This window comes from Haemaphysalis longicornis, unplaced genomic scaffold, assembly GCF_048455015.1.
Source record: "Haemaphysalis longicornis isolate Haplotype H1 unplaced genomic scaffold, Haemaphysalis longicornis Haplotype H1 scaffold_6, whole genome shotgun sequence".
In the NCBI taxonomy this organism is placed as follows: Eukaryota; Metazoa; Arthropoda; class Arachnida; order Ixodida; family Ixodidae; genus Haemaphysalis; species Haemaphysalis longicornis.
Genome location: NW_027526407.1, coordinates 31,666,923 through 31,727,870, shown reverse-complemented (window position 1 = coordinate 31,727,870; position 60,948 = coordinate 31,666,923). Strand labels below are relative to the sequence as shown.

The following is a 60,948-nucleotide window of genomic DNA, read 5'->3' as shown; positions in this document are numbered from 1 at the left end:
CCGCCAGGGGAAGGAGCGGCGCTGAAGTTTCTGGAAAGGTCTATTGCCTCGTTGGTGCAGCAGTTATATGTTACAAATTAACAAGTCTAAGACAAAATTTGTCGTCTTCACTTCACCGCAAAAAACCTTTACCTTCTATCTCCCCGTTAAAATTTCTCTCAATAACAACGCTGTAAGTGACTGCTTTAGATTCCTTGGCGTTGAACACGACAGTAATACCACCGACACATTGCTTGTATTAGGAAAAAATGATGTATGGCGTAAGAATACTGATTAAATCTCGCCTTTATTTCAATCCCTCAACACAAATGTCACTGCATTTTTCTTTTGTTCATTCACACGTTTCTTACTGTATTATTTCATGAGGTAACACATACACCGCCAATCTTACTTGAGTTCAGACAATTCAAAACCAAGCAATTAGCATTGCCGCGTCAAGCCCACTCCTCACTAACGCTACGTCACTAGTTCACGAAAACAATATGTTCACTGTTACCGAACTTGTTAAATATAGCCTTGGTATTTATATGTATAGGATAACCAACAGTCAACTTTCGCACTTAACGTCGATTCTTTCAGATAGCAATGTCATGAGGTTTGCGCTAAACAATAATTTTCTATTGCCAAAAGTTAGTACTAATTACGGCGAGCAACCCGTCTATTTTTTTCAAGTTTCTTTTCGGAATAGTTTACCTTTTGACCTTAAAGCATCCTGTTCAATGAATGTAATTAAAACGAAGTTAAAAAATCCTATCATGTCAACTAGCTAGACCATTTTTCTTTTTCTTAATCGTTTATTGTTCATTGTGAGTTGCTTTCTGTAATCACTTGTTTTTGTAATGACAGTTTGTTTTTCTTGATTTTAAATTGTTTCTGTGGGATTACAAGTCTCAATCGCAATTTTGCTGAAGTTCTGTTTCTCTGCTGTGTACAGTGCTCACGGATTGAAACGCGACACTGCGAGCGCGTGGCCTGCGGTACATGCAGCGCCGCCCGTGGAACGCCGATGGAAGCTACGTGTTGCATTGTGGTATACCACGAGGGTGAGAGCGTTTTAACTGTAGGCTTGCTGCTTCCGGTTGCCAATAAGCGGGGCTGTGGTTCCACACAGAGACAGCGGTGCGCTGCGAGCCTGGAGCGCGTTTGTGCGCCGGTGGTAGCCAGCCGGCGGTCCGTGCAGCCAATTTCGCGACATCGTCTGCTCGGGCGCTCTTCTTACGCGTGCCCTTCCGATGCGACACAGATAATGTGTGTGTAAGGCACGGTCACGCTTATCTGAATAAAACGAGCGTCTGCAAGAAGGAACAGCCAACTTTATTCCATGATATAAACTAAAAAAAAGGGCCCATCTCCCCGCGAGGGGGACTCGAGTAAATGCGTCGCATAGGGGGTGGGTGTATTGCGTTAACGTTTAGTGTTTCAGGAGTTGGTGGTAGTGAATGCGTTGTATCAGCAGCTTCTTGACGTAGTTTGAATGAGTCGAGGATATAAGGCGCGTTCGTAGCCTTTGATTCTGTGTCGGTTTTGTGGCGCAGTGGGAAGAGCACCATGTACCTCGCGTTCTGCCCACAGGTAGTGAATGCGTTGTATCAGCAGCTTCTTGACGTAGTTTGAATGAGTCAAGGATATAAGGCGCGTTCGTAGCCTTCCATTCTGTGTCGGCTTTGTGGCGCAGTGGGTAGAGCACCATGTACCTTGCGTTCCGCCCGCAGGGTCGTGGGATTGAAACCAGGCACCGGTAAGTATTATTTTTTTTATATAGTGTAGGGGGAGGGGTGCGGACCTGTTGTTGAGAGCGAGGAGGGCAGCGTGATGCGGGAGAGGAGGAGTGGGGGAGAGGGCGCACCTGGAACGGCTGTTGCGAACGCCGAGGCACGCCGACAACGCCGGGTGACATCGTGAGTTAAAGAAATGCTCTGCATTTAAAAAGAGGAGAGCCGACAAAGTACTAATCCACTGCACCACACGCGAACGTGCCTGCAAAGGCGTCTTTCCTTTTTTTTACTTTTCATCCTGGAATAAAGTTTGCTGTTCCTTCGTACAGTAGTTTCTTTTATTCAGATGAGCATGACTGTGCATTACATGAACATTACTGTGCCGCATTGGAAGGGCACAAGAGCGCGCGCACACGATGTCGCGAAATCGGCTGCGCGCACAGCCGGGCTACTGCCGTCGGCGCACAAACGCGTTCCAGCGCTCCAGGCTCGCAGCGCCCAACTGTCGCTGCGGGGAACCACAGTCCCGCTCATTGGCAACCGGAAGCAGTAAGCCTACGGTCAGCACGCTCTCATCCTCGCGGTATACCACAATGCAACACCTAGCTTCCACGGGCGTGCACGGGAGGCGCTGCACGTACCGGCGGCCACGCGTTCGCAGTGTCGCGTTTCAATCCGTGAGCACTGTACATTCCAACTATCCCCACTTCTACATTGTAGAAGAGGTGTCCTTACAGTCTCTTACTATGGGACCTCTTTCTGTATATCTTGCACATGTTATCTGTATTTCGAACAAACAAACCTTTTCTGTTTCTGATTCTGAAACGGGCTTTGGTACTTACCTCGAGCCGTGCACCCTGACTTGAAACTCGGAAAACAAAAGCCAAGGCTACACATCATGATGGTAGCTATAAGTCAGCGCTATTTACTCGCTCGAAGAAGTGTCCCATGATTCCCTTGTTCAGCAGAGAGCTTTGCTTATCAGCGGTATTCGAGGCTCGGTGTTTTTAACAGCTCTTTGCTTATATTTGTCCCGACAGAGCTTGTTCCTTACCTTGAGACATCTGGCTTAAAGGAGTGATGCGGCCGGAGAAAGGTGCTTTCCGTGGGAGAATAAATCAGAAAGGTTGAGTTTCCTTTATTGGTTTCTATTCAGATGGGGATGGCAGCATCGTCATTCAGCGGGGTGAGAAATGGGTGACAAAAGTAGAAAAGGCTTCATATCATCTAATTACTGCATATTGCTTGTTGGTGGAGCCTGGCTGACAGAAGAAACGGAAGTTGGCAAATAAACAGAACAACAAAGGAGCGTTAACTAGCGCGACTGAGGGAAGGATCCAGGACAGTTGCTTATTATTTAATTGAGTGATCTGTTCCCTACTAGAATTGTTATATCATCCCTAGACTGATAGGGCCACTTGCCGAAGAAACCGCCTTCTGGAACCTTTGCAAATCGAAGAAAAAAAAAACCCCGATAAGAGTAGTTACGGTTGATAACTGTTTGAGATCTAATATTGGAATCGCGCGCAAAGAACATATATACACTTCCCTTTACGCTTAACCTGTTATGCAAATGTCGTTGGAGGTTTTGTTTGGCGATTATAAATTTTGAACATAACCGAAGGATGTATTTATATATTTGAGCGCGATTGAACTGAAAGTTGGGGATATTTTTGGGGCACGAATACTTTTTTCAGAACGATTATTTCCGCATCGGCGACATGAACATAAGACAAATCGATCAATAACTGCGGGGGAATCTTAAATGGCATGTTCGATAGCTCTACAACCCATCCAAATATGCTCTGAGACCCAGTCAATGCTTACGTTTGTTTTATCTTATCGAAATTATAACTAATACACGCAATCTGAACAAAAAGGAACCCAACATACAATTTTATTGCATCATTTTGTGTAAACGTTCCCCATGAGCGACTCTAAATTTTTTGTGGAGCTAAAGTAAAAATCGGGTAGAAAAAAATTGTTCAATACAGAAAAGCAACTGCCTTCAAAAGAGAATATTGAAGTATTTTTTGTTCAAGACGTCCACCTCACTCACCTAGCCAAATAATGCACTCCTTCAACAAATTTGTTTCGCGTGCATCAAAAGAACGCTATCGGCAACTGGTCCGAAATTTACCGTGCACCAGTCATGACACGCCGCAGGTTAAAAGCAGCTTTATATATATATATATATATATATATATATATATATATATATATATATATATATATATATATATATATATATATATATATATATATATATATATATATATATATATATAAGAGAAGAAAAACTTCGAACAAGGTAAAAGCACGACTGTGGCCTACGTTTCAGCAAAGAGAACTTGCTTTCCCTGAGGAAAGCAAGTTCTCTTTGCTGAAACGTAGGCCACAATCGTGCTTTTACCTTGTTCGAAGTTTTTCTTCTCTTGTGTTCTCTACCATCTTCAAAGTTCTACTATATATATATATATATATATATATATATATATATATAGATGTGAAGATATTTAGGCCAGTAGTGAAGAACGTCGAGGAGGGCAAGCGGGAAGGATGGAATTTATCCGTGTTTGGTGCTGAAGTACTTGTTATGTTTATGAAAGCAAAAGGAAAATCAGTGCAACCCGGGTGGTATATCTATCTATCTAATATATATATATATATAGTACGAAAAGATAAAAACTCACACAGAGCGCGAAAAAAATAAGGTTAGTAGAAACAGAGACAAACGAGAAAGACGTAGAAAATAGAAATAAGTTTACTCACGTTTCAGGGAGAGGACTCCCTTTCTTCAGAGTACCCTGAAGAAAGGGTACTCTGAAGAAAGGGAGTTCTCTCCCTGAAACGTCAGTAAACGTATTTCTATTTTCTACGTCTTTCTCGTTTATCTCTGTCTCTACTAACCTTATATAAATATAAATTAATATATATATATATATATATATATATATATATATATATATATATATATATATATATATATATATATATATATATATATATATATATATATATATTTATATATATATATATACTGGCCCATCGAACCTCATGATCTCTCTCTCTCTCTCTCTCTCTCTCTCTCTCTCTATATATATATATATATATATATATATATATATATATATATATATATATATATATATATATATATATATACATATATATAGAAATAAGGGTTGGCAGTCGAGAAAACCTCGGAAAGCAAAGGGGAGGATGTGGTAGATCATTGAAACAGATTAAGAATTTGGAAAGAAAGAAAGAAAGTGAAGAAAAAATGCCCGCCAGGTGGGCATTTTTTCTTCACTTTCTTTCTTTCTTTCCAAATTCTTAATCTGTTTCAATGATCTACCACATCCTCCCCTTTGCTTTCCGAGGTTTTCTCGACTGCCAACCCTTATTTCTGTGTTATTTTCAACGAGCCCCTCATTTCCTATTCTGATTCGCTACATACATATATATATATATATACAGAGCGAAAAACTTTGGACAGGGTAGCGACCTCAGTGCCGTGCCAAAGTTTCGAGAAGAATACTTGCCCTCGTCAAGGCAAACACTGAGCCACAGTGTTCGCTCCCTTCTGACGTTCAGTAGAGCTTCATGTCGGGCCACTTGGTGTAACATGCTTTTGAAGGCAAGTTGCGCTTATGTCCACAGAGACGGACACAGGAAAAAAACCTACACTTTCAAGACACTTGTTTGCTACTTTGACATGCTATCTTGTCCAAATTTTTTGTCTCCTTTTCCCACCGCCTTATATGTTTTATCGTTGTATATATTGTCGCCAAAACCCAGGTTGTGCATGTCCCCCGCTTAAAACGCCACCACTCCGAAAACACATAACGACACTTGGGGACGAGCTCTGCTCTCTCCCCCCCCCCTTCCGGGGGAAATTGTGATTCCGGTGAAATGTTTAAAGGAAGATTTTGAATAAGACGCTCTCCACCGTGCTGTGCCAGCTTCATGGTGCATATTCATGGACAATCTCTCCCTGGACAATTTCCATAGGGACTGTTGGAGAGAGGAAGACGAGGTAGAGGACTGTAAGACTGTGATTCTAAGAGGACCAAAATCTTTGATGACATCATAGTCATCATCATCATCACCGTTCAGTTTGGCCCCGCTCGAATTTCGGTTCGGCGCTCCTTACTGTAAATAAATCCACCTGATCGCTTTCGGCTGTAACAATTTATATCACCTTTAGCGGTCGGCTGGACAATTAACATGAGCTAGGGTCGAAATATTTTGTGGCCGAGGTGGCACTCGGTGAGGAATTTACGAAAGCGCGTGCGCCACATTTTGCAGTCAGTGTGGGAATGAATGATCGCTGAATAGACAAGGACAGCTCAGGAGTCGTTAGCCGATAGACTATTCGTACTCTATCCCCATGTCATCGAGGTATGGACCTAACGGCCTAAACCTCTCGAGATGTCCAAGGTTCTCTTGAAGCCATGGCATGAGCGCGTCCAGGCGGGCGTACACTCCCGGCATGTCCTCGACCGCGCAGCCGATCCCGTATGAGACGATCCCGACCTGCAGGTAGCGGCCGTTCTCTTGCTGAGTCATGAGTGGCCCTCCAGAGTCGCCCTGCGCAGTGGGAAAAATGAAACCGAAATGGGTAGGCCATCATGTCGACATGAGCAGGTGATCACCCCATTACTGGAGATAAACATAAGTAAGAGCGAATTACGTAGCCCTATGTCACTACATAAGGTATCCCAGTACCCCCACTGAGGCATGGAAGTCAGCAACGGCGGCCATTTTGGCGTTTATCGCTATTGCGAGATTGGCGCATATACGGCCTCGCCGCTATTAACAACACTGCCGAAGATGCAGCATAACGGAATCTTCGGACACACTTCTGCTGCTGAAATTCTGCTACACTGTGCGTGATCCTTGATTCGTGTTCCGAACGACGTCAGACGCACCCAGCGACAGACCTAGGGAGGACAAGCTAAGCCTACCAGACTTGACCGACTACAACGCTTAGACAACAAAATGGTGGCGCTCATGAACTGTCCGAGTGTGAAAAAATGTCACGTGATGCGAACTGACCAATGATTCAATTCAATTCAATTCAGTTCAGTTTATTCAAGACAATCCTCATTACAAGTTTGTCTTGGGTGGCGTGGCTATAGGCAGAATTAACGCCTGACGGGGCCACGACACCCATTCAGCAACTGGAGACAGCCCATCATGCAGTGCCCTAACTGTGAGCATAAAAAATATTGAGAACGAAAGCAAATTGCTCAACTACGCACAAAACATTCCGATACACCACAAAAGCCAGCGTCAAGCGCCGACACCAATGCAATATCTATTGCATATCTCCTTGTCGGGACTTCAGCTAGAGCCCTCCGACGCAGTAGTAGTAATTTCGTATAAATAAGGCGGAACAACGACAATTGAACTAGGACTAGAAAACACTCAACACAATTTCATATTATGGAGTTTTGGCGCAAATAATATTTGCGATGACGAATGATAGTGCAAGCATTGATATGATTCGCATTGCTTTTAAGGAAAAAGCGCGCGTAGCTCAAAACTGCTTCACATGAAAATCTGTGCTTTGGCGAAACATAAAAATGGCGAAAACAGGAAAAGAAAACAAAACCACAGAAAAACACAAGTAAAACACAAATAAACAAGGTAAGCACGAGGCTGTCAAAACATTACCACAAGAGAAACACTAGCGAATCACTGCTCCGCACGTACGGCAGCTTTCCCGTTGATTGGAACTGTATCAATTTCCTTGTTTTCCTCAGTGCTTCCTGGTCCTTCTGACCACCTCCTTTTCGTCCTTCTTACCCTAACCTCTTTCTTACTTGCAAACTGACTACCCAGAAGGTCTCTCACCCTCGGGGTGGACTCTAGCTTATACCATATGAATACAGAAAGTGCTGGGCTCATTAACGTTGGTCAACAAAGCAAGCGCATGGCGGACACGGATGCATGAAATACATGGAGGTATGCATGGGGACCCTCAGCCTCTTTTCGCGTAGCGCCCCTTGGCCTGCGGAGGAGGTCTATGGGGCGCGAATGCGTTGAGCGAACAAAAGCGGTTTGGAAACTGGTTTAAATACGATAACAGGCAACAGTACCTTATACTTGGTGCTACCTGCCGAAAGTTTCGTACGGCAAGTTTCGTAAATAGATGGTTACAGCAATTTTCTAACATTAGAGCGAGAGTAACAGTTTAATAGACCTAATGGTGGTCGTTCAACCGTCACTCGGGGGGGTAGGTTCGACTCAGTCCAGGTACCCTTGGGCCTTGGCTGCAGCCATGGCACGGGTGACCAGAAAGATCTGGTCAGCGTGACGGAAGCTGGTCAGCAGGACCTACCACAGCTCGTGGGAAGGGTTGGGATTGGGGTAAGCGATGGGGGGGTTTCGCCAGGCCCGCAGCGTGTGGTAGGTCGTATTAAAAGAGGGGCAGAAAGACAGGTGAGGGGGTATTGGGTAGGGAAAATAGAGTGGAGGATGGGTGCGTTGTAATTGGTGTACGTAATCGGGGCTAGATGATGGCTTCCTCCTTGGTTAGTTGAGGGTGAGGTTGAGGCAAGGTGAGGCGAAGGTTGTGATGACGGTGGAAGATGTCGTGGTAGCGAGAAAAAACAATGAGAGGGGGAGGAGGCTGTGCCGTGGGCTCTGACCCTGAGGGAAATGCCGGTGTGGAAGGGCACGGACAGCGGCCTGAGCCGCACCACTTCCCTCGAAGGACGAGTGGCCAGGAGTCCAGACGATGTAGAGCTCGCGAAAGGGCTAGGTTGATGCGAGTATGCGTAAGGCGGGAAGGGAGATGCGGGCACGTTGAGTATTACGGGAGTTTTGCATGCAGTACACCCAGAAATCCCAATATCAACGAGTTAGCTAACGACCGTGCGCGAGGTTTCACGAGCCGCGCCGGTCCCAAGGCTATCCCGAGTGACAGGCTGGGCGAGTACAGAGACCCTTTACTCACTTTCCATGAAATCATTTCCCACTATCAGCTATCTTGTAGGACACTTCCTCCACCTCACCCCAAGCTCACGCTATCACAATCCATAGCTTTCCGAAAGCTACAGACGAGTAATAAGTTTCCCACTAGGAGCAGGTTCAGCATTAACCTGTCTTCCATCGAACCTCATCACCTTAACTGCTCAGAGGTTTACTGCAATTTTAAACACATGCTCTGGAAATGTCCGGCATTACGTATGGCCACGGACTTCAGCACCGAGCACGAATGGAGAGCGTTCTCTCGAGCAACGATCCTAACAAGCAACTCCTGGCTGTCCACAGGGCCTGCGAGAGGGCGGAAGACCAACGTCTCTCACCCCCTACGCGGATGTGGCCATCGACTACCTGAAGAGGACCCTTAGCGACCATCCAGGATAGTCCCTCAGGACCTAAAATAAAGTTCTTTGTCTGTCTGTCTGTCTGTCTGTCTGTCTGTCTGTCTGTCTGTCTGTCTGTGACAATGGTAAGGTATTCAGGGCCAGTGGTAGTGGCGATGGCTATGGAAATTTCTTGGGCAGTGGTGGTGGTTGATGTAGAGAGAGTTGTGAGGGAGGTGAGAAGTGTGCCTTCTGAGTTGACAAGCACCAGAGAATGAGCCCGGCGTGAGGGGCAGAGGGCGGCGTCGGTGTAGTGAGTATCGGGGTGGAAGTGGAATTGCGATCGAACATGCTTAATTAACCCGGGGGGAGTCTTCTATGCTTGGTTGAATTCTGGATGCACATTGTTAGGAATTTTGGGTTCAGTAATGTAGGACCGGATCGAATAAAGAATGCGTTGAAGGGTTTGTGAAGAAGGTGGGATCGCGTAACCGAGTTAGGGCCTGGTCTCGGCCGGCAGTGGTAAGGATGAGTCTGGTGAGTTGGCTGTTGCGCTGAGTTTCCAGGGGTTTTTAAGTGTGTTGTGAATTCCGAGGTGAAGAAAACGAGAAGTAGAGTTTTGAACGGGGAGACCAGGTCCTACTTTGAAAGCTTGTCGAATTATAAAAGCGACTTTCTCTCGTTCTTTGGGTTTGAGGGCGATGTATGGGGTGGATTATGTGATGTAACTAATTAAAAGCGAATGAATTAGTCATATTGCATCGTCTTGTTTGAGGCCTTGAGGTTGGCTTGTGATGCGTTTGATGAGATGGGTAAGTTGGGTGACAGTGGCTTGTAGCTGGGGTAGAACTGCAGCACCGGAGCCATCTTGGTGGAATCCGACTCCGAGCTTACGAAGGGTGTGTACTTTAGGAACAGTTATTATTCACATAAGGAGACAGCGGAGTGGATCAAAGAACAGACGCGTGTTAAGGACATATGAGCAGAAATAGGAAGAAGAAATGGACGTAGGCAGGGCATGTAATGCTAAGGCAAGATAACCATTGGTCATTAAGGGTAACAGAGTGGATCCCTAGAGAAGGCAAGCGGGGCAGGGAGGTGACAGAAAGTTAGATGGGCAGATGAGATCAAGAAGTTTGCGGGGATAAATTGGTCGCAGTTAGCACAGGACCGGGGTAATTGGAGATTAGTGGGAGAGGCCTTTGCCCTGCAGTGGGCGTAGATAGGCTGGTGATGATGATGATGATTATTCACTTCAGAACATAGTCATGTGGAAATGTGCATTTAGTGTATATATGGTAAACGAATGCAGCTTACCTGGCAAGCGTCCGTGTTGAACCGATACGCACAGTACATAATGTCTGGCCTGTAGCCGGTCCGTATGAATTTCTTCGCGCACCTTGCATTTGGTAGCACCTTGACAAGCGTGTATCGCAAGTTATTAGCTGCGCGGCCATCTATTGGAAAAAGACAAAAAAGTATTATCTGTTAGGCAACAGGAAGTTCTAAATTTGCCAAAGTAACTACGCCCCACCTAGAAACGTTTCCTGTATGTATATTTACGTTCCAAAGAAGTTTGTGTTCTATGGGTGAGCATGTTTGGCAGCTGTACGTCATTTAGTGTCCACCTTTTCGGAAATATGTAAGGCGGGTCATACAGTTGAACCTCATTATAACGAACACTGATATAGAGAATTGATGATGATGGTTGGAGTTTTTTGGCACAAGGTCAGCTGGGGCAAAGAGCGCCAAACAAAATAGAGAATAGGGATATAGGGATATAGAGAATTACCGGCTATAGTGAAATAAATGCGAACTTTGGTTGGTCATGCTTCATTTCAATGACACCTATTCTTTTATAACGTAACTTTAACCATGAGAGCCGTGAGTGATATAGCATATAACGAATAAACATTGGCCAGAAGGCCGAGAAGCTACTTGAAAAAACACGCAGCGTCCGAAACTGCAGAAGTAGAAAGATCCCTTCCGATCGTGGGCACTAAAATATTTCCGCCTGCTCAGTGCTCTGAATAGCCACCATATGAAGGTCACAGCGTTTCTCAAAAAAAGCAAGAACGCAGGACTGTCTTCTAAAAGAAACTTCGTTCTGTTGTAATATCACGTTTCATGTTCTGTTCATTTAGCTTGAAATATGGGTTACCTTGTTTATAGTGGGTTCCAATCCTGTATCGTACTCTGAAGTGCAGCGAAGCGTTGCATACTCACTCGCAATAAGCAGGAATGTATGCTATTTTCACAAGTTATTTTATGTTTGAAGCAGCGAATACGTCTGCTGATTTTCTTTTTTGAGCTGCCTGCAAAATTCGACGGGTGCTTGTTAAGCTCTTTTTGGTATCCTTCTCGCATTCAAGTTTAGCCGTAACTGGATTACAAACTGACGCTTCCTGCTCCATATTGTCACGAAGGCAAAGAGGACGAAGTTGTCTTCAAGGAAAACAAGTTTACTGGAGCGAACTTGTGCTCCCCTAAGAACTCAAACAATACAGAGGCAGCGAAGCAGCACTCAACAAACTGACGTGCGCGGGTGGGTGTCGGGGTATCGAATATCACGGCGTCTGCTCTGCACGCTTTTATCTTTCGGCGCGAGTGTTTCTGGAACCGTCGATTTACATCCAGAACATTGTAGATCAAAGAAGATTATTTTAGGCAAGTGAGGTTAGGGCGAAACGCTCTCGTTATCAGAATAAGATACCCTGTGCGGCATCGAAATTAAGAAAGGAACACGCGCTTCGCTGGGACACAGATAACACAGCCGGGTGCCGCCGGGCAGTAAAAATAAAACATAAACAAACCCAATACATGGTTCGCGGGATTACTCCCCCTCTAAGAGTGCATCCACCCGGTGCTAAAATAATACGACAGTCCAACAAACAACAAAAAAGTCTGTCATCTTGCTCAGTAGGGTTTGAGGCGAACCACGTGGACGACTTCGGGTGGCGTGCGGCGTCGTGATGTGCCGGAATCACCATCTGGGATCACTTCGTAGGCAAGTTGGCCAGCACGTCGTAGAACCTGGTAGGTTCCGAAATACCATCGCAGAAGCTTCTCAATGAGTCCGCGTCGTCAGATGGGAGTCCAAACCCACACACGATCTCCTGGGTGGTACTCGGCGTCTCGGCGTCAGAGGTTGTACCGCCCGGCATCCACCAGCTGCTGGTCCGTTGTACGAACTCGAGCGAGCTGGCGGGCATCCTCCGCTCGCTGAAGGTATCCTTGAACGTCGGCGCTGAGGTCGTCGTCTTCTAGGTGCGGAAGCATGGCGTAAAGCGTCGTAGTCACCCGTCTACCGTAGACAAGCTCGAACGGTGTCATCTGCGTTGTTTCCTGGATCGTTGTGTTGCAAGCAAACGTGACATACGGGAGGATTTCGTCCCAACTCCTATGTTCAACGTCGACGTACATAGACAGCATATACGTGATCGTTTTGTTCAGATGTTCCGTTAGTCCATTAGTTTGGGGGTGGTCGTGGCGTAAGATGCCTTGCATAAGCTCTGCAGTAAAGGCCGTTCCACGGTCCGTAATAAGGACTTCAGGGGCTCCACGTCACAGAACAACTTCTTTTATGAAGAACTTCGCAACTTCTTGTGCAGTCCCCCTCGGAAGAGCGCTGGTCTCTGCGTAGTGCGTCATGTAGTCTGTCGCTACGACAATCCACTTGTTCTCGGACCGTGACGAAGGGAACTGGCCGAGGAGATCCATTCTAATCTGTTGAAAGGGCCTCGATGGGACGCCGATCGGCTGCAGAAGTGCGGCGGGTCTCGTCGGCGGCGTTTTTCATCGCTGGCATGTCACGGAAGGTACGGACGTAGTGGGACACATCGGTTGTAAGGCAGGGCCAGTAGTAGTTCGCCTTGATTTTTTTCGTAGTGCGTGCTGTGCCGAAAGGTCCGGAAGACGGGTCGTCGTGGCATGCTTCCAAAATTTCGTCACGAATGTCTGCGGAGATGACAAGAAGGCACTTCGTTCTCGAAGATAATTCCACTGCATTGAGTAGGGTAGACATCTCCTAGAAGAAACCGTTGTTCAAAAGGGTACCATGTTGGGATAGTTGGTAGTGCGATACAAAGGAAGGAACAGCGCTTGTGGTGTGTGTTTCTGCAAGTCCTTCGTCAAAATGTGCGCTGCACCTTCCTTTAAACCGTTGTTCCCGCTTATAGACGAAACCGTTAACACACAACGCTTTCCGCTGGTAGTCATTTTGTGGCGACGATGTCTCTGGTGACTCACACGTTAGTCACGCCTCCGAACTGGACTTTGAACGTCCCGGTGTGAGACGTTTGCGCCCAGCCAACGTCCAGAACTCCGCCTTGTAATACACGGCCTGCATCTGGCACTTCGCTTCGAGACTGGAAGATTGTAGGAAGCAGAGGAGAGTGCCCCGACGCGACGAACGTCGGCGCTGCCCCCTCGTGCTCTCTACGCCGATTGTCCAGTTTGCCGTGCATGTGGAGAGATGTGAAGTCACTGACCGGTGGTAGGAGATGACAACTACTTGGGCGTCACGTCTTTCTAGTACTCGGTAAGCGAAATTCACGCGCTGTGTTCTTAGGAAACCTGGGAGCAACGGAGTGAGCGTCAGGACGTAGCTGGAAGGTAAAGAAGGGCAGCGACATTCGATTTCATCAAAAGTAAAAATTCAGAATTTCCTTCACCGTACAAAGCATGAATTAATTATAGGGTGAGGCTGCACCCTTCGGCTACAGCAATATAGAAGATACAACACCATTATGAAAAATTTGGGACAAGTATTGATTTAGAACATTTTTGCATAGAAATTCCTCAAAAAAGCAGTCGCGATCGCGGGCACTCGAACCCAGGCCGTTACAATAGCAACCAGAGACTCTGTCTTAAAGCCGCCAATTTCGCACGGCGGGTTCTTTTTATTAGATCGTCAAAACAATTTTGCTAGAGTACACAGCGAACATAGTAGAGAGTGCTTCAATTCTGTGTCGTTTAGGAAAGGGAACATTGCAGACGGGAATAGGCCGGTAATGTCTGTACTTTGCGAAACCGGCCTTCATGAGAATACAATGTAATAAACATTGAATAGGCTAGCGCATGTGTCTATAATCAAGGACCGGTAAGGTTGGACTAACAGTGAAGTGTTAAGAAGTACGATTGTTTTCACGAGGACAACACCAGTGTTTAGAAGTTTGCCATATATATAGCTTTTAGGGGAGGAATGGCCAGCCAGGTGAAGAACAGGTTGAAGGACGTATGGCAAGCTGATATCGTATTTAAGAGCGCTGGAGACGAGACGAGGAACAGAAAGACAGAGGACGAGCGCTCGTCCTGTGTTTCGCCCTAACGCTGTTAAATATGATTCCGGACCAACTGGCCCACATCTCCCTTTTGGAGCTGATATAGCGTAGACGAGCCTCGGAGTGGTAGTTCGACAAGCACAAAGATGAGCCTCGGAGTGGTAGTTCGACAAGCACAAGACCAAAGGAAGAACCATGCACTCACAAAGAAAGGGGGAACAATAAATAGAACCCTGGTGGGCGAGTTGTATAAAATTGTTAAACAAGCGCACAAATACTTCTATGTGCAGGGATAAACAGTAAGCCTCGGACAATGCAACATAACGATAATTTGTGGGACCGAGAACGTCATTCGCATGTTTTCTGACACGACGCCGTTGTCGTTTACAGATCAGCAAGACATTCTATGTGGGTTTCTCTACTGTGCCGCAAATGCAGCAAAATCCACACAGCGCCACTTAGAAGTTGGTAGCTCAAACTAATGGAAGGTTATGCAGCTAACAATGGTGGTTTGATTGGGATGCAAATTAAAAGTGATTCGGGGCGCGGGAAGAGTGTATAAGGTTTCCATTTCAAACGTGAAGGTTCTAATGCTACTAAATACGTTTTTTTGGCGTGGAGTAGTATGGCTGAACGATGTGTGTCTGGTGTATACTTGGTAAGATGACTCAGTGTATAAATGGCTTGTTTCTCCGTTGAATAAATCCAGTTGTAAGTCAGCACCTTGTCTCGTGTTTTCGTCTCTGTGTTTCGTCGGTTCAGTGCTGTTTCCAGTAAGATGAATCCATACCAACCTACCCAGTTCTTTGTTATTTTGAAAATGCATCTTGGCAGGTGATAATAACCACACTAAAACTGCAAACCAAATATGGGTGATATAAAATGGTTTGTAAAAAAGAAATAATAAATAAAAATTTGAAAACACGCACACACTGTAAGAATACCCCGTAGGTGGTGTACACCATAGCGCTCCAGAATGCTTAGTTGAAGTTACCAAATGTGCAAATTTGCGAATGACGAAGCCTAACATATGATTTGAATAAAAAAAGTTTATGTGAACAGAGACAACACTCAAGACATGAATGACGCTTGGCATTGCGCAATATCTCTGCGCAGCGCAAACTGCAGCGAGCTGCCTGTCTCATGTACGTCATGGAGGCAGTCTCGAACTTTGTCATTTTCTTGGGCCCTGGGTCAATAGTGCTGACAGAAGCTTGGGTACGAAAGTTCTGCTCCCGTTCGTACGAGACTGCGAACTGGAGAAATCTCTATAGATCATAGGCAGAGCAAGTGTCTCACGATATGTACTTTTTCCCGCTGTGGCGTTCATTTATTTTTCTTGGGTTGGTGTTATTTTTTTTCATCGTTTACTTTGCATTTTGATTCAGCGTTTACATTAACGATTCTCTTTTCAATTTTGTTTTTATGTCCGGACTCCGCTGGCAGCATTTCTTTGTTACTTTTTTAACTGTTCTTGTTTGCCTTCTTCCTGTTGTACCCCTAATGTCTAATATTCACCCCTCATCATCGTATTCACCCCCCCCCCCTCCATTGCAGCAAGCCTTGTCCCTAGTAGGGCTGACCTCACCGTTTCACATTAAAGAGCATTCTCTCTCTCTCTGCTGCGCGGATGCCCTCTTTCATTTAAAGTGAATTCTCTGTCACCTCATTCATCAAACTTGTACATTAGACCAATTCGATTGGTTATTCTGGAGCTCTGTGGTGAAGACGCCCTACGGGGGCTTCTCAGAGTGTACATACAAAAATAGGTTCATCTAACAGAAAGTGTTGTGGTTGCAGTGGAATGAGATGTGTGTAAAGTACAGGGAAATGATTTTCGATGCCAGGTTCATGGTTACCTTGTTCTAAGTACCCCCATCCAGCGACGATGACGTCTTTGTTGAAAATATCCACGGGGTGCGTCGGCAAACAAATTGGTCTTACTTTTGTCCCAAAATGGAAATCTTGTTCTACCTGCAAAAAGGCAACGCATGCGTTGCAAAGAAACAGCGCGATGCATCATACATTACGTTATACGCTCACTACAGACACTCAAGGCTTTTTATTTGCCTTGTTTCTGTATTTGCATTTACAATAAAGTGGAATACATGTCGGCCAGTGTCTGGCTGCATGGAACATGTGCCAGTGCGTAGCTACGCGCTACGCCCCGACGCATAGTAACCTTCAGAATCCCCTCGACACCTCCCTTGTGGTAAGACGTATAGTGGTTCGGATTTATTGCTAGCATTGCCATCCACGTACTGTTCGAAAGGATGTCGTTATAAACACTCATTGCGGGGGCTTCATTTCCCGTCTTAGGTCGCGAGTGCACCCAGCAGCTGATCGCCATGCACCAAATTTGTATCCATTCCTTCAAAAGAACAATTAACCGTAAATGAAGTTTTTCCTTTGTCTATTGATTCACTTTATGACAGGTTCACTCAGCAATTTTATGAAGACGGCGGCGTAATCCCTCATCGTAATACCCCGCATTCATAGCAATTATGACGTTGTCTTTTTTGATAGATCCGAAGAGGGATGATCCATGTGGTTCGGGAAATTTCTGCCTGGCATGTCTCTCTAGTGTCGGGTAAGGGGGACTCGCCTGTTAGCATTCCTATGGGAGTTAGAACTTCATGATCCACGGACTTAAAAACCATTGTGCACCAAACGAAAATTTTTTTCAGATCCATGAAAATGCTCCGAACGATGTAGTTTGATAATTTTGGAAATATGTCACCTGTGTACTGAAATAAAAAAATGAACCTGTCGCTTCTTAGGAAGCTCGCATCATTTAGTGAAAACTAGATAAGCCAAAATATGTTTTTTGTTTACTTTTTTATTTCAGTACAGAAATGATATATTTCCAAAGAAGCAAACTAGCCCGTAAGGAAAATTTTCATGGATGTGTAAAACTTTTTATTTATTTATTTATTTATTTATTTATTTATTTATTTACATACTGCAGACCTTTCATAGGTCTCAGCAGGACATGCGCTTTACAACAAGACGCAAAAAAGACAAGCAGAATATAAACAACAATACACAATAAACATGAGAACGTCAAGTAAGGGAGTTAACACTACGGGATTGAATATCAGCGTTCCAATCATTTATCGTCTGTGGAAAAAGAGAGAACTTGAACAGGTCTGTGCGAGCGAAATATGGCGTAAACTTTTCCGGGTGATCGTGGTGTGTAGACCTTCTTGACAAAGAAATTAAGTATTTACTGGGGTAAGAGTAGCAAGGGTGGCATTATATTAATTTTTTAGCTAGAGAAAAGTTTTTAAACCTCTCTTTCATCTTGCGTACAATTAAAAGTGTGTTGCTGCGCGGCTTCCTGTTATGGTTGCCAGCCTTCGTTTTGACTTCATACGTAAGGCTGTACGTGCGAGCGCCCTGTCAGAGAAACCGTTTCAAGGTGTTTTTAGTGATTTCCCTTTACTTGGGATATAGAGACATGCTCCACAAAAATCGGTTGTCTGTCTTTTCGAGATTCCTATTTTTATAATGATGATGATGATGATGATGATAATGACGACATGGATATATTTACGTGAGTGATGATCCGGAGGTTGAGCACATTAAGGCAGTACATTGTTTTGAGTTAGGAAGACGTGAGCAAGCTTTCCGTGACAGACATATGCATCAGACAGGTATCACACCCATCTCGCGCCGGAAAAGGTTGACATGTAGGGTGACGAAGACGTTGTAATGATATCATAACGCAGCAGTTGAAGCCATAACAAAAGATGGTTTCGAGAAATAAAATACGCGTTGCCGTACCTGTAGGCGAGAAAGAGCTGTACCAAATTATGCAGTGATCATGCAGCATAGTAAGTATAAATACCATTACAATGGCGATGTCGTTGTGGAACTTGGGGGGATCAAACTGTGGATGTCGCAGCAGCCTTATACCTCGTACCCTCAGTCCCTCGCGAAAGTTGCTGTGTCCATAAAAAACCATAACTTCGCTTGCTTCAATATCGTTTCTGGAATAGAGACAGGCGTCAATTAGTGGGCGTTGATACTCAATATTTGCGACTTCTTTTGCTACTTCTTGGGCAAGTTTGGTTTACTTCTAAGCAACGCTGATATTGCGACAGCGGTTTAACTTTCGCTTGTCACAACGGCTTAGCGGCGCTGTACTTGTGAACTAATGCAAAGCGGGACTCAAGTCAAATCAAATCAAGGTTTATTTTTGAACGTTAGTACAGCGTTGACAATGTTGACGGTCACTCTGGCAAACAGCTGTAGAGACAGCTTGACGAGGACAGAGCGCCGGTGCAGCTGCGACAACTTTGGTCATGAACAATACATTGCACAGCTTTGTTTGCTGATAACAAAATTATACAAAAGCAATGTTACAATACACTGAACAATATTTCTCCTTTATTAATCAAACACGTGGAAATCCAACTTTGCAAAGTGTCAAATACATACCACACAAAATGCCATTCCTTAGAAACATGCAAAACATTGTTGATACAAACGTCACTGTAATTTTTCGTTAAAAATTATAGAATGCAATTCTTTGTGACTGATACGGGCACATTCAGCAATATGTGGACCTAATCGGTTAAACATCTCAGTTATGTTGTGACTATTCGATTGTAAAAAGTAGTCAGGGCGACGCCGAGGAACAATATGTCTTGTTCACGAGCTCGACTTGTTTCGGTTCGCAATGACAGACCAGACAATTTCACTAAACAATTATGGTGGGCAGTGCTTGGAAAGTAAAGCTGACACAAGAGACGGTACTTATAAAGATTCTGACTGCATGCACGTTTACGAGAAGCACTGTCTCCGCACTCATGAGCTGTTCATAATAGGTTGGCCTACATGTAACTAACCATTGTGGGTTGGGACATGGCTGTTCCCAGGTTAGGCCATGTGAGAAAACGGCGCAGAATGGTCGTAAATAAATTACCCAAAGAATATGGCAAGTGTTACGCTACACTAAATAAGGTATTTTCTTATAGGTGCCATTTTTTATAAGCTAATGCTAAGTTGTCGAACAATGACGCATCACGATGTATACTATAGGTCTCTCATGGTTCAAATGAACACCGCAGAGGCAGAGAATAAAACATGTTCTGAGTGGTAACTCGTACTTACAGCAAGGTGCAGTGGCCTGCCGTCAGAACGTGGCGTTTGGTAATGATGCTGCCTCCACATCTGGTGAGCACACCGCCGAAGCGTATCTGTAGGAAAACCTTAGACGCAAACGCAGGGCATAGAATTCCCCTTCAGTGCAAAAACTGGACTCCGTAAATTAAGAACGACTCATGTAATCGACTAGAATAGGGGACATCCCCAAAGGGGAGGAAGCTTCTGCGAAGAGAAGTTGACATCCTCCCGAAATGCAGCCTTACGGCTACAAGGGAAAGCTCTACAGCTTTCCTCGGAACTTCACTGCTCACAAAAAACTCGTCCCTAGAAAGCTGTGATGCGTTTCCTTGTAGCCGTATGGTGGTATTTCCGGTAGGTGTCACATTTTCCCTCCCAGAGTGACTCCCCTCCACCACAAAGAACATTTACATGGTTGGCGTTGATACAGTTTATGTAAGGGACATACATGAGCTGAATGATAATGGCTGATTGTTTAAAATTTTTCACGTAATTTTTAACACGAAAGTGTTTTATTCCTGGATACACAGATTTCAGTGACGTCATATCCGTCACGGAAATGACGCCAGTACAACGAAACAAGCGGCCTGTAAAGGGTGCACCCCTGCACACAGGGTCTTCTTGCGGGGAAGCAACCTTTAGTACTAAAAAGTACGTTATGCTTAGGGTTGTTCGTTTTCCGTCTTTATATTTTAACACGAAAGTGTTTTGCGCCGGGATACGCCAAGATTTCACTGACGTCATATCCGTTACGGAAATGACACCAGTACACCTTTTCACGAAAATAATCTTTTCGTGAAACATGGTGCTCGCTCGACAAATATGGTCACGTAAGACACCGTCGCTTGCGTCGATCGGCCAGTGTCGTCTGGCACTACCCTAGAGCCACTAGTGGTTCTAGACAACCCCACAGCCCCACAGTGATGTGCATTAGCATGGTGCGAGCAGAACCAACAGCCGTACTCATCGGTACTTCAATGTTTACGTGTGCTTTCGTAACTTGCACTGTTTGTCCCACCATTCTAATTGATATAAAAAGAATTTGCCCTATATTTTAACGCAAATAGCTCGGTCGGCAAGCTTATAAGTTCTGCCTAATTTGCGTTTGCCTTTTCCGGCCTCCGCCAATCGCAGAGCTGGCTGCTATTACATCATAGGCTCTGTTGCGGAAAATGAGCTAGGGTTCCCATGGCCATTCCCTTTTTCTTCATTATGCAGCTTATTTGAGTGAAGTTTACGTTAAAAGGGGTGTCAGCATGATTCTAACGAGGCAATCTTTTGAACAAACCAAACTTGCATTTTGTCTTTATGGTCCCTTTAAAGTCAGTTTCGCTACTTTACACATACCGTTGCTTGCGTACCCTGCCACGTTCATAAACTAGGAATATGGACGTAAAGTGAAGCCTCCATGCCCCAAAAGAGTTTTGGCAGCATTAGGAAACTGGCCGGCTCGAGTAAAAGAACATGAATTTAGGTGCTCACTAATTTCTCAGTTCGGAGCTCACTAAGAGCAGTGCTCATTTTAGCGTAATTCAGTTTGGTGAGCTCGTAAGGAATGGTGTTTCTCGCAGCGCATGAAACAGCCGCCTCATCTCCCTATGCACGGAAATACCCAAGTCGTTGCCCCAAGGGGAGACAGGTTTCTCAGTGGTATTTGCGCATTCTTCCGCTGCAAAACTCTGCGTCATTGTTCACGGGCGCGAGTAAAAAAATTGGGGAATGGGGAAGAGGCCCCGCATTAAGCCGGTATAAAAGGCGCAAAAGCAAGAAATTCAATCGTAGCTTGTAAACGTACCACCCACGGGAACTGGTCCACCAGTGCCTGTCTTCCGTTGACAATTCTCCTCGTGGGATCGGAAAAACCACATTCTTAAAAGAAGAGAAGACGACCGTGTTTTTCATCAAAGTTTTCAGGTGTAAGTGAAGTGAAATTCCCTGTTTAAAACACAGTGTGTAATTCACAGTTAGTAGCAGGGAATCAAAGGGAAAGCTCTAGCGTGATAGAATGCGCGAGATGATCTCTCGTTGTGTGCCAAATTGCTCATAAACTCACCACATGGCACTATTGTTTCGCACATGCATTATTACAAACTTTGGAGGTAATTTTGCATTACGTTATTTATCTTCATCTTTATACATGCTGGCAGCCTATTTGCATCCACATGAATTTTTGTTGATTTTAGTACTACTCCAGCTGCTCCTGTCCGGAGATGTCCGAATTGATTCTTGCACATAAAATGCCCGCCTTTTGAAGTTATACCCACTTTAGACCAAACGCTTTCACAAAGATGCACATATTGCCTGCACAAAAATGTCAGGCAATATTAGTGTATAGGGCGCAAATGCTGTGTAATCGGCTAAAAGGCAAATTGAAATTCGTAAAACCTTTACTTATGCCTGCAGATTGCATGCATGCATTCCCACGATTTTTTTGTGTGCAAATATCTGAAATTCAATGTTTGGTTTAGTGATCCCTATGCGCATGTTCTTTAACCTTTCAACCACAACAGGCCACAACGTTCAGTTTTCTTAGTTTGAAGCAAATAAGGTACGCTTACCATTTCCATTCAGCATGTATTCGTACTGTGCAATAACCTGCAAATGCAAAAACAAGGAATATGTTAGTATAATTTATTCAACTGGTTCAAGTAATAAAAACTGATTTTAAAAGGAACGGCAATAGACCGGGAGTCACCCAGTATCGCCGGAGAATAGACGCCACGCATTGGACGAATGTCACTCACGTCAAGCAATCAAGATGCTTTATGCTACTGATGTGGCTGCCTCTTCATAAAACTTATTTGACGTTTATTGAGGAAATACGCAGGCAACGCGGACACACGATACACCGACGTCGCGAAGTATGAGCACCGAAAAGAGCACGTGTTATTCGTCGCATATTTCACGGGAACGACCGTGGCGTTCGCATCAAGCGTAGGCACAGACAGCGCAGAGGCCAAAGAGACAGCCATCACTCTAGCGGACACCGCAATATTCAACAACGCAGAAATCACCCTCATCGACTCCAAGCAGGCCTGCCGAAACGTTCAATCCGGTTGAACCTCTTGTCTCGCCCTAAAACTCCTTACACTCTAGGCGGCTCTCCCATCTATCCGCGTAGTCTGTGCTCTATGTAACGCTTTCTTCACCAGAAGAAGGCGTTACATAAGCGTTACACTCGCAGGCTGCGAGTGTCCTGAAGAGACAACGGCCTTCTGGCGTCACTACAGCATAAGACGCTGTCCTCTCACGTTTGTCCCCGCCTCTTTCGCTTCCCTCTCCTATTTTCTCAATGCAATGATGATGATGGTAATGATGCATAGCGGCATGATCAGAATTCCCGTGCTCACGCGCAGTCTGGTAGGGGATCCAAGCCAGGGGATCCAAGGGGGAAACAAGCTAGGTCGGCCCCCAGCTATGCTGTTTTTCCAGCCTTGCACCCCTACTGCAAGCTGCGCCAATTTGTCTGCCTTTTAGAATCCAAAAAAAGCCTAGTACCTTTGAAATGGTATAGTAAGAGGTGCGCATACGCATACGCCCCCCGTGCTCACACTCTAACAAGCTCGAAAGCCGACTTCACTGTTATAATACCCTATAATCGGTGGTGCACCATTTAGAGTTGCCGCAGTTCTTTTTCTTTGTATTTTTTGCTAACGCCACCGAAAATAGCTCAAGCTTAAAGAGCTTCACTGGTAATAAATTATGCCAATTCATATTGCTTTAAACATCGTAAGGGACAAAACACCTACCGCTTGTAGAAAATGTTCAGTCCACCCGTGTAAACAGGTACAAAATGCCTCCAAAGTTGGAGGTCTCTTCACCTTTTTTCTTAGTTGACGGTCTTTTCTCACACCCTTTTTCTTACATCCTTTTTCTTTACGCCCTTTTTCTTAGTTTCGAACACCATAATTTGTAGCTTTACGCCCTTCTGTGAAAAAGGGTGTTGAAATAACGAACACCCTTTTTGAAGGGTGTTGAGGTGGCGGGAAAGACTTGTTTGGTATTTAATAAAATTCTATAAGTTATAGAACACAAAAACTACGCCATAATTAAAAATTTTTTGCAAATCCGCGTGTTGATTTGTGTATTCTCATAGTAAAATACATACTTCCAAAATTAGCGCTAAAATATATCTGTTTTTTGCGACAAGCCCACCGATTCGATAGGGGGGCTTTCCTCTGCTGGATATAAAAGCAAGAACAGCACATGTAATACTAACTAAGTATGGTCTCCCTGTACCGCTTGCATCCCATTGGTTTTCTTGCTCAATTCATTTGTGTTCCAACTGTAACTTGTGCGTATTGACTGTTTGTGTTGAGTGCTGCGCGCTCCGCCGATTCACATTGCCACTGCGTATGCCGGATGCTCAAGACGCTTTTTTAGGGCGTTGAGCATCGTCAACACCCTTTAAGAGTGTTGAGCTCAACACCCTTTTTTTTATCCGTACACCCTTTATTTGCCAAAACACCCTTTAAGGGTGTTAGCCATGGGACAAGAATTTTACCCCCTTTTCGGCAAAAAAGGGTGTAAAAAAGTTTAGTGTATGGCATAGCCGCTTGGCTTTCGAAGCCTCTGGCTTACACCGTGGCCAAGGGACCGCGACAGGCTACACCGTAACCACGTGGCGATATGCTTGGTTCCAGCGAGCGAAATAGGACGACAAGGTGAGCGGCTTAAGTGTTCTGCACTTAAAACACACAGACGCGGCTTCACCGAGTCGGCGCTGAAGGCGCGAACGCGCAGTGAGCTTGGATGCAGCTAGCGCCTGGTTGTATGGTTCTCTGATGCCACGCTTCCTCACTCTATTCCCCAATTCCCCTTTCCGCACCCTTCCCCTTATAACGAACCAGTTATTAGACGCTTTCACCGCGTAGCCGCACGATGCGCTGGCTTGACCTTTGCTTTGCTTGAAGGTCAGACTGGTGCTACGAGGAATGAGCCGTTGTCTGGATTTGGCCTGGATTAATATTAAGCTTTGCTTAAAAGAGAGGCCCGTATGTTTTAACAAATGAGGTGTGGGTGAGGAAAGCATAGAAAGCGTAGCACGTATTCATGACGGTCTGCCTCACCATTTGACTTGCACTAAACAGAAGGCTCACGCCAACGAAAACATGAATCATGATGTTGTGCGAGCACTCCCTCGCCAGCCTTGACACCTGCGTGAAAACAGTCACCAGATCAATTACAGTGGGGAAAACACAAAAGTAAGTCTAAACAAATAAATCATTCATAGCGACAAAGCAGAATCACTCCTGGGACTTCTACTTCTGTGCAACAGCTGTTAGGTAAAACACACTGTTGAGACTAATCATTTATTTTTTGTTTGACACCTTAGAATTTGCTCGAGGGGCAGAGGCTGAAGGCAACAGTACCGGGCTAGGCCTACATTCCTCTGCTGTTCACAGTAGATACAAAAATTTCAATAACACAATGACAAGTTGATATGATGTGATTAGGCTGCGTTTATTTTCACAATTCTCAACTGACGGAGAGGCGCACTTCGGTAAAGCAAATGGGGATGCATGGACAAGTGTAACGAAGTCAAACAGGCCATCTCCGCAGTTACCCAAGGGTGCTATTACAGAAGGCCTGAGATTGAGTGGAACTCGGGCAACACGAGCTCTAGCGACGCCCACGTAACGTAATGGCAATATTTCGGGGCGGAGTTCAAGCGCTTTAAAAATGGAGTTCATGCTATTTGCTGATTATTGGGGCGAGGTAGCTGGTCCAGGGCAGCGTGTTCCAAGGAGGTGCAACTAGGGCGTGGGGCGTTTTTCGCGGCATTCTCTCGCTCCACTGCTGCTCTGGTGGCTGTAATAAGGTAGCGAATTGGGTGAGTTGGAGTGCGTTCATGCATAATGGTCAGCGCATACGAAAACAAGACAAGAAGACGGACAGAGCTTGTGCCATCCTTACTCTTCTTGTCCGGTTTTCGTCGGCGCTGACCATTAGGAATGTACACATTGTGGCTACTGGGGGCAAATCCAACTACGTTACTTTACCGAACTTTTATCTTATTAATCCGTATTTCACTACAAAGTTAGTTTATTTTTCATTTTCCGCGTTCTTATGAGCTTTTTGTTTAAATTTGCCATCTTAAGAAGCAGTCCCTGCCCATTTCTGCCATCGGTGGCCGACAATGCAGTCACGTGACTCAGCCGACTGGCAAAAAAAGAAAGCAGGTGATGGAAACGCGCCACATTCAAAGTAGTAATGTTTCGAAACCCTCCGTGCGCTTTCAGATACGAAATTCCCTAGGGGCACTTACGTCTGCTTCCGTGATTTGAAGACGAAAGCTCGGCGATTCCTAATAACAACTGATACATTGTACTTGCGATACTTATTACCAACTCATAATTATAACTGCGATAATTCTTAACCGATATATTGCACTCGCGTATTTTTCCTCGCTTTTATTTCTTAGTCTTTCAGCATAAATGTTGGCATTATTTCGACCGACTTCTTTTCTGCTATACCGTGTTTGCGTTAGTTTTTTGTCTTTTATTTCGCAGTGAACTCGTCAGCAAGAAGACTGGCGCACACCACAGCCTCTCTATGCGCGGCTGGTGTGCACCTGTCCTTCTGATGTGCCATCACGTTCACGTGTAACGCGGCACGCCTTATTCTACAACTTATACTTTTCCAATTCACAGTTTTGTAAATTTTCGAAAACCGAGCCCATTCGCTCCTCACAGCTCCCGATTGCGGGGGAAGTCACTCGATTGGACATGTGCTACGAAGAAAGGAAAAGCAACAACCACAGCTTTTCAAACTTGTTTCGTTTATTTCACTTTGCTCTTCACAGCTCTTGTTCGACGAAGCTCTCTACAGTCTTTGTTTTTTTATGGACTCTATACCTTCACCCTCCTTCCGGCGTCACGCTGTTTCTTTAGGTCTTAACTCTTTGCTTCACAAGCTTTGCATGGTCCGCTTCCGGCCAGCCGACAAAGACGTTGGACAAGGGCCCGTTGAAATGCGTAAAGATCGCCTCCGATAATAGACACACGCCTTTGATTGCATACTATGCTGCGTGTAAAGTTTTCGCAAGAATGGTGTCACATGCAACGCCTCATGAGAAAGCATCTGCTGCGCGGACGATAAATGACGAGCACGGTCTTGGAACACCCCATTGGAAAAAATGACGAGCACGGTTTTGGAACGCCACATTGGAAAGTTTTACTAGCAGACGATGACTGAAGCACGGCCACTCGATGGAAACCTCCTTTCCACCGAGCGGTCGCTACTGACGCGTACGCTTCGGCTGTAGATGGATAAACGCATCGTAGAACCTGCGGAAGCCATGTCCGTAGAACCACCTAAAAAGGCGAAAAACATGTCTGCAGTAATCCTATTCCGCACACACCGGCTGACTGTCGACTACGGGCGGTCGCTGGTGCGGTCGCTACCAACGCTTCCGTGGAAGGTGTCCGAGGCGTAAAACCGCAACGCACACAACACTTGTTCCTCGCAGTCATGAAGGGAAAGCCCCCTGAAAGTCGTCGCAAAGGGGGTCGGGCACCTGATGGCTGCGCAGCCAATGCATAGAACTTTCGCGAGACGAAAAAGGGTTTGAAATTCCTCCTCCACTAAAGAAAAAAACTCTTTCGGGGTAGATATATGCCTGCTACGGCGACCGGGAACGATGAACCACGCCGCAGCAGCCGCCAACACGAGCGTCACGAAATAAACTCGGTCATGCAATATCAATCTCGAGTCTCCTCCGAGTTCTCGTGTCTATCACACACACCCAGCCCATTCGCGGGCGCGGTGTATAGCGACCGAAACCCCACCCAACCATGGCTGCCATGGCGTCCACTTCGCCGGTGGGGTAGCGTCACAGCCACGAAGTCACTTGTATTTGATGCCCCGGTAACAAAGCTTAGCAGCAAACAATGAACGAACGAAGTCCCCAGGCCACCATCAGTCAAATGCTGCCACAGTCGCGGGGGAGTACGGTCCGAACGGAGTTCGCTCTAGTCCGAACGATTGGAGGGGCCAAGAAGACAAGATTTTCCCGCGGCAGCTGTATCCATGCACAGCAAAAACACAATCGACGACAGATGACACACCTTAAACGCCTAAAACGTACTCGTGAAATGTTGAAACACGATCATCATCATCATCATCATCAGCCTATCTACGCCCACTGCAGGGCAAAGGCCTCTCCCATTATTCTCCAATTACCTCGGTCCTGCGCCAACTGCAACCACTTCATCCCCGCAAACTTCTTCATCTCATCTGCCCATCTAACTTTCTGCCGCCCCCTGCAACGCTTGCCTTCTCTAGGGATCCACTCTGTTACCCTTAATGACCAGCGGCTACCCTGCCTTCGCATTACATGCCCTTGGGAGAACATTCCTGCTCCATTGGGAGAACAGGAGCAAGTGGGAAACACGATCATGACACGCTAAATTGGGGTGATGTCTGATACTACGCCCGCAGCCCACATGTAAACAAAGCCGGTCACGTTTGACATTCGGGAAAAAGGCGCGTTCCTTTCGGTACAGTGAACTGCTGCGCTTACTTCGTTTGGGCTTGCACTGAGCTGCACTGGAGCCACCCTTAAACCACGTAGCAAGCACATTTCAGTGGAAGAACCGAACACCGAGAAAATTGGTACCGCCCCGCGCCGGTTTTGGAGGACGGAGCTTAAAAAAAGGCTGGGGCAAGGCCGGAGTTTTAAAATGAATAGCTGGGTTACCTACTGTGCGCAACGGAGCTCATATTGCAACTCTATCGATTCTAAACGGCGCTGCAGTTGGGTGTTCGCACAAGCCGTGGTTTTTTAACGTCAGAGGCCTGGGCGCGCTGATAGTGCCAAGCGTGCCCCACGCGATTGCGCCGGTCTCGCTTGAGGTTTATCGGATGCTGTACTATCAGTGTTTTGGTAACTCGAGCAGCTGGAAACTCTGGAACGAGCTATCTCGGGCCTTCTGGAACAGCACCTTAGGTTGCGCAGCGTTAAGGTAAAATCCCTAGCACCAGCGGCCTGTCAACATTGCTTAGACCACGTCACCGACGGTGTTCATTCAGGCATCAGCAGTGGACAGAAATTTCCATTCTTTCCTTCTTTCTGTCTAAATTAAACACCGATCGTAACTAGACCTGTGTGAATTCTAACACCCGTGCGGAATTATTAGCGTCAATACAGCTGAGGGCGTCAACAAGCATCTTTATTATACTTTGATCTTGCTGCCGTTTACACCGCTCTCTCTAGCGCTTAGCAGTCTTTTTATGATTTGCTTTGCTGTGTTTTTATCTTTCCTCTTTTTCATGTCGTATTCAACCCCGGCTATTTATTTATTTATGCAACGTTAACTTTTATTATTTATGCAATGTCCTCTTTTATAAGACGTAACGCTCTAAGGTACAGGAGTGTACTGCCCAAGATATATTTGCACTGATAATAGGTGACATGCATGAGCCGGGACCAGTTTTAGTCGCATGAAAATCTTGTGACTATATATACTTCGTGTTCACCGTGCACTGAATCTGCGAAGGGCGCTGAAAATACCCTCAAAAAGGACTGGCGACGGCCATAAATCGAAGGAAAAAAACCGACCGCAGTTCCCCAATGCCCGCTTCTGACATAAAATCGTAACAAATTGGCGAAGACTTCTTGAACCATGCCCCAAGCAATGAAGATTTAAAAAATGTCTGTATATTTCACAACGCACGAAACTTCAGCTATGACACCTAAATTGTCTGTAAGAGTCTTGACGGCATTGTGTGCTGATAAGGCGACATAAAGATGTGTGTTTGGACCGGTGTACCTCATAGTGTCAACGAAGCTGTCAAAATGTCATATTGTGTTCCGGAATAGGACCTAAAAGTACAAACAAAGATGTGTCAAGTGCTGGAGGCCCTGTGCTACCGCTCTCAATGACAAGTTAACGCGTGAGGAAAACACCATTAACCATCTTAAGCGCCTGCTTGATAACTGATAAGCCAGTAGCAGTGTAACCATGCTGTTACCACTTACGTCATCATTTCAATCATTTTCTGTGGGCATACGCGGGTCTATCAGAAAGAGACGCGGATCCGTACGTCCATACCAAGGGCTTACTGTGTTCAGACTGCAGTTACCATAAACACGGTCCACCGATACTTCCCAGTTGCAGCTGTTGGAAAGGTGCCCTACTATGTTCACGGCGATTTTAGAATTACGCTTTTCCCACTTAGTCTGCTGAGCGTAACCGAGATGCCAAAGCAGTAATCGCGGGGAGGCATGTAGCCCGAAGACAGCTGTCACTACAGTTATTTTGAGCGTTTTTTGAACCTAATCAAGACAAGTTTGACACATCAGACTGTATATTGGCCGCACTGGGTTTGGCGTACTTTTATTCGATGGTTAGCTGGCAGTACAATTGTACATCTTTACTGAATACCAGACCCTCTACTCTCCCTCCAATATAAGTTTTATATTGCTTTGAAGAAGGGAATACAGTCCTTAACAGCGGCAGTTGTGCCGCTATTTGAAGCTTAATATAATACGTCATCATCATCTACATTACCAAACTATTTTTTCCAATGAACAATGAAAACCTCTGCCATAGACTTGAATCACTTCATCTCTAGATGGTTAAATTGATTCTTTGCATCTAAATCTTGTTATTTTGTATTTACACATAATTAACTGTCGTCGTGCACCTCTAGACCCATCTTTCGGCCGCCACTACTATTGGCTGGAACCTCCACCTGTTGTCACTTTTCCCATACGTGCGCGGGGCATGACCACTTCCACTCCTTCATTTGAGCAATGATGATTTATGGCCACCGTAAGTTTTTTCATGACCATATCATTTTTCGCACTTTTCCAGTTATACTTATAAGAGATAGTTTTAATAACAGAAATATATTGAAAAACGACACATTTAAAACATGCACATATAATGATGTTATATTTAAAGATAGTTATCGTAACCAAAAGTCGTATTTAGTAGATTATTTTATTTTATTTTATTCGTTCGTGCCTAAATAATATAGTCAATGGCTCATATCAATACTACTGGAAAGTAGCTCTATGGCATCTGAAAATAGCTGCTGTTACTGCTATTATCTTCCACATTAGTAGAAACAAAGATAAGTGAAGTTTCAGAACGAATGTTGTTTCATGACTTTTCGGTGTTATCTTGCATTGTTTATACTAACTAGCACGTGCAATTTGCAAAGCTACCACTCGACAGTGCTGTTTCTTCAAAGATTCGGCGTCGCACAGCGTTTAAAAAAACGCTTCGAAAATCACTGAAGTCAATTTCTTGAAGTCGTTCTTGTGGCTGCATTGCGCGGTTTAAATCACGTAATCCATTAGCTGAATGCTTATTTAATCCATTAAGCCGATTTTATAAACTCAATCACTATTTATGGGATTACTAGGGCTTCCGTTAACATATAATGGCACTGTGCCGGACCCCCGCTCCAACGATGATGACGCACATAATTTAAATGTGTTCTCATTGTGTCTCAGCCACCCAGATTTTTATGTTAACCCTTTTCATGGCTAATGTCGACTTAGCATTCGTTACTGCACAACTTGTTAAGGTTGAATATGCCATCAATCCGCTAAATTTAGCCATGCCGACTTGCCACTATGTCGTCATTAGCAAGTCGGCGGATAAAATGGCTGCGTGGGAAACGGAACTTTTGCGCAGACTGTTGACGTAAATAGAGAGAAGTAAATGAGGTGATATCTAAATGAGATATCTACACAATATTCGCATATTTTCCGTGGTTCTTCATGGAACTGCCGCGTCTTTCTTTAATATTTATACCATGCTTGTCGTTAGCAGAACACATTATTCGACTAGCTTCCGTTGCCCTAATGATCTGGAACTCAATTCGGCAACAATTGTAGCTACTTGTACCGCACGACTTGTCCGTACGACAACAGCAGGCGGGGTATTTCGCCCGCTTCGGGGGAACGTGATTACGATATCACTGTAGACTTCTCACACAATTAGGATACAAGAGGGCTACAAAACTTCGTTTTTCTTTATGTTACCTTGTGCGTTAACGAGGAACAGAAAAGTAACGACAAGACGTACAGAATAAACTGACACACGTGAACTGCCTGCGTTGAAAACACCGGTGAAAACAAAAATTCCCGAAAGGCTTTAGGAGCTGTCTGAGATCTGCACGATTCAGCAGAAACCTCAAGCCACCCACGCACCCGGTTCGTCGGGCGAAAGGGAAGATTGCTAGCCTCGCACCCAGCGGGCGTGGAACTATCAGCCTTTTGTCCTTTCTGATGTGTGCGCGCTGTCGCTGTCGCTTGGATTTCATTGGGCTGACCAGATGTTTCGCCGAAGTGTTCGCTAATCGTTAAATGGACCCTGCAACCCTTTTGTTCAACTTCTTTTGAAATCCTAAATGCTTGCATAACGTAGTCACCCAACACACCCAGTACTTAGATTAGGGTGTCGCAAAGTACCTCAGCTAAAATTACTGCTCAATACCCATCAGATAACTTGTAAACTCGCTCAAAAGATTTTGCTCTCTTTCACGGTCTTGCCGTTCTCCGACGGTTCAAATAACGTCACTAAGGCCATGAAGAAGGCCGGTTTTGCTTCAGTTGCAGCAATGAACGCTTTTCGAGAGCAACTTCAAAAAATAAAGCCACAAAAACAAAGGAGAAATGGAAGGCGTATCTCGTGCGAGGAGGAAATCACGCAGTGCCGCTCCGTGCTGGCGATAACTGTAGGTTTCGCAGTGGTTCCAGACGTGAAGGAAAGAGTGGAAGCGCTTATCAAAATTGTTGCAGGGTCCCTTTAATGCGTCACCCTAACGCCTGATTGCGACTAGCGTAGCAATTGCACTAAGCGAGTATGAAGGCGATCCGCTTTTACTTGACGGTGGTGCTTATGGCTTTGGTGACGAAACTTATATTAGCATGCATATTATGATGACAAAGAAGAGGCCCGCTCTTTTTGCAAGAGAGTGGTTCCCTCGTAGAGCATTTCTGCCGCTGGTTGGTGGTAGCATGACACCCAATTCTCTGCCAAGCAAGGGGAATGGGCATCGCCTGGCGCTGCTGATCAGTGATGGCTGGGGCAATATAATTTTAGGGCGATCGTCCTCTAGGCTGCGGTGGGGTTTGAGCTGAGAGCAATTCCGGTTCGAGATGAATTTCTCTTGAAATAAATTCGCTTCAGGCACCATTCCATCCTCTAAAACCCTTCTACTCTACTCACCAACAGAGAGAGAGAGAGAGAGAGAGAGAGAGAGAGAGAGAGAGAGAGAGAGAGAGAGAGAGAGAGAGAGAACGGACTTTGATGTGACTGGCGCTTTTAACCTGGTAATGGCGCCTGGCTTGCTACGCGAGATATTTAAAAATCGAATGACAATGAAAACTAAAACCACGAGGATGGCGATGATCCGCATGCTTGCACAGACTTCTTTATAAACACTTTTGTAGTCCTGCAGTCCTTATAAAAATCACTAGAGTTTTGTTTTCGTGGCTGGATCGTCAAGGACACGACCAGGTGCCCAACACGTCTCTCAATTCCAATCTTAAAGATAGCAAATGGCCCGGTGAGACTGAAAGGGACATTCTGGGCGCCGAATACCACGCGAAAATTCGTAAATGATGTCGTCTAAGTTCCTGCGCACGTAATAAAGTGGACACATTGAGGAGTTGGCCTGTTGGAGCTTTCAACGCAAGTGCCGTGCGAGGTGAAATTCAGTCGCGTGCGATGTAAAGCCGCTTCGTCATGCTTGCCAAGACCTTGTTGCATTTTCAAATTGCAGTTGGGTCAGTAGGCTCAAAGGCCGCGAATTAATGTTGCCCGGCAACCCACGTAGACCGCTGCAAGCTCCAAGCAACCCTTGGCGCAAAGTTGAAACATTCTCCCTCTTAAACAGGATAGGTAATACTAGTACTACTACGTGATGGGTGATCGAAGTCTATCCTTTCCACTTTAGCACAAGTTTCACAAGCAGGTGATTCGTCTTGAAAGGCGGCATAGAGACATACCACAATGTGGGTGATTTAATCAACAAGTGTTATTCTCATTAAAAGTCGACACATCCAAACAAAGATATGTTCCCACCAAAATCCGGACCGTCCCTTCTGTGGCGCCGTGGAAACGTGCTAGGCCTAAAACTAGGAAGTCAGTGAAAGGGAACCACGCTCTGCTACATACTTTTTTGACTCAGGTTGCTCGATTTTACAGGCGGTGTAGAGACATAGTGTAAAGTGGGCGAAGTAGGCTTCGAATGCTAATCTCATTAGAAAGAAGCGAGCATCGTTAATCAGAAATCATATTAGAGTAGAGAAAAGTTAGGGGGAAAAAAGTATTCGTAGTTGAGCAGATTCTCCAAAGCGGAATGCAGACACCAGTATGAGGAGAGAAATACCAGTTGGTGTTCTGACACGCACGAAGTGATTTTGTAAACAAATTCCGGATGGAAAGATCACAGAAAAATTGAAACACAACGATGTATTCCACTTAGGCACCACAAAAACCACGAGAACTATGACAGAGGACAAATAGCGGAACGTAATTCAGATAGTGTAGTATTGTAAAATTCCGCAGGGGCGCACTAAAATAAAGTGGCCATTACTTACGTGTTATATGCTACATCACATAAATGTGCGCCGTACAGAGCATTGTAAAATAAATCATCATGTTTTCAACAAAGTGATTAACAGCAATACCAGTCATAGCACATGTTACTGGTATGATCGCTACGGTTAGCACAGCCCGAAATATTATTACGGAAATACTCTCAACGACAACATAAACAGCGCAATGGACGTGACAAGGACGAACAACAGGACGATGCGCTGACTCTCCCGTTATTTTGGCTGTTTCTGCTGTCTTTGAAAATGTACTAACCTGCCCAAATTCATACATTGTTGAAATATTCTCATTATGCCCCTATTAGAATGGCATCATTGCCCCCGATGTTCAAGCCTTGCCTCGCTCACTAGAAATACTCATAAGCGACCAGAATTTGCTGTTTCCTGGAACCAGCATGATGCATTTTACAGGGCTTTAGTCAACAGACTTTTTACTGAACCTGTAAACACATGCTTTAAAGGGCTAGGACTCCCGGAAAATAATTAGTATCTAGAAAATGACTAGCGATGCATACTCCGTGGTAATCCTTCAACAGTGCACGGCGATTCTTCCTCGTAGGATTTTATGTCTTACAAAAATACGTTGCTGTATACTGAGCAATCGGGACATGTGGGAATTGCCAATCTGAGACACCTGTAACTATAGAACAAATTCTTGTGAACTTCTCGGGGTGACTTTTTGTTTGGCTATTGAGAACAAGTCAGCCACTACAGGGGGCTTGCATTAATTGGTCAGTTTCAAATCACTAGCATCCACTACAGTTTAGAATGGGTTTAGCGTAGGTTTGATGGGGCAAGTTGAGGAGTACTCTTGTATTCCTCTGTTTCGACAGTCGACGCGGTTTGCGCGCGCAGCTGTGATATTCGCAGCCTTGCATGTTGACTGCAATGACATGAACTTTCACGCGTGCCGGATATATTCATTCAATTGACGGCATTTATGAACGATATAATTTCTTAGTTTCACTGTATCCTGCTTGTACAAGCGACGCGTCCTTCTCACGAAACCTGTGCCGCGTACTTGGTATGTGACTGTAATGGTGAGCCACAATGGTGAGATGATATTGGTGCAAAGAAGAACAGCTGACAGCCTGCTCTGGTCTTGACTAACCGAAAAATGCTTACTTTATCTAGAGCTTGTTCTTAGCGTTATTGAGCCGCACATTTAGAATAAAAGGCTTAAACTTCAAGCGGAGAACGTGCAGAAATGGACAGTTTCGGGGTACACACAATGTTTGCGCGCGTGTTGCGAGAACCATTTAAAAATCCCAATGTGACAAAAGCTTCATTTTGTGCCCGCTTTTAATTGCTGTTGTCATGAAGGAACCAAAAGCTGAATATTGTGAAGGGGTGGCGAGAAGATTTCTAGCAGCGCACTGGTTTCTCTGTAAAAGGCACTAAATCCAAAACAAAACAAAAAGGAAAATTCTGAAAGGTCATGTTGCCAAACACTTTACGAAAAGCCCAATTATTAACGGTCTTTGAACCGAAAAGAGAATTTAAGAACGCGGGCTATCTGTTGCACGGGGCATCACTAAAAATGCTTAATTAAAATGCCACAGCTTGTTGGAAATGGGTTGCGAATCTTCTTTATTGCAGTAACGAACGTATAAAACGCAACAGCAAACGGGATTAAAGAAGCTGACTGCAGAAATGCGCTTTGAACGTTTTTCAGGCTTGTGATCGTCAACTAATGCTTTTCATCACAAAGCATTTAGCGCTTTCCTAAAGAATCACGAACCTTCGCAAGTTTCGGCTTTGTTTAATACGGTTCAGCATCTGAGCCTCATCTGGCATATATTTTTCGTGTGAGGCTGGCTATCACCTTGAGGATATTTTTAGCACTTAGATACCCACGCGATTGCACAAAGTGATACTACAATACCTCAAATGAAAACCAGCTTGCGTTGGCGTTGTTGGAATTTCTCCGTAAAGGCTACGACGTGCGCCATTATCTAATTGCTAAAATGAACATCGCCAAGACTACTACCGTTTACTACACTGAGCTTTCTTCTTGTAGCTCTTCACCTTTTAAAGATACTCTTGCAAAAGAAGCAGATAAATGCCATTGGGACCAGTGCCGATATTCATTACAACGAGGTGTTTTCACCTGCAGAGTTACTACAATGTACTTTTCCTCTACTTACTTGATGAGGCCGTCGTCTTCGCCTATGCCACGTTCTGTGTTCAGAGATTGCTAAAAGATGTCCTTTGCTTCGCTTACTTTCTGGCGCTTTCCGTAGGCGCACAAATTGGCGTGAATAAAATGAAAGGACCCAAGCGATATGTCACTTCACCACGGACAGGGCGCACAATCGTTTGTCTTCACCGTCAGTTGTCCTCGTAGTCGATTAACAATCGTTTTGAGGAGCGTTCGCTGGAACTGACGGTTGTAAAGACCCGTGTTTTATGACTAGTTTAGGTTAGTAAGTTCCGACAGGGGGGAAAGGCTTACCCAAGAAAACTGTAGTTCTTGACACCTACCGAAATATGTCCCGTGTAACTGAGGCAATACCGAAATCACAATAATACACAACTCCTCCAACAGCCGCGCGTTCCTGGAGTGGTGGCAGTCGTTGTTGTATCCGTAATAAACAACCGAATGAACACTCTTCCAGTTGTCCCCTGTCGCTGCGGAAATGGGGGTGGGCGCTTCTTCGGCAGCGATTCAATGTCTCTGACAGATCAGGTGCAGACGATCGTCTTCAAAGAAGATTTACGATATTGCGCTGTATTGCGAACGCAGGAGCTGAATACTGCCGTACCGTCCGCTCATATCTGGAATACTTGTAGAAACAGATCAAATTAAAGCTGGACTAAGATTCTTCGTGCTTTTTTCCCAGGCTGGTGTCTGCGAAAGGCGCAAACAAAAGTTCTGACGCGCAAGAGACAAACAAGGACTGACTAAAACGCAGGCTCGCTCAGCACTGGAGGCGAGAGTTCGACAGGGCGTCGGGTCGCGAGCAGGCAGAAAGGCGGCATGCCCGTTCCTGTTTTTGTCCGTCTCTCTCTCTGGCTGCGTTTCACGATACAACAGTAGGGGGGAGGGGTAAAAAAAATATAGTTGCGCACTCTGGTTACCTTGTAGCCGCTCTGAATGTGCTAATCAGTGGTTTCATTCTTGCTCGGTGCTCGTGCGCGCCGCTCAAAGGCAGTCTACGTATGATTTACACGAGGCGCGAGGAGTTCCTTGGTTGCGGTTTCTTCGTCTATCGATTGCTCTGCGTCCTCTTTTTCGTGTTGCGGTGTGTTTTTTAATGCGAATCATTTTTGAGTACGAAGTGGTCTTCACGAGTACAGCGTCGCTTCAGGGTATTTCAAACCGTTTTTTTTTATGCTGCCGGAGAGGAGAGCCGGGGCTCGCAATTTTACCAGCTAACGCAGAAGGCACAATAACTGAAGGATGGGGGAGGGTGATACCAGACAGGATAGGAATGGAAAGGGTAGCGAAGGGGAAGGGAACTGACGTTATGTCAGTTCGTCAACACAAACAAGCCACATACGTCCCGCTAGGCGCCTGACTCGCGCCTAACCCAAACAAGCAGCTCACCCAGGTTGAGTTCAAGAAGCACGATGCTGTCATGCTGCTACGACCTGCTGCGCTCACGCCGCCATTCAAGAATGAACGCGGTCTATCCACCAGGCAAACGCCGCGAGAACGATAACGACTTCATGAGCAGTGTCGATGGTTCGGCGTGCTTTTTGGAAGCCAGCAACCAAAAAATGTGGCAATAGTTCGACTTTCGGATGTGCCGACTTTTAACAGCAGAGCTGGTTAAGCTTTGAGTTCCGCCGTCCAGCGCTACCAGACAATAATAGCGACAAAAAATACCGATCGCAGCATGCTCCTGATGTGAATCCCTCGCGTCGGCCAGCTCGACCTTCGAGTACACTACCCAGCGTTCGTGGGGTGATCTCTCGCGTGCTGTTCTCCTCGCCAGTTCACAGGCGCTCTCGGCTGAAGTGGGGAGCACAGACGCCGCGTTATATGCAATCTCTTTGCAATCTATATGCAATATAGATGCAATATATGCAACATATGCAATCTCTTTAGGATGGAGACACACGCTTGTATGGCTTACACAATTATCACCTCGTTCTGCTATGTGGAATGCCTCCTTGATTTCGCGGGTTGTTTGATTGCATATCTGCGTGTACCTTCACTGTAGCAATTGTATATCTAGTTGCGTTAATATCACCGTGACCTTTGTAAACTTGTTGCGATCATGCGCAGGGTCTTTTTATTAGTTTTATTGTTTGTGTTGAGTGCTTATATTCGCCCTTCTTGATATTGACAATTTAGTTGTTAGACCAGCGGCCGTCCTTGTGTTGCACTTCCTTCATCTATGTCTGAGTTCGCGCTGGTTTTTTCCAAGTTACATCTCCCGTACACTCCGTGTCAACCTCCCAAGCGTTGATTCCTGCACAACGGCCGGTCGCCAGGCCAGGGAGTCGCTTGTAACTATTTAGGCGCAGGGTTCCCGGCACTACCAACGCACACGAATACACATGGTGGCTTCCACGACCTTAGCGGACGCTCAACTAGCTAACCTACTGCGCCAGGAGAGCCGCCACACTCTCTCACCCATCGACAATGAGGTGTTGTAGATGGCCGCGGGGCCCCACCAGACAAACAAGGTCTGGGGCCCCCGCTAGGGTACCGACGGCTTTCCATGCGAGAACCCCCTTTCAGAGTCCGCGCTCGACCAGGGACGCCTGTACCCATTAAAAAAATCCCGGGCCATCTCTGCTAGCGCGAAACCTGGGAATGGGCGAAGCATGCAGTGTATAAGTCTATTCTTGGTGCCTTGGCGTTTTTGATTGATTGATTGATTGATTGATTGATTGTAGGGTTTAACGCGCCGACGCAACGCAGCCGATTAGGCGCACCGTAGTGGAGGGCTCCGGATTAATTTTGACCCCCTGGGGACCTTTAACCTGCGCCTAAATCTCGCACACACGGGTGTTTTTGCCTTTCGCCTCCATCAGAAAAGCAGCCGCCGCAGCCGGGAATCGAACCCGCGTCCTCGTGCTCAGCAGCAGCCTTGGCGTTTTTCCCAACGGAGATGAAACCGTTGGGGGGCACAGGTATACCGCTTTGCTGTAAAAGTCTCTGGTTTAAAGCACGAAGCTGTTTAGCGCGAAGCTTAAACTACTGTACCAGTGTTTTTTTAGTATGCGTTACGCTCCAGCGCGAGGTGTAAACGAGTTTCCCGGTGTTTTATTACCGTGACTACATGAGGCGATAGTTACGACGACGACATGAAACGCCGATAGCCCTAGCCCCTAAGGGGCTTCGCCCCTAAAACCGGTGACAGGGCCGTGGTACAAAGCTTCAAACCCAGTACCTTCCGCATAAGAGGACAGTGCTGTACTCGAGCTGTCATTGGGGTACAATAAATTCCCTTTCTCTAGGTGTCCTCCCTATTGAATTGTTCTGTATACGCGAATTATGGGAATACGGAATTCATACGGAGTATTACCACGGGTAGGTCGTCTGGTATACCCCACAGGCGAGCGGGAATTGCGTCACTAGCGTCGCTTTGTCCACTGGTGTATTTACGCCAAACTGTCAAAACAAAAAACAAAAAAAAATTAATCATGCTGTTATGGCAATGCTTTGGTTTCTGCGCGAGGAGGAAACGCCGTGCAGCTTATCGTGTGCTGAACGAGCGCGACTGTCTTCGTGTGCCGCAAGCGTAAACAAACACCGCTTGCATTTTCCTTTCAGATTGTGTTGCTGCTGCACGTCCTGTTTTCTAAACCCTTCAGTGGCTAATTTGCTTGGACTCTCAGCACGTGCAGAAAACATTCGTTTGGAAATATTCCTTAGTTCAATACGCGCCAGCCACCACGCCCTAAAGTGTGACAATTTTGTTTGGGGAAAAAAAGGAGCAGGCGGGAAATGTGGTTTATTCACTGAGTTTATTAGCAATGTACCGCAAGCGAAGAAGTTCAATACATGGCACAATACCATACAGCTGTGTATCTCGTACAATAAGTACAAATGTCCGCATTCTGTGTCGGTTACACAAACATAAGAGACACCTTCGTACAATTCATCGTACGCAGAAAATTGCTGCAGAGGCCACCACGTTCATTCGCTGTGCATAATATAATTCTACAGAAACGATGTTTCATAATAACACACGTTTGTGAATTATAAAATAATTATGAAGTGAGATGGCCAGCACATTTCGCACACCATTAACAACAGATTCATATTCTTATTCTTGTAAACTTACTAGCCCAAAAAACATTTTATAGCCAGCGAAATTTCTGCGTAATTCAGCCATACATCACACCTAAAAATAGAAGAAATACCACTATATATATCAATAAACAACACGTAAAAGCGCAACAAATATTGAGAGTGCAAACAAGGTACAAAAAATGTGTCCTAGCATAGGTTGAAAAGCGAAGCGCAGCTCGGCCGTCGCGCAGCTAACTCGAACTTCTCGTTGCACGGAATGCAAGCGGCCAGCTGCCACGTAAATAATTTTGGGGGATTCTTTTGTGTTAATAAACATCCAACTGTGGTAATGTCACGATTAAAACACTGGTCGTCGGGACGCCCTGCAGACAAACCAGTTCGTTTAAGAAGCATTTAAGCACATTGGGCGAACATAATTTCCAAGCTTTGCTCTGGTGGAAAGAAAATGAAGCACAACCGCTCACCAAACCGATACCGAAGCGACATTTCCGTCTGCATGTCCGCTGGCGTCAATCTGCTCATGAGAAACTGTCGACGAGTTGCTTCACATGCTTACAACATTACAGAAAAATACGTTGTACCAAACAAAAAATTGACTGTAAAGCAACAGCGGAAGACTTTTAGATTCGCCTTGCAGCTTTTTTGATATTGATAGCGCTTGCTTCTTCATAACTCTGACTGATTAAAAAATGTTCTGACCTGCCGTCTACTGGGAAGCGGAAAAATTCCGCTGTTCTATTCCTCCCCGATTTGTCGCACTTCACAACAACGAAGCACGAATTGTGTCCTTGTCTCAGTTTCTATGATATTTTGAGTCCGTTTGGACTCACAGACACCAAAAGTTTCACCTTCAAGGCATACTACAAAACTTCTACATGTGCACACAGTAAAAGCGGCAGGAGCATACAGACAGGATGGCAGCAGAAGAGATAAGAGCGAAAGCGCCGCCCGTCGGCGCAACAAATGAGGCGACTAAACAAATAAATAGGGTGGCAAAAAAGAAAATAGCCAGAACGCATTTTATTTCTACATATAATAGCATCACTTTACTTTATTGCTGCTTATGTTGGAAAGAGAAAGCCAGGTATGCAAACGTCGCTGAATTATCGCTTGGCTACCAGCGTCATGGCGGCACTTTATTTCCAATACCAAAACTAGCTGAAGTGTCCGGCCCCTGGAATTACCCCTCCAGGTGTAATTAATAGAGGTAACCTTTGAAAAATAAAATAATCAAGTTAATTGTGAGAATAAAAACTTTTGACACAGTTTTTAGGTTTCTGTTTTAATTAGGGTTCGAAATACAGCACCGTATTTTTTGCGTTTATTTTTCGTTTACCGGCATTTACGGGATTCCTACGGACCATGATTGGGCATTTGTGGTGCTTGTACAGAGATAAAACCGATAAACCCGATGTCAAAATGTTTTAACCTAACACCTTCCTCTACTGTGGTGTGTTGTGGACAAATATCACTGGTTTTATTCCGGCGGGGTATAAGAAAAGATGAAAAGTTCGTGTTCCCCTAGGTAACGTTTCGGGGGGGGGGGGGGGGGGGTTGCTGTACTAGGTTTTGCTTGAACCTATTTTACTTGTTGGTACCCAGTTGTACCAGAATACCTCTCAATGTCTGTATCCCCTGCATAGAACCGACGAGGTGGCCTGTTTTTCTGGTAACGGGTCCGGATTCTGGCGGCCATTTTTATTCTTCTGCATGCTAAATGGCTCGATACCCCTTCCGAAGTTGACCAGGATAACGCAGGATATTCTTCCAAAGTTGAGGATATCCTTTCAAAGTTGAGAAGGATAACGCTGATGAAGGGAATTCTGTTCGTAAAAACAAATCTCCGACATCTGAAGAATGCTAATCGCATGCAATCATCTGTCATGGGGCGTGGGTTTGTCCTTAATTTTGCGATATGGCACTAGTACCGGTAATGCAATAGGATGCGCATTGTGAAATGATTCAGCCGTTGGGCACCCTAGCAATATAAAATTTTGTTACTGGTAATTGAGCGGTGCATTAGCTAAAACAGCAACTTTCTTTTTTTATTAAAATGGGTATGTACTTCCCTGTGGCTCAGTGACTCTGCCTCGGATTGTGCAGCAGTGTATGGAGGCTGTTCAGGCCACGGGCTACCGGCCCAAATAGAGTATCTCTTTCATTAGACATAATTTTGGCCATGTCGTAAAATTTTGTCCACCATCCAGTGCCTGCAAGAAACGTGAGCTGTCTCACACTGACACAGATTAGTGAAGAGATGTTATTTGTGTCGCATGTAAAAAGGTCGGCCATATATCGGTCAGTCAAAACGATTCAAGCTCCCTGAAGTGAAAGAAAAATCACTGGAGAAAAACACACATCAAAGACTGTAACTGACTTCCCTTCAACCGGCTCTTCGCACCCAGCTTCGAGCGGAGTATCGAGCCTCCATTGTGGTTCGTCAAAATAATGGTAGAAGACACTTTACCTTTTCTATTCTTCCAACTACTCACCCTGCCATAGTTCAAAATGCCCAACATACACAACACCTTTATGGCTTTCAACAAAGGTTGCAGGATCTCAGAAAAGCGCTTGCATTTATTCGGAAAGATGTACCCCGTAGGCAGTAATTGTCCCCGCCACCACCAAATATGACAGCCACCGCGAACGACGCTGTCCATCGCTAGTTTCAAGCCAAGGGCTAGACCCTCCCCCCTCTCCTCATCCATGCGAAACACCTCCTCGACGTACATCACCGAGCAGATACGTACGCAGCAGGAGAGAGAGAGAGACAGCAGAATTTAAATATGAAAACACTAAATAATGGCAGAATGTTTTCAGTGGCGTTTCTGCTTGGCAAGAGCCGTTTAGCTTGCTAAAGAAAGAAATTAAGCAAGATATTCTGCAGATGCAACGACGATATCAGCAGGCGCACCTTGGGAGACGAAAAAGAAGGGAGAGAGAGAGAGAATAAACTTTTATTTGTCGGACAGAAGCTGATGTCGTGGATCTTGCCCTGTGGAAGAATCGTTATTCCGGGATTCCTTGGGTTCGACTGGATGTCCTTGCTCGGGTCAGCTGGAGCTGGGCATCCGGGTGTGGGCTCGCCACGGAATCCCTTCACTGCTTGTAAAAAAAAAATCAAGGCCACCTTGCACAACAGTGCAGGCTTGATGTCGCAGCAGAGCTTTGTTCGTCTCACTAAGCTAAAAACGACGAGCGCCATATAAGTCACTGTGAACCATTTACTCTGTGCATGTATATGTCGCTCTTCAGCAGAACACCAAATGAAACGCAAAGTGATGTATATAAGTGCTTTATTTATGCAGGTCCCACTTCAGGGTTTACATACTCCATCGTCCGCCGCCGCAAAACAAGAGCAATGCGATGGATATTTGAAATATGGCGCTTAATTATGGAGGAGCCATGTTCCACGTTTTACAACCGTACGCATTCGCAAAAGCAAGAAGGATGCTTAGAAGCTAGAAACGGGAGGGCAGTCTTGTTTCCGCTCTTTTACGAAGTAAACTACATTCGAAAGAACGAGGCGAGCTCAGAAAATCGAGCGCAGTTTGATGAAAAGTCCGGCAGTCATATGGCATATTAGGACGTTTTGGATTACCTTTGTACGCTTTTTGCACTTAAGGGGTTTATTTTTCGCAGAAGCCTGGCAGGAAGTGGGCATACCCTTTAAAGCCAAAGGCCTCAAGCGGTATTCTACAATTGGCGCCTTATGCAAAGGAGCTGCACAGGTTTGTTCAGACTGGTCCTCTCCTTAATTAAGCTGTGACTAAAATATTTGATGCCTTGCTCTTGCTTTGCAAGAAACAATCCAGTTGCTTATGATATACTGAATCGTGTGCCTTTCGGGGTTGCCAAAATTACTCCTCTAAAGACCTTTTTTAAATGCCCTACTGCCTCTGGACAAGCAACAGTCCTTGTACACAAGTCCTACGAAGCAGTTGGACCCCAGTCAAGCGGTGCAAGCGACACTAACCGCAAGCTAGGTGTCGTTGTCTTCAGTTTTCCTGGAGGAAAAGGGGCGATAAATTTAGCGGGATTTGTATCACGACAAGAGATCCGAGCGGGAGGGAAACGAGTGTTGCAGCTAAGTGAAAGGGCATGGCTGCTCAAAGAAAGATAAGCTTGTAACGCTTGCCGTTACTGCCGTGCATAGCTATGGACGTTGGTCGCGCCTTGTGATGCGGTGACATGTCCTTTTCTTGTATTGTTTAACTCGCCGACGCAACGCAGGCGATCAGGCGTGCCGTAGTAGAGGGCTACGGATAAAAATTTTAACCATCTCAAGAAAAATTGTTTTGTTGCCATCTATTTCAGGCACCTCGTTTTTTCGACCTTGCGAACAAACGAGGCACGCAATCTTTCAATTTTATACATACATGCTGTACATTCGATGCTACTGTGGCCTTTGAAGTGTTCTGTGCTTAACTTGTTTAAATCGTAAGGCTTAGAAACTCCCACCAGGAAAGATACAGAAGCATATAGGGCCTGGTGTACACTTTGTGCATGATTTTTACCGCATTATTTCGTCGTGTCAGTCGGGAGAAATGAACCATCCCTTACTCCATTATTTCGTGTCGCTGCTTGGGCTGAGAACACGCAGCCCAATTAGCCTTTAGGGACCACATTGACACGCTACTACTTAAGCTTAATCAGCCCTACTGTCAATGAGCATAGCCGGTTCCTTTGCCCTAAGCGTGGTATTAGTCTGCTGAGGAAATGACTCACTACGAGCGTGTCTGCTCTTTTTGTTGTTTTATACCCGGCTGCTCGGGGCATGCGACTTCCCAAGAAACAGCAGATGCCGGGAGGGATCTGTGTAGTTCCCACGATCCGCATCCGCTTCCATTGAATGCTTGCCGGCCATGCCTTTGGACATGTGCGTCTTTTCTGTCACCTTGTTTACTCAGATTGTGTATGTTCCTACCTTTGATGTCGGAGAGCACTACTTATTGTGTTTGCTAAACAACTTCGCTTACCGGTTAATTGGGGTGATTTTGATTTGGTTCCCAAGCGTATGTGCCCTCCGAATGTTCTGCGGCTCTTACACATCTGCTGCGAAGCTCCCTAGGGGAAAACCAAACCTGCCTTTGCGGAAAACAGCGAAAAAAATGTTAGACGTTTTTTTTTTATTGTGCCGTGATTTGGGCCCTCCGCGAGGCACAGCGAGGTACAATCCTCCGCAGCAAGGGCCAGTTTTCGGTCAGTTCATGTTGTTTGTTTCTTGTACTCATCCGCGTTATTTCCGCTGTTGTCTATATTCTCCACTTTAGCGGTACTATATAAACAGAAATAACTCCAGGAACGGAGCTAATCTATTCTATGAAACCGCCTACCATCTCCTGCACACACACGCCATGACTGGAGCATCACCGTTTGTCCTTCCCTAATTAGGAGGCATTCCACTCTGAATGGGGATGACTAGGAAAGCTTTTTACCACACGACATAGGGGTGACAGAATTTAGGCGAAATGTATGACTAAATTTTATTTTTCTTGGGTGTGGATGGCGGTTATCCCTAAGAAGGAGTTTCATGTCTCAGACACGATACATGCGCGTGTGTGTGTCCCTCCTCTTTGTCCCCGTTTTTTTTTTGTGCGCTTTGAAGTTTTTCAATACGATACATACACGCAGCCGTAGCCATAAGCTTTGCCGTGTTTGAACATGGTTAAACCAAGTTTGTCGGGCGAAACCGCGATTTTCGAGCCCAGAGCACGCAGCGAATACGCACACAATTTACCGGCAAGACAAAACACAGACGCTTGTCGGCGCAGCATAACTATAGGAGGGAATACGCAGTTAACTTTGATGCGGCCAGCGCCTCCTTGTATCATTTTCTGGTGGCATGCACCCGCAATCTTTCCCCCTATGCCTTTGTTCTCAACGCTTCCCTTGGAACGAACGAGTAGTTTACGCTTTCACTGTGGAAGGCGTCGGCACCGCGTTTTGATTCGGTCGGTGGCGCGAACGAGCTTCGGAAGGTGCTGGTTAAGTGGTGGTGGGCGCGGCGGCAAAGTCCGATGGAAAGCCAACAGCACATATCAACAGAAGGTCCAAGCAGGCGTTCGCTTTCACATTCTTAGAAAGTTCTAAGCATCTACGCAATTAGTGTCATAAACCCCACCACATATCGAAGGCTTTACCTGACCGAAGGTGGACCTAGGGAATGTGTTGTTACCTTAGGATTAGAAACGTATGTAAGAGACCGAGACTGAGGCCTACATGAATTATTTGAGCGTAGCAATTACATGAGTGATTAGGCGATTAGAAAAGCCGTTTCCGCAAAATGTCCTGTTTCGTTAACGAAGAAGAAGACACACATTTATTGGCTAACATTGCAGTTGAGGATGGTTCATTGACTTCTTGGTACCAACCAACCAACCAACGATGGTGGCCACCGTTTTGACGGCGACCGCGGACGTCCGGGCGACCTGTGATGCCTGAACCTCTTGTTCTAGGCAGTGCCTCCTCCCACTGCTCGGACGTGGTTATTACTGTGCAGGGGTCTCTTAGGCATCCCCACATAAGGTGCTGAAGGGTGCCGAGGATCTGGCAGGCAGTGCAGTTGGGAGAAGTGTATATGGCTGGATGAATGAGGAGTGATTTGATGGGATTGGCAGATGCATTCGTCTCTAACAGACGCCATGTGTGTTCTTGCTGGGTGGCGAGTTGGATGTTTGCTGGGAGTAAACACGGCGACTGAGGTGGTAACGTGTTTTAATTTTATTGTATGGGGTCATCCTAACTTTTTGCGATAGAATGCCCGTGGACATAAAAATAATAAACTTACTACAGATAGAGATGGGCACCCGTCTCTCGGATGAAGGCAAGAAGGGAGCGGTGGTGGCGTCCCCAGAGCCACGCTGCTGGAGGTCGGGGGTTCTTCCAGGATGGAGGCCTGTTCCTCTGAGGTGTCGACAAATGCCTGGCTCCAATGAAGGACACGCCCATAATATATGATCCGTATCAGCTTGTTCGGAAGGAGCTGCGTAGACGGGGCAGGTGTCTTTGAACGGGGCATGTTAACGTTGTGGCAACGTCCGGGTCACAGCAGGTGAAAGAGGCACTCTAACGCGAAGTCTGCGCAACAAAACCTTTTCCCAGCGAGCAAGTTTATTGGGGAGGTCCGTTTCCCATGGTGGGATGGGGGCACGTGTGGCGCGAACGCGTGTACGTTGCGGTCTGATGTTAGGCCTAACATTATACTTTGAGCTTTAACGTCGTCGATAGGCGTATCGGTTCGAGATTCGCACACTAATGCTTTCGCATTTTAGAATCTCTCTCAATTGATTTTCCTCTTAAAATAAAAACAAACCAACAAGTGGATGTGACAGTACAGCAAAGGAAGAGGAAGAACAGTATACAGCTCGAGAAGAAGAACAAGAACAAGAGGAAGAAGAAATGGAGGTTCAGGTGCATCAAGGTTCAGCCCCGCGGTAAGCACACTAAACAACTAGCTCCATAAGAAACCGTATAAATTTATGCGTCATCAGAGAGCAAGCAGTTCGTATGCAGCTGGGAATTTCTTCCGCAACTGCCCGTTTCGCAGTGGAAGTCTTGCCGTGCGCCAACTTATGCATGTGTAAGGCAGATGTAACCTTTTTGTAGTGTCTATTATCCCGGCAACCGTCAGAATTACCACCAGAAATTTCTCATGGCAGACGCCTCTTATTGGCTAAGCACGCTACGTGGAGATTTTATGGGATAAATATTCCCTAACAAACCGCTTTCGCAGCTGCCCCTGTAGCGTTGTGGTATGGTACTTGGTTTTAAACGAGAAGGCTCAGGTTCGTGTCCGATATTGCGATGTTTTTTTTTACCTTTCAGAATTTTTCCGTCATCGTGATTTTGTAAATACTTTTTTTTTACTCTGGTTTTTACTATATCTACAGGTCGACGCACAGGACTTCTAGAATGGGTTAAATTGTGTTTAATATGTTATGTGTCGTTGGGCTGGGTTAGATTAGGTTTGCTGCAGTTGGGCTGGATTGTGGTAGGCTATGACGCGTTGGGTTAGGTTACGCTAGGTTCGGTGAGGTTATGTTATGTTAACTTACTTTGGAACATAATATCATTCAACAAACTTTAGGCCAGCCAGTGTTTACGAAAACTGCCGTGAGAATTTCCCGGAGTTAATTCTCACGGCTGCCGTGAGGTTAGACGCAGACAATCTTTTTTCCCGAGGTAGTGCCCCTAGTGACTAAATTTGTATTTTTAGGTAAAAAAACAAGCACTATGAACAAAGGGAATCAAAACGGAATGTAACCGGGCAGGACCAGCGGAGCTGCTGCATTTAACTGCTGTGTGGGAACCACACACATATGCATGGAAATAGGTTCTGCGACACGACACGATTCGGGGAATCACAGCTGCGGAAGTAACGGCTCTTCAGGCTTTTGAATCCCACGTGACAGATGTTTGGAAAGCTTTCAGGCCACAGACATGGGGGTAGGAGCAGCTCGTACCGTTATAAATCAAATTGTGCTTTGACATATTAATGTAAATGTCGATACTTCAACTTTTCTGCTCCGGTTTAGTTACGCAAAGATATGCATTTTGCAAGTAAACATCAGGCCATACTTTTGTTGCCGTGCAATTTTCTTTTAAATGTTTGAAAGCTTGTGACCTTTAAAACCTTAAACATTCGTGGGGTAGGAACTGTTTTACTACAAAGCTGCTTATGGTTCATTGATTGGGATATTTTTGTCGTGATCGATCTGCCGAATACGCTTTGCAGCATAGTAAACCTTCTTGGGAATTCATTTTATCTGTCAATCTAATGCAGGTGATGCCTTCGATGACGTTGACGTGGGAGCTTTGAAATGAAATTTCACAACAATACTTTGTTTCCGACCGTATCAATCATAGGGCAGTTCCGTTGGGGGGCAGAAAAACAGTGCATGTGTGCTTAACATTCGTGATTTACCATTCTTAAATAAGTAGCTTTATAAAACCTGGAAGGCTTACTGTTTAATCCTACCAGACAAACATAGGTGTATCTGTACAATGGTGACTTCTTTGCTAAAAAATGGCTGACAGGTGCCTTGATGTTGTATGTACTAGAACTTCTATTGAGAATCATGTATGATACTTGCAGAAATAAACTATGCCATGATTATGTAGGCGTCTATTCAGTCCAACTTGGTATAACTTGTTTTTGAATAGTTGCGATAAAACTGGACTCAAAGTATTTTCAGTAACTTTGCTCTACTGGTAGAAGTCCATGCACTAGCAACAGGTGGGAATTCCGAATTGTTTACAACTCCACGGTGAATATGCGATGGCAAGTAAATGGAACTCGGCGTAAGAAGGAAGTCATTCTTGTGACCAACTGCACTATCGTCATCTTTCCAAGATATCTCCATTAGATTTAGAAGTACGCAGTGTTCGCAGTAAAGTTGGCTTTGCCGCGAAGCGTATTCAGCAGACCGACCATGGCACAATGAAATCCTAGGAGGGGAGCCATTTGCAGCTTCCCTGTAAAATCATAGCGCTAAGGCGACCCCATCCCTACAACGAGCTGCGTTTACTTGTTAAAACTACTTAGCCTTGGAGCTGTCGACAATTCGGAATTTTCAGTCGCTGTCAGTGCACGGGCGTCTGACCCTTGGCAAATTGTCTAGCAGCCCAGTAATCCCACCATCTTATAATTCTAGATAATGTAATTCGGTGACCAGGAACAAAATGTGTTTATGTGAAACCTTCAGTACTAGAGTGGCCGACATTTCAGTCGTATTGTTTGCATGGTTGTATTGGCTACGTACAGCTCAATCGCGGCTCATCCTCGAAGCTTTTGCAGTAGCACTTTCACCAATGTTTCTTGAGAGTGGGTTTCCCGCAAAAACAAGTTTAATGTGATGAGTCCCGGGATCGCCGTAAAATAACTTATGAAATGCGGAGCCAGTCTACCCAGTACAGAGCTTCCGACTAAACAACGAATGGGAAGGGTGGGCCCATCTGAGTACAGGTAAGCAGCTTCAGATGGTTACGGTCAGGTGAACGCCGAAACAGAGTAGTGCCTGTATTCAGCGCTTGAGTTCCAGTGATCATCAGTCGTAGATAAGCTGAGGACTACTAAGACTGGGTACAAAGTTTTTTGTCTTTTCATAATTGTATAGTCTGTGCCTGTTTTTAACTCAGCTGTTCAAAATTAAGCAGTCCGGAATGAGGAGCAAGCCATGACGAGTACTTATCGCACGAAATTATGGCGTTCCCAAAACCGCTATAGAAATGTTTCCTCCTCAACATCGAACAACTTGGGTAAGCTCGCCAAAACTGTCAAAAACATCTACGCTAGCTTTAACGTTTCAGTAACTTCATAGACTTTACAGTGTTCATATAGCGCCACTATGAGGAGTAACAGTACTGTGCTTGAAATGACGTCATCACAAATCCAATGATCACCCTCGGTGGATACCGAGGAGGAGAGCGTGGCAAAACAAGGCGTTTGATTTAAATTTTGTTTTCTTCAATTCCTGGGCATTAAAGTAATATCATTTTAATTTTCGTCCACTTTGCTGCAAGTCCGTCCACTATATTCCCAGAGATTTTATTGTGTTTAATTCTACCAAATTGTAATTCCGCGGATCGCAATTACAACTGCAATGCGCAAAGCAGAAAGTTTTTGGTTTTGTGTTCACCTTGGTGTCTCTCATTCTCAGAAACGGCAATTGCTTAAATCCCTTTGCCGCGTTAATCGTTAGGAACAAGGACACACGGGCCCCGCTCCAAACAATTTTTTTCCAGCTCAGAAAATTTAGGCGTCGTCAGAACGTATGTCTGTGGAATCTGATTTTGTTCTTTTGTGTGGTAATACTTACTGTTGTGAAGGAACTTTCCCACTATGCCCATTTCGTTGCAGCGCTGGGGAAGCCTGCACCAAGTTATGTCTGCTGTTCGCATCCGTGGTCGTCGGAATCGTCGGTGTCGTAGTGATCCTCTTGATGGCTTACAAGGACACCCGCTACCTGCTCAGTAAGCCTACCATCTTTCTGTCGGACAAGAGGGTTCGTTCTCCCTAATCTTGCAGGCTTCTCGCACAGTGCACTAGGTAAAAGTAAGCACTAAATCTCCCTCAACTGGACTGGCCCATCCCGTACACACCTCACAGACTGGGCACCCAGCACAAAAAGGGTGTGCCTATCCTAGGCTGCTTGCAAAGTTTTTGCCTACTCCTGGTCGCTCACTGCAGGGCACAATTACTGGCGTGACAACGCGCTAAACCGAAAAAAGACTGTTTGCTTGCTTTTGTCTCAGAGGCCCAAGTGAGTTGTTTAAAAAGGACCTGCGTAGTTATGTGTGCGCTAGGACGAGACCTGAAGTTGCGGAGGGGATGCAGCTTTATCAGACAAAGATATGCGCTCAATGCTAAACGTTACGAGCATCGAGGTGAAGCAGGGTGAAGAGCCTTTCAGGTTAGCGTTAGCTTAAATGTCAGTGCCATAGATTTCCATACTGGATAAGAGGAGTTCAGAATGGGGGTGGGCGAAAAACAAACGGAATAGATTCAATACGATTCAACGGGAAGCTTTCATTGGGGCCCACTCACGTTCAAATTAACTTGCGTGTGGCATTTTTAGACTTAATGTTCTTGGCGTAGTTTAATTTTCGTAACAGTGAGCAGTGGAAAGTGCGTCGAGAAATATGCATGTAACGAGAAACGTTCAACGTTTCAGTCTCGCTGTTGAAGACGCCACCAGCTCCAAGCGCAGAGAACGTGAGGCACGCAAGAAGTAATAAATTATTTGCGCTTTTAGAAGTCGCGTGGAGACGCCTCCAGACGAGGACTTACCCTAACCCAGGCACTTCCATACAGAAATACGCGACGGTGGATGTAAACACTGTCCAGAGCTTGCAAGCTTTGTTCGCATGCTATGTGAATGGCCCAGTACACAGGGACAAGGCTACAAAAATTCAAAAGTCACGTTTATTATCACTAGTAAGGAGCAATGAGAGGCCGTGCTACCCAACGAAAACCCTGAAAGTGAGCAGTGGGCCATCCAAAGGGTAGACGCCGCTGGAAGGAGCCACAGCATCTGGGCGTCGTCTAGGGAGCCGCAGGCCTCAATAGGCCTCCCCTTCGGACCCCATAAAGCTGTTAGGGGCGAAGCACCTTCAGGCCGATGCTCGTCCGGCGTCCGGCGTCCGTGCTCACGGCACAGCACCGTGTAAATCGAAACATCTCTGAACAAAAGGTTCACAAAAGGTTAACAAGAACAAAATAAAAGGTTCACAAAACGTTAGAGAGAGAGAGAGAGAGAGAGGGACGCATAGTACCATGTAAATCGAAACATCTGTGAACAAAAGGTTCACAAAAGGTTCATCATCGTCATCACCAGCCTATCTACGCCCACTGCAGGGCAAACACATCTCCGAGTAATCTCCAATTATCCCGGTCCTGTGCTAACTGCGGCGAATTCATCCCCGCAAACTTCTTGATCTCATGTGCCCATCTAACTTTCTGCCGCCCCCTGCAACGCTTGCCTTCTCTAGGGATCCACTCTGTTACCCTTAATGACCAAGGGTTATCTTGCCTTCGCATTACATGCCCTGCCCACGTCCATTTCTTCCTCTTAATTTCTACTAATACGTCCTTAACACGCGTTTGTTCCCTGACCAACTCCGCTCTGTTCTTGTTCCTTAATGTTACACCTATCATCTTCCGTTCCATTGCTCGCTGAGTCGTCCTCAATTTAAGTTGAACCCTCTTAGTGAGCCTCCAAGTTTCTGCCCCGTAGGTGAGTACCAGTAAGATGCAGCTGTCATACACTTTCTTCTTCAGGGCAATGGTAGGCTGCCATTCATTATCTGTTATGTACTTTCCAGATAAAAGCCCGGTTTCGTTAACGATTTATTATGCTCGTAAAGTGGCTGTCACTGTGTGAAAGCGCCTGTAATAACTATGTACCATTGCTCTTGATGGCAGGCTCGCCCGCCATTGATGGCAGGCTCACTCGCTCGCCCATTTCCCATCTATAGGCGCTTTTATAGACACCTATCTATAGGCGGTTTTTTACATAGCTGTAGACACTTTTCTATACAATATATTGTGCCCCTAAAGTCTTTGTCCTGAGGTGAAGGCGCCTCTAGATATTCTCTCTATTCCTTATTATGATGACACACACGCTCGTGCGCAAGATTCTCTCGAGAATATTTGACGAACAGGTCTCTGAGAGCATGCTGTTCCGAGGTGTGGTTCTTGATATCATTACGAGACTTGTGCAATACTCAGTACAATAAGGTCAGACCGTGCAGGTGGGAATTCATGTGACACCATCGGTCGATCACTTATTTTGTGAGGCTGTTTTATTATGCATGGTGTGACAAATTATTCGTACACTCTACAAGAATCCCTGTAATGTAAATTTACGGTGCGCGCTAGGAATGTGGCATTTTGTTTTCAATGGTACCGAGGCTTAAGGAGGGACTTCTTTGCAGGCGCCGCTTCCAGGGCGACGACGAGAGCGGCGCGAGGTAAGTTTATCGTCGTTTTTACGCAGGTGTTATCCATGCTCTGCGATGCTTGTTTTACCTCCGTTCCTATCGATTTTTGTTTTAAAGACCATAGCTTTCCCGGGCTACTTACGCCCGAAAAAAACTAAAGCCGTTCTACTCCATGTGAAAGCAGTCGGAAGTGCAGAGCAACGATTCGCCATAATGGGCTGTGGCTCTTACCACCCACCACCCTCTTCGCCACCCTGTCTCATTCTTCTCGTGATGAATTCAGCGGTGATTTGTAAAACGCGCTTCAAATTTCCCCCCTTCGCAGTGCTCGCGCGCCCCCTGCCTGAAACTGCGTCAGCGGAGTTCTGTTCTTTTTGTGCTTGCTTATCCTCCCGCACGTGTCGGCATTGCACTGCCACCTTTTAACGACGATAGTCTTAAACCCAGAAATTTTGGTCTGTCTGTCTGTCTGTCTGTCTGTCTGTCTGTCTGTCTGTCTGTCTGTCTGTCTGTCTGTAACTCGATTCCGCCACCCGGCCAAAGTAAAAAGCTTACTGCGCAATAGTCTTATATACTCACAGCCACATGTAAAGGTCTAAGGCCGGTTTATATGTTCATACTTGTCAACTTTGTTGAACAAGAACAAGGCATTACGCAAATATAAGACAGGAAATTAGTACACAAGAATATTTAGTGTTCCTTTATTAAAAATTCCTGGGTGCTTGTTTTTACGATAGCAAATGATATTCTACATCTACTGCAGAAAACCGCCGCCTCCTGGCGGCATATGAAAAATCACGTGGCAATAGCAACGAATGGTTCCACAAGCTAGGTTCCACGTTCTGCTTGGAACGCACGTGGAGCACGGCCACGCGGTTCAATAAACCTTGTAGTCAGCCGCCTCCATTCACGTGCGTCTCCGCCGTACTGCAGCGCTGGCATCGAGGAAACCCGCCTGTAGCAGTGGAACGCGGTAAATTCAAGTCACCTTGAGCAGGCCTTTAGTGTGTTTACTTTGGGATGCGCGCGACGGAACAGGAACAGCATGAGAGGTGAGCGGGACAGCGAAGGGGTGCATTTCCTTGGCAAATGCCTACAAAGACTATCGTCTTTTGACGGCATTTTCAACGAAAGGAGCAGATACGCGGCCAATTTTTTTCGCTTACTATCGTAAAAACCAACCGAATGAGCATTCCTAACTAAATGAACGCGGGCGCTGGCAGTTAATTACGCATGTTTGCCTCAAATGTGCCTGCAGTTTTCTTTGCGCGAAACAGCGGGGAGATGTATGACAAGCGCCAGCGGTGAACGAGTTTCGAACGCTTATGACTATATAAACAGCCGCTTCGCTTGCGAAGCCTCTCTGGGACGCCGCGACGACAGCCGCTACGTCGGAACACCGTGCGGCTCTGCTTGGGTCCAGCGAGCGAGATACGACGACAAGGGGAGCCCCGAAAGTGCTCTGCACTTAAAATTAGAGCTGTCTGTGTCTCTGGCTGCCTGTCGGTCATAGTGTTTTTCGACTCGACCACCCGACCAAAGCGTAACGAAATTCTTGAAGGAGACGTTTATACAGTAAAAGCTCGTTAATTCGAAACAGGTTAATGCGAACTTAGAGTTCATTCGAACTGACGCCCTGGTCCAGGCACAGCCCTGTATATTTTAATGGGGGAAAACACCCCATAATTCAAACGCGTCGGTATCCAGAACGGTTAATTCGAACTATGATCCGCTGGTGTCCAGTGGGAAGCGATACTCATGGATTTGCTACAGAAGAAACTCAGGCAACATATTAATGATTACTTTTAATTTTGATTGCCTCGGCCTTGCCATGTAAATAAATGTGTTTTCAAGCATAAACAGCGTCATTATTGGGACGTTATGGCTCGCTGCACACATGAATGGATCCCAGTGCCTGTTTCTTGCGTAAAACAGACTCATCAAATAATTTCGTTCGCTGTTCGAGCTCCATGAGCCTTATATTCATGAAATCTCCTGCCACAAACGTGCATAGTAGCGCCGCATTCGCGATAACGAGCACAGAGGTGACTTATTTGCGTTGTGCCCGCGCAGTGTGGCGTGATGCCCATTCATTCTTGTACCCGCCCGCTAATTCGAACTCCGCTTACTTCGAACAATTTCATGGAACCCTGCTGGGTCCAATGAACGAGCTTTTACTGTATAAGTGAAACTTTCCTAGAAAAATAAATATAAAAACACTTCGTATTTGTCAACATTATTCAGAAAGCAGAAAACATTAGGAATATTTGAGGCAAAACATCAATACGTAATTGGCATTGACGATGTTCTTTTATTTAAAAGTGTATGGTGGCCTAATTTTAGCTATAGCAAATAGAAAAATACGCGTTAAAAATCTTTTCAACCCTAAAATACAAAAAAATGTTGATCCCTCTTCCATAGGAACCGGTAAAACATGAAAGTGAAGAGTGCCTTCACAGGAGCAGTTGAATGTTTATTGTGAATCGATATGAACGTGCACATCGCTATTTATATTTCGTCGGTATACCACCGTTATACACATCAACGTTATGCACTGGATTGCACGCGCCGGAGAATTGCGTAAATCCGTCTGAGAGAGAACAAGACTTTATTGAGAATATCCGGCGTGCGGGTGCGGATCAGGCCACGCAGGGCTTCTCCGCACCCTACCTAGCTCGTGGCTATGTAGACCTCGAGGGTGGGCCTGCGTCGCGACGTCGGCTACTAGGTCTGAAACCACAGGCGTTCGCACACCCTCGGCGCGAGCGAAACCAAACGGGTTGTCACCGTCTCGTTTGCTGAACACTTTGTCCGTGTGCAGCGAAAGGAGCAGCGGACCGTGTCACGACCGCGAAATTCGCAAGGCGGCGTCATTGCCTTAAAGGCTCCGCCGCAGCTTACACTACGTGTCCCGCGTACGCGTGGGCGCTGGCATCGAGGCGCCAACTGTCGGCGCTAGTTAGCGTCATGATGTGCTACTTGCTTCACCTCTCCTAGATGGCAGCACTATCTGAAAGTAAGGCTATAAGGCGCGTTTGTCGTCCATTACACGCGTCTGTTCGTAGCGCAGTTGGGAGCGCGATCCGTAGCTCCCTTTGCGGCGAAAACGTTCATGGCTCGAATCCCGGCGCAGCCGCGTCAGACGCAGTTTTTCTGGCGATGTCATTTCCGTGACGGGTATGACGTCAGTGAGATGTAGGTGTACCCCGGCATAAAACACTTTCGTGTTAAAAACGTTCCCACGCGTGCTTAGACCGTTTGACGGCGTTCCAAGAAGTCCAACAGTAACGAAATATTCCAATAGATGATGCGCGAGCAGTGGAACGCGGTCAATATTAATTGACTTTACTGAGCCTCCACAAGATTTTTGTGGGAGAATCCAGGCGAACGAGGGAGAGTTAGAAGGGTGGGAGGGACGGCTGGGGACTATCGTTTTTCGACATTTGCAGCCAATCGGGCAAATATGCGGTCAGTTTTATGCATCCATTGGAGCTCGACACAGACCTTTCCGCTGTTGATCAGCCAGCTATGTCGAAAGTAACCGCGGCAAAATATCAGGAAGCGATTGTACCAGAGCTTCCTGATACAAACAAAAAAGCCAGCTGAGAATTGACACCATCTGTGATGCATCATCGCTTAACGGCACATCGGATTGATATCGCTTTCTTTGCTTCTAGGCCTGCGCGGGCGCGATGCATAGACACGCCCCTCACACGAATTTGCCTTTTGTTTTAAGTGCGAATGCACTTTATAAGTGACCCCGAACCTTCCGCCGTCCGCATAGCAACAGCTGAGGGTGCGCGCGCTCTTCGTCTTCCTTAGCAACGGGGGGAGATGGGCGCGCGCTGCCTGGCCGCTGACATGGCACATACCCACGTGGGAGATTGGCCAGGAATAAGTGCGAATGCACTTCTTAAGCGAGCCTGAATCGTCGCGCTCGCATAGCGCCTCCTCTCCCCCCTCGCCTACTCTCCTAAAGCCCCTTTACTACTCTCCAGCTCGCAACACCCTCTCTCGGCGCGCCAGCCAGGCCACTACACTATATAAAAAAAAACAGCATCCGGCGCCAGGTTTCGATCTGCGGACTTTGCGGCCGCAGCGCGACGCTCTACCGACCAAGCCACGGACGCGACGTTGATATCAGTGTTAGTAACGCGCCTTATATCTTTAACGCATTCAAACTACGTCGTCAGCGGCGTGCGTTGGCGACTCAGCGGCGTTATAGCGGCTTGATAACTGCGGTGTACACGTGATACTACAAAACCGCTAGTTCTGCATTCTCTCACGTGACTGCGCCTCCTCTCCCTTCACTCCGGTCGGCGCTTCGCAGCTGCGGTGCGCTGCGGTGCGGTGCGCTCCTCCTCTCGAACATACACGTTAATTCACCAAGATTTCCGCAGAGGGACAAACGAGGCGTGTTAAGCCGAACGTGATCACGAGGGGGTGTTAATGTAACTAACGGGCAAAATGCCACCAAACTTCAACAAACTCCCCCTCATAGCATCACCCCGTGCTTCGCACTTCCTCATACTACCCTTCGGGGAAATGCGGTTTTTTAGTGCTTTTTTAAGGTCATAAAGCGCGGCCGCCTACATTTCAATACTATAAAATCCAAGACAAATACTGTGGCTGGGTTGTGCTTGCGGCTGTAGCCTCGAAGGTGACGCTCGCCTCTTGCGTGGGCGCTTCTTTTGGAGAGATAAGGATTTTGTGCGCGTGCAGAACAAAGCTCGCAGGATGCTATTGAAAGTGTGGGGCTCTGCCGCATCAAAGCAGCAGTAAAGACATAAATAATCGCACGAAGAGAACAGAAAGTATGCCTCATATATTATGCATAAGCAGATGCTAGTGAGGGCAAGTTCAAATGCGTAAACAAACATAAATGATAACGGGAAAGCAATGCAAAAAGAAATAAACTACATCAGATGATGACTTAGCTCAAACAGATAATCACGCTTTCAACGACTTACTTTCAGTTGTTACAATTTGCTGTAAGTTCTCCCAGATATGCCTAATGCTTAAAGGTTTGTCTGCGTGTGAACTCAAAATATTTTATGCTTGCATGAGGCATCAGCTAGTTTGAGTAAACGTACCAAAGCCTTTGCTATGCAGTCTAGACTGACAACACAATTAAGACACTTAGTGAAAAACTGGACACCGACAACAGTCCCCGGTTAAGCTGCGAGCAGTCCTGATGCACTCTTTCCTTCATTATTCAATTTCAAGATGATGATAGCCAGGGATCGCACGTCTTTGACGTTATGGTCGTCTACTAACGAATGATAAACATACCCCCCCCCTAAAAAAATGATGCAATTTTCCAGGCAAAAGAGGTTGACAGCAAAACAGTGAAACAGTGAAAGCAAAACAGACAAAACAGTGACAAAGGCAATGCAGGTTACCTTGCGTGAAGCATGACTAAGTCCTCTAGTCAAGGCCAATCTCTTACATCTCAAGCAGTCCTCTCTCTGAAGTGGACTAGCTCCTGAGACACCTTGCTGCCGTTTTGTATTGTCCGGAATGATGTATCTCTTTGTTTTTGTATTCTGTCTTCAGAGTGTTGTTTTATTCTGGTTGTCGGTGATAGTTTTTTATTTCTGTTCGTTTTTTGGCTTGCCCTCTTTTTTGGCCTTTGTATGGGCCGTCACGTTCACACCATTATTTGGTGAGAAGTTCATTAAAAGTAGCTCACTTGACTGCCTTTTTTTTGGGCTCAGTATGCGTTGAAAAATTGTTTTCTCAATGCCCCTTATTTAGCTGCGACTCCGCACAACTTCATCAGCTCATCATCCCACCTTGCATTATTTGGCTTAGTTTTTCTGAGAGAGGCCTACCTTGGTTTAGAATCACTTTACAATGTGATTCTTTCCTAAGCAGTCAGAAACCCCGAAAGTGGGATCATATCATGCGTGACGAATGAAGGCAGGCTCTATAATAAGCAGTCCACGTTGATTATGGCGAATACACATGTCGTTTTGTTGATGGTCGCCTGAAAGACTTTATTTCTTTAATACATGTTTACTTCGACGGATCACGGAAACGTACTATACTGCTTCTTCCAAGTCCTTTACAAAGGAGTCAAAATCTACTAGGCTCTGAATCTGGTGGTTAAGCTTTCCAAGGTCATCCTGATTTTTCTTAACAAAGACGCACATATCAATCAGCGCACATCCAATTCAAGGTGACGATTCCAAAACGCGATTTGTTGTGCTGGTCTATTGGAACATGCCCTCTGAGAGTATGACGCGCGGATTTTTAGGTTGGTACATGACCTGCCTGTCATCTGAAGGATCAGGGCATTTGGTCAGGTAAACGTCGCGGGCATATGGCGCCTTGTAGGCTACTACGGGTTTAAAGTTGGTGGATTGCAGGAGCTGCAACGCATTACTGACGTTGCATTTTCTTGGAGAGTCTGTGCCGTGAAGTCCGCTTGTCTATTTTGTGGTGTTCCTCGATAATGTATTGAAGTACAGGATGCTGACACAGGTTCATGGCTGAGCGGAAAATTTTCTATAGTCATCCCTCTCTCCATAAAGGGACAGACAATTGATTTTTGTGGAGTACGCGCTCCCCATCCAAAAAGGAAAAGGTATCATTTAAAACACCTTGAACCTCGACAATTTTTCTCATAGGGCCCTCAAACGTTCCAATGCGCCATTTTTAAATTCACCAGTTTTACCTATGCTACCAAAACGAATGCTGGGAACTGACAGTGAGCCGTACGGCAACGCACTTTTAACTGTACGTGAGATGAAAGAGATATTTAAGATCTTGTCCAATGCTAAAACAATAGTAAAATACAGTATTTAATGTTCCTTTATACTTTTTCTGAACCCCAAATTGAGACTGACGGAGTTGTTTGTATGCGTACGGTAGTGTCGTGTTTTGAGACTACACGGGACACTTTAATGATTTCAGAATGTTTAGTGCCAATTTAGAACCATTCCTACCAGTTTATTTAGAAATTGCTTTTGATTGCCACACTATATAAAACGCTGGATTTCATATGAGCTAGAGGACATACACTCTTCAGATATCAGTTGTCTGCATATTTAATAAGTGAGGATGATACTCAAAAATTACACGTCCTTAGTTTCATTGTCGGGTACTAATAAATTTTAAAGAACACTTTTCTCGAACCTGTTTGAGAGACTTTTGAGTCAGCAATGCTTACGGCATTTTTGTTCACCTTCACATAACTTGAAGGATTATTCATGTCCAGTGTCAATACTTTGGCTCGTCTCTAAACCCTGTTTGCCTCACG

At 45.6% G+C, this 60,948-nt stretch overlaps 1 protein-coding gene across 2 annotated transcripts; it reads right to left on the bottom strand.

Moving 5' to 3' along the window:
- Nucleotides 1-5,659: 5,659 nt before the first annotated feature.
- Nucleotides 5,660-36,735, bottom strand: LOC144141467 (trypsin alpha-4-like). 2 transcript variants are annotated; one of them, XM_077673022.1, is made up of 9 exons: nucleotides 36,175-36,735; nucleotides 24,516-24,602; nucleotides 22,005-22,041; nucleotides 21,242-21,315; nucleotides 19,435-19,532; nucleotides 18,167-18,308; nucleotides 16,176-16,290; nucleotides 10,352-10,491; nucleotides 5,660-6,308 (listed from the first exon to the last, which is right to left on the bottom strand). In XM_077673022.1, the coding sequence occupies exons 2-9, from the start codon at nucleotides 24,564-24,566 to the stop codon at nucleotides 6,090-6,092; spliced, it is 876 nt and encodes a 291-aa protein (XP_077529148.1). In that variant the 5' UTR covers nucleotides 24,567-24,602; nucleotides 36,175-36,735; the 3' UTR covers nucleotides 5,660-6,089. The 2 variants fall into 2 exon arrangements, with proteins under 2 accessions (XP_077529148.1, XP_077529149.1); XM_077673023.1 differs by having other exon boundaries at nucleotides 36,483-36,735.
- Nucleotides 36,736-60,948: the final 24,213 nt, after the last annotated feature.

Bases quoted from the DNA above. Each gene is read 5' to 3' on its own strand.
- LOC144141467 (XM_077673022.1), bottom strand. From the start codon at position 24,566: ATGATTCATGTTTTCGTTGGCGTGAGCCTTCTGTTTAGTGCAAGTCAA. The intron at 21,316-22,004 runs GTAAGCGTACCT...TCTTCTTTTAAG, and splicing joins ATACATGCTGAATGGAAATG to AATGTGGTTTTTCCGATCCC. The intron at 16,291-18,166 runs GTATTTATACTT...GCCTTTTTGCAG, and splicing joins ACGACATCGCCATTGTAATG to GTAGAACAAGATTTCCATTT.